The sequence below is a fragment of the Vulpes vulpes genome, chromosome 15, assembly GCF_048418805.1.
Source record: "Vulpes vulpes isolate BD-2025 chromosome 15, VulVul3, whole genome shotgun sequence".
NCBI lineage: Eukaryota > Metazoa > Chordata > Mammalia > Carnivora > Canidae > Vulpes > Vulpes vulpes.
In genome coordinates, this window is record NC_132794.1 from 27383607 (window position 1) to 27455695 (window position 72089).

Genomic DNA, 72089 nt, shown 5'->3' on the forward strand with positions numbered 1-72089 from the left:
GTCTCTTGACGGCAACTCCCTTTGGCAGAACCCAACTAGAAGGCAGAGGACAGGAGATCTTGTGGTCACAGTTCATGCAGGTCAGTGTCCCATGGCAGAGAGCAGTGTGGTTAAGGATGGGGAGGAGCTTCCAGACAAAAAGAAATAACCTAGTGCATCAGATCCTGCCACAGGTGAAATCTTAGGGTATTGGGCCTTTTTTTCTCTCTCTGAACTAGATAGCAGTTAGGGATCATTCCAAGAGCCAAAACTCTATGAATATGTCTCATTTTAAAAGGAAGAAGTTGGGATCCCTGGGTGGCGCAGCGGTTTGGCCCTTGCCTTTGGCCCAGGGCGCGATCCTGGAGACCCGAAATGGAATCCCACATCGGGCTCCCGGTGCATGGAGCCTGCTTCTCCCTCTGCCTGTGTCTCTGCCTCTCTCTCTCTCTCTCTCTCTCTGTGTGACCATCATAAATAAATTTAAAAAAAAAAAATAAGAGGAAGAAGTTAATGGCTGAAAGGAATCATTGAAAATTAGACCAAAAGAAACTTAAAAAAAAAAAAAACCTCAACATCCTTCATTCATATCTTATCTTGAGGGTGATTTTTCCCCACCTTAAAAAAAAAAAGTTTAGTGGATAATAAATGTTTTGTGTAAAGTATGACGGTGCTACATGGAGTAAACAAAGTGTGCCATTTTGGAAAAAATATTTGACTTTTATGTGGTATTTCTTGAAACATCAATATAACTGAAATATTTATAGTGTTTGTCATTTCCACATTTCTCTAGATTGAGTATATTTATCAAAAATTAAACAGCATTGGTTTTGGTCTCCACTAAATTGTAAGCTACCTGAGAGGGGTCCACATGCATTTTTGTGTCTCCCTAGTACCTGTGTAATGGGTTTAGCAGTGATGTCACAGAGATTGTTTGCATTCTGAGTACTTCCTGTGTGGTAAGCACCCTGATAAATGTCCTTCAAGTAATAATATTCTCAATCCTCAAAACAAATTTAAGAGTTTACAGATGAGAAAACTTAAACTCAGAGACTTGCCCAAGTCACATAGACACTAAGTGTTACAGCTAAGAGCTAACCTCGGTCTAAGTGACTGATATATTTTTGCTTTTAACTAGTACACTGAACTGCACTTGAAAGTAAGTAAGACAAGAAGGTGTGCAAATGCCTTACTATCCTGTCTGGCAGAGAGGTGCTAAAGACATTGTTGGTGGTATTATTATAAACATTATTATCATTCTACTGATGAATATGAAAAAGTTTACACCCTCAAGTACATTAAAATATGGTGGGGAGTATTAGATATTTACTCAAATGCTTGTAATGCAAGACAGAATAGAGCAAGGATCATAAGACAAGTACAAAAATGCATATGAGGGTGGTGGCCCATTGAAGAATAGACAGGGTTTCAACAGTTAAGAGATGAAAGGGTGGGGAGAACATCATGAACAAAGGCTTGGAGACTGGAACACGCAGGGTGTGTCCAGGAATCAACAAGGGATTTAATGACTGGAACATTGGGAAGTATAGGGAAGCAATTAAAGAAAAGACTGGAAAGGTAAGTTGAACTTAGGGACGGATCTACTTAATTGTTCTATCATCAGTACATATTTTTAGAACTTGTTGACAAAGGAGCTCATCAAGTGTCATGATGAAATCTAAAAACATGTTGTCTACTGGATTTCCCTGATCTAGCAATTTTGCAAACCTTGCCAAAAAGAAAATGAAGCATGACTAACCACCCCCAGTCCTGCTCTCCTCCAATATATTTTCCACACCAGAGTCAGTGTGAACCTCTTAAAATTCAAATCCAATTATGTTACATTTTCTTTAATACACTTGACTAGCTTCTCATTTCCCAAATTCAACATGCTGACCTCTTCAGCCATCTCTCTTAACAGACCCCATCTTTAAGAGGTTCCAAACACACCAAACTTCCCAAATGTGCTCTTCCATCTGGCAGCACCCACTTCCTTCACACCTCTGGCCTTAGCTGTGGTCTTCCAGGCCCTGACTTAGCTACCCCTTCTGGAATGCCATTTCTGTGGCCTCCTTCACAGACTCCATCCTATAGAGCTTCCTTTTGCCACTTGTTGCATACCTCTCTTTGTGCATTTGCTACAATATTTTGTTATATTAATTTAGATTCCAGAGGCTTCTTCTTACTTATTTTCATATTCTCAGTTCCTGGAGCAAAGTAGGAATGCATAGGTATTCACTGAGTGAATGAACAAATGAATGAAGTAACAGCATTTTCTGCAACTAGAAAATATAATTATATTATATAAATCTTAGCCAGAAAGTTATGAACCAAGAGCTTTCCTGTTGGTATCTTATTAGATGGTGAGACCTTCAGGACCTGTGTGAATAGCTCAAATCTTCTCTCCTTTCTTTATTCAATATCTAAAGCGGCTGTTAGAATAACCTCTTGTATCTTATTTCTGTCCCAGTGTCCATAATATGCTCTTACAGAATTTGTACTCCATCCTTTTTACTTTGAACATTTTCCAAGATTTTTTTCCCCTTACCTTGTGAATTTTTGAAGTTTCTCCTTTGAAAGGTATACTTTTGGGGCAGCTGGGTGGCTCAGTGGTTGAATGTCTGTCTTTGGATCAGGTGGTGATCCCAGAGTTCTGGGATCAAGCCCCATGTCAGACTCCCCACAGAGAGCCTGCTTCTCCCTCTGCCTATATCTCTACCTCTCTCTGTGTGTCTCTCATGAATAAATACATAAAATATTTTTTTAAAAGATGAATGGTATAATTTCCTTTTCTTTCCATTACTCCTGTGTCCCATCTCATTAATTTTTAGGTTACATCCTCTGTTCTGTTTTCTCCCAAGAACTAGAAATCACTTAAACCACTCTTCTTTGGAATCATAGTTGTAATTTTTCTGTAGGAACAAGTTCCCATTTCTTGAGAATTCCTTCTAAGCCAATCTCTGCTGTCCTCAGAATTTGGTGTAAAACCATTTGGGGAAGAGATTCCAAATTCTTCCAAACTGCATGCTACATACTCTATCAGTTTGCATATTGTTTATACACTGATCAAAAAATGATTTGAGACAACTAATTTCATAATTTAGCTTAATGGTTCTCATTTAAGAATGACAAACCAACTAATTAAGAATTGAGCTTTATATAATCCCTTTCAAAGATAATTTCCTAAATAGCTAAGCTTTATCTTCATTAGTCTTTAATGTTGTTTCTCCCTGGCATTCAACAAGTCTACTTGTTTTTAAACTCATCTTAATGTAGGTCTGCAATAGAGGAGCAAGTGGTTGGTCGCTGTTCTTCTTATGGACCAGAGAAAGGAGTCAGTTGGAAAGACTCCCAGACTCAAGTGCTTAAATGTTATTTATGTGATTAAGTATTTATGTAAATTAAATAGATTGCTTAAATAATATAAATATATCTTGTCATCCAGATTTTGTTTTAAGTTATTTTACTTATCAAATCTACCAATATCTACTATCTTCTGATGTCTGTGATTAGGGTTCTGGAAGAATTATGAAAACAGGTCAGGACACGGAGATGATAAGGTGATTGTAGAGGCCAGGCCACTTCAGGGGTTGGGGTGAGTGGGCTTGGGAGGAATGTCTTATGACTTGAGTAGTTAAGAGTCTCTCGGCAGCATCCATCATCTTCTAGCATGGGGGTCATCTGAAGGCAAGGCAGGAAAGAGAGAATGTGTGAAAGTCAAATAGTTAAATTTGGAACATGGGGTCCTGATAGCTGTAACAGCCTGTGAGTTGTTCAGCAACATTCAGAGTGACTCATCAGGCATACTTCTCTTAGGTCACTTGTTTATTCTTGAGGCCAATTTTATTTGTTCTGAAGAAGGAAAACATTAATATCTTAAGGACCTATCACTAGGACTCATGAGTAGGTAATCAACTCAGACATTCTGAGCCTACATTTGGCCTTCTGTAGAAGATTAATATCAGCAAAATACCTGTATATTATTCTTTAAACCCATAGTAACCATGAGAGTAATCTTATGTATATATGTACATATGTGTGTATCCATTAAATGCCTAATCCCCTAGGTATCAAGTATAATCTTATTTGGAAGCGGTATGGCTCCATCTTCCAGGATGGCCATCTCACTTTATCTGATAACTTCCAAAGGATATACTCTTTTTTCACACAGCATTGTGTCTAAATGGTAGGTACTAAATAATTATCAAACTTAATCAAAAGTTCATTTTTCTACAGATAAATCTCAGTTAATCAGGAGAACTCCTTCCAACAATACTAACATTGAAGGCTTCATTATACAACTAAAAATAATATATGCATAAGTGTAATTATTATAAGTAAAAATATTTGAGTGCCTCTCTGTGCTATGCATTCCACATATGGTCTTTGAAATTCTTGCAATGTTGATGTTATGATTTTCAATTTATAGATGAAGAACCAAAGTTTCAGTGAGACCAAACAACTTGTTCAAAATCATCTAAGTAATTAGCTAAATTCTGGTTGGTCCTCAAGTGTGTCAAATCATAAAGCTCCTATTTTTTTCTAGACCATTCCTGCTTCCCTACTGCACTGAATCTTGACAGAGCAATAACCTCCTCCCTTCTCCTCATACCAGAAGAGGAGTTGATCCCCAAGAAACTTGGCTAAAATGGAAGATGCCTCTACTTTCTGGGTAGATCCTCCCATCAGGTGGCATACATGTCATATGACTATTGCTCAGCCATTCTTCCCTCCGTTTTATTTTCCAAGTTGACTCAATTAGAGGAGCAGTAAGTTGGCTCTAATTCAGCAGGCCCAGACCCAGCCAAGACTCAACTTGAGTTTGAGTCTTGTTTCTTCCCCCTCATCCATCCACTCATTCATCTATTTATCCATGTTCAATCAACAAAAATTGATTTCAGGCACTATACAATGTGCTGGGGATTTATTCAAAGAAATAGATCTTGCTTTCAGTGAGCTGAGAGTCTAGTAGAGGAGGAGAATATAAATTTGCACAGTAATAGGGACATGTCTAAGTGCTAGTAAAGCTACAAGAAGGACAAGATCAACTCTTCTTTGTGGATCAAGAAAGTTTTTATAGAAAAAAATACTTGAGCTGGCTCAGCTACCATGAGAGCACCATGGAGTCAGGAATTTCCCCCTCGACCCAGGCCAGCTTTCCCCAAAGCATGCGTTTTCCAGACAATTTGTGAATTAAGATATCACTGTGCTTTCTTGTCAGCACTTCATGGGACAGAGTGTTGATGAGGGGCACTTTTCATCTTTGCAATACAGTGGAGAATCTTTGTTATGTGGAGCTGCACATCTTAGGATTTATCATCACTCTGGGACAGTGTTAAGTCTTCAAAGTGATCAATAATCTTCTGTATGACATCCTGCACGTGTGCTGCAAGAACACAGTCCTCAGGTTTCTGAAGATTTTAGAGGACTCTCCCACAAACTTGTGGTGACATGCCTAAGCTCAAATTAAAATCAGTCTGTAGAATGATGGCCTGCCAGGACACAGTGGAGGCAGGCAAGCATCCTGGTGCTTTTTAAAGCCCTAGAGCAGAGAAGAATGTGAATCTAAGTGGAGAGGTTGAAAATAGCTGTATACTTGGCCATTAGCAGCTGTGGCTGCAAATCAAGGGCCAGTCTCATTTAGGCAGGGTAGACAAGCCCCTCTGACAGGCATCATTCTTATCTGAGCTCCATATATAAGTGCCTGATTGGTGATAGATGATTAGCACTGTTTTCAAACACAAAACCAAATTATGCATGTGAATTTGACAATGAATACTATAATATGCCTGGTATAAAATCATATACCAAGTCTATTCATTTTTTTGAGTGCTTTCTTATTTGCAGAATACATACTACATACTATATAACAACAGTTTACATTTTCAGAATTGGTGTTTCAAGCATTATACTGTCACTTCGATTTAACATGATTCCTATGGTCTATGCTCTACCATATTTTTCCTAATTGATCTCTGTTGAATGGAGTGTAAAAATAAGCCCAGCTTAAAAAAAAGAAATGCACAGTACTCCATTTCCAGTGTATTTGAATTAACAGATCCCATGAAAATGTAAAATTTTATGTACATATTTAATCTTGAAGCAATTCTAAAATTTGGTGTTTCCATACTGTGGAAAACTACTGTGGAAAATGTGTTTGCCAATTGTTATTGAAACCATTTGCATTAATAACCTTTCAGAGAAGGAGTAGAATATGAAAGGTTGTTATTAAGTTTTCAAGTGATTTTTTTGAGGATGTGATTTTTATCAGAGCTTCAAAAAAGTGGTTTGAAGTAGTGATTCCCAGTTCTGGTCCTGAGTAAAAGAGACACTGTCAGATTAGAATTAGTGGGGCTGGACTCTGTGACCACTGGCCCCCTGAAGGTAGGGTCAAGTCTTTTGATTCATTACTGTAAACCCAGCTCCCCAGAGGGGATTGACATAAAGAAGAGGCTTGGTATACATGTTGAATGGGTATGTGAGCTAATATACTGTTGAGAAGCCAACCAATGGCCAAAGAAATAGGATCCATTTATGTCTGAGGCAAATATGGTGGAAATGGAAATGGGGTCAGGATGACCTCTCATAGCTTCAGTTCCTTTATCTCTAAAGCATAGTGGCTTCTTCACAGGGATGCTGTAAGATCAAATGCAATTAACACATACAAATGTTTAGAACAATGATTGACACTTAGCAAGAGGTCCATTAAATGCTTGTAGCCTCCATCTCTACCCATCCATCCCTCTATGTGCTTGCCCATCCCCTAACCCTTAGCCTACATTGTATGCATGTGTATGTGTGTGTATGTGTGTAGTCTGTTATCGAAAATAGATTGAATGGGAAATCAGACTTGGATATTGGTCCTGGCCTAATCTCTTAGCCTCTGGGCTTTGGTTTTCTCATCTGTAAAATGAGGCAATTGGACTCATTCACCAGTCCCCTTCTACTTCTATGTTTTAGCTTTTAAGATTCCTAATCATCATTTGATTATCATAAATTAAACAATTTATAATTATCTAAATTAACAAATACTATGCATAGGCTTGACCCATTAACATTTATACTGGTATCTTTCCACTAGATTTTAAATATCTTTTCTATAATTCCATGAGTTTTCCTCATATTTTTTAGGCATCAGCTGCATATCAGGTAAATCTCATTAGAATGATTACAATTTGGGTATCCTTTTTTTTCTCAAAAATCTTAGCCAACTAAGAGTTAATCTAAGTGAGGCAGATAATCTATGGGTTAATTAATCTCTTGATGTTTTAGAAAGTAATTCGGAATCTTCAAGGCTTTCATTTTCATTTTAGGACTGTTATTAAATATTGTGCTAGAACATTGTGAACATAGTGGGAGGTGGGGTGAAGTAGATAATTTTCGGTTAATAAAGAATTTTTATCAATAGAATTCTGAGTAGCAGAAAGTTCCCTGTAGCAATTATTATTATAATATATTATATAGGGATCCCTGGGTGGCGCAGCAGTTTGGCGCCTGCCTTTGGCCCAGGGCGCGATCCTGAAGACCCGGGATCGAATCCCACGTCGGGCTCCCGGTGCATGGAGCCTGCTTCTTCCTCTGCCTGTGTCTCTGCCTTTCTCTCTCTCTCTCTGTGACTATCATTAATAAATAAAAAAAAATTTAAAAAGTATAACATATATAATATATATAATATAATAATTATAACTATTATTAATTATAATGGCATGGTAAAACAAAACAAATTCAGATGATTTATTACATTCCTCAGATTTTTTTTGCCTTAAATGCTACATATAAGCAGTGATGACCATCTTGAATTTCTTCAACAGTGATAGTCATTTTGAAAGAATAGTTCTAAGTGTAGGAACTATTAAAATTTTTTTCAATCTCATCATAGTTCTTAGTTACTGGACTTGGTGTTCAGAAAGTGTTGTCAGTCTTCACTCATTAGAAATGCAAGGAGAAAAAAAAGAAAGAAATGCAATGAGAAAAATAATGCTTCTATTATTAATTCATGGATAGTAAAAGAATAATTAAATTCTCTTTATGTATTCCTTCTATCTAGTAGTATTGTTTTATTACTAAGATTAAGTGTGTGGCTTTGTAAAAAGATTGCTATCCATAATGATTTTAGAAAACTAAATGACTAAAAACATTTTAACACAAAAATTAGTGTTGGTGGAAACCATTTCTATCTCCTTTGGAGAACCTACAAAAAGAGATTCTACTCAAGACAAATGCTTCCATATTTTTTAATATAGTATATTTTCTTTCTTACTAGGAATTGAGTTTATGGATCAAAAAGCATAGTTGATATAAGACAGAGTGACAAATTATCTATCTACAGTCCACTGAGCACAATCCCTGTGGTTTGGATTGGAGAACTCCTTTTCAAATATAGAATAAAGGTAAGGTTACTTGATTGAAAGCTTTTTTCCACATTAAGAGGCTGGCTTTAAATCTCATGTATTCTGCTTAATTCCTTCATCAGATACTACTTGATGTCTAATAAATACAGCTATTAAAGATGGCCTTCTAATTAGGACTTTTGAAAACAACACATTTTGCAAATCTCATCTAGACATCAGAGTTAGCAAGAGGCAATGGAATCATTAAGTAAGTTTCATTTCTTGAATTTTCTTTTGCATTTTAAAAACTTCAAAGCTAAAACAGCTTTTAATTGCTTCCTGGAATGAATCTTGGACCTATAATCAAGCACACAGAGATCCATGTTTCATATTGCTGTGGGAGACCCATAATAACAGGTCCTAGTATACTTATTTTTAAATGATTGTGACCTAAAATCATAAGTCCAAATCCATGAATTTGCAAGGGAGTGGGGAGGGAAAAATTTGCATTTATGCAGGATTGTGGTTTTCCCTCTGAGTAGTGTTATTTGGAATGATTATGAAGTTAAGGGACTCAAGTATTTTTGTGGCTTCCTAGGGTATTTCATATCGGTATTTTTTTCCTCTTCAACATATCTTTTAAATAAACTTTCACAAAAGTGCTTTCTAAAGGTGATGTGTAAATGTTTAATTTTCACCTTTGGCATAGTAATGTGTTGTGCTCCTTTTCAGAAATTGAATTTTTCTAAAACTTTAATATACTGTCACTTAAAAAAAAAAATAAATTGAAAGGAATTCAAACACTGAAGAGGGATGACAGTGCCTCTGCTTCAATTTAAATACCAAGGATGTTCTTTATCTTTAGTTATAAGCTTTCCTGAACTTGTCCATGATTTCATTCATTCATTCATTTATTGAACAGTTCCTCAGGTCTTGGAGAATCTAGACGAACATATGTGGGCATATGCCCACATAATTTCTGTTCTCCTCTTTCAGTGAAGTGATAAATACTATTTTAGTTTCACATTCCTATCTCAGCAATCTGTGGTTTGGAAAAAGAGACTTTAGTCCTCATACTAAAAAATGTTCATTTTCTTTATTGAAATGAACTTTGAGGTCATGGGTGCCAAGGTGAGTTCCACAGTAGCATTCAGCCTCAGAGTTAACTCTAAATAAAGAGACTGCAACTTTTAAGATATTATCATTACGAATCCAAATATGGCCTAAATAATCCTGGTTTTTGGTAATCCTTGGAAGATATACTTCTTTTTTACATTTGGAATTTCCTCAACTTCATTCCCTCATGAAGAAGAAGAAGAAAAAGAAGTAGAAGAAAAAAAAAAAAGAAGAAGAAGAAGAAAATGCCAAACAAACCAGAAGCTCAAAAAGATGAAGCTAAAAAAAAAAATGAAGTTGTTTGACCAACGTCAGATAACTAGTAGATGACAGAGCAAGAAAACAACTTTATTCTTCTGAGCACAGTAAACTTTCATCAGTGCATTAGACCAAGATTTAGAGCTTGGAGTCTAGAGGCCAGAAAAGAGATTTTCTTTCATTTATTTTTTGATAGAGAAGGAAGCCAGGAATGACCATCAGAAAAGTTTCCTACCTCAAATTCCCCAGCTGGAATACCTATTCCAGGGCTCCAGCCCATCCCTGCAAATTCTTGCTTCACGGATGACTCATTTTTCCTTGACTGATAGAAAATAATGATTTCTTTGTTCTAGCCAAGTTGTTATGCAGATACAAAAAGGAGTACCAGAATAAGATGGGAAGTCTCAAAAAAAAAAAAAAAAAAAAGGAGAAAAGAAACATTTGCTAAGCCACTTGTGATAAGTCTATTTTCTAAACCCCATGCCACGATAATCTAGTTTGCCATGGTATTTTCTGATAAGAAAGCCTTCCAAAAGTATAAAAATTAAAGTAATTTAGTTAACTAATTGACTTGCTGAAAATAATGACATATCAATAAAATTGAGGCTGTCCTGAAAAGAACAGAATGTACAGTCACTGTAAGCATAAAGCACATTAAAATGGAATACCGAAAACTGCTACTCAAAGTGGAGTCTCTGGACTAAGCAGAGTGACTTGGGAGCTTGTTAAAAATGCAGAATCTCAGGCTACAACCCAAGTTTAACAAAATCAGCGTGTGCCCTTTTGCTGATCCCCAGGCAATTTATAAGCACATTAAAGTTTGAGAAGCACTGATTTAGAACACCAGGAGAAAGGCTGTTTAAGGGAGTCTAAAGGCTAGCCATCATAAGAGAGATGGTCCCAGCCCTTTTATTTTTCTAGTTTCTTTTGCCCGTAATTTTTTAGTCTTCAGGATAGAAGCCCCTTGGGTAGTTGTCCCTGTGACTCATAACATTCATGAACCACTGAAAGTACTATGTTGCTCAGAGTGGGGCCTACTGCTCCATTTCTCGATTTTAAATGGTTATTTTATTGCGAGTCTCTTGACAACCAAGTGAAGCAGAAAACCACACATGCCTTTTTACTTTTCTCAATATTTCTTAACATCAAAAAAGGCCACTGTTTTCAGCCATTGATTAAAAAGTGCTAACAGAGTAAAAAATGGCATTGAGAGGTTCATTTAAAAAAAAAAACAAAACCAAAAACCTTTCAGTTATGATTTTAACCATTAGGGTTACCCTAATCCCTCTCTACTTTATCAGGGATAACTAATAATTAATAAAATTCACAGATTTTTAGTTTTGCCTTCTCTCTCTTCTACTATTTACCTATCTGATCCATTTGTTAGAAGGCAATGGAATTAATAGTGACTAAGAGGATAAGCTAGGAGTACCTAAGGGCCCTGGGCTGGCCAAAGGAGTCATTAAATTATCACCACCACTAATATTTATTGAGTTCACTCTGCAGATGCTGTGCTAAGGCTGAGTATTTATTATGTGGCTTAATGGGCATCTTTCTGGTACCAGTTAGGACCCACCACAGACAGACGTAGTGCTAATAGAGGAGCTGTTGGTTGATGCCAGTTTTTCCTCGTTCTAATCACCTCTTGTCTAAGGACTTATTTCTTTAGCATCAGTGTATCCTTGCACATCTTGAAATATATGTATACATTCAATGCTATTTTTTTCAGCAAAAAAAAAAAAGATGCAGATTAATAGCTAATCAAGTCCTACAATGAAAAATTTGACATAAAAACTTACTGAGCTATAAAAACGCATTCTTTTTTTACGATTTTCTTTCTTTCGTTCTTTCTCTAAGAGAGAGGGGGCAAGGCGGAGGGGCAGGTGTGGGTAGGGGAAGAGAGAAAAGCTAACTCTGCACTGATCTTGGGCTTCCCTTCCTCCAAAACTGTGAGAAATCAATTTCTGTTATTTATAAGCCAGCCAAACTGTGATATTTTGTCATAGCCACCAGATCTAAGACACTAAATAATACAATATATTTTTATGCAAAGAAAAGTTTGTTTGCCCCTCACTTTTCAAGAATGCATGCATTCCCTGTGGAGAGACTTACAGACATTTATCCTTTAAAAAGAGCTTAGACATGCAAGACCAAGTTCAACATTGCCTTTTCAAGACCCTTGGGGCCCTGAGTCATCTTATGGGTTAGCATAATAGTAACCACCATTTATTTGGTGTCTCTTATGTTCTGGACACACCACTAGATTTGTTACTCACATTAATACACTTTGTTGTCACCTTAAGTCAGTGAGTAGGTATTATTTCATTTGTCCCATAAATGAGGAAAATGAGATTCAAGAAATTTGAGGTAGTTTGCCCAACTTTACAGGAAGTTGAAGACTCAGAATGTGACAACAGATCTGCATGAAAGGGAAGGGATGGCGATTTATATAACATGTGCCATTTGACAAAATTATCCTGTTAAATAGGTTTGAAAAGCCGATTAAAACTGCTGATTGATCTGTTGAAAAGCATTATACCTGGGGAGAACAATCAGCCGAATAAACAAGATGTTCTGACGAACAATTGCCCTCACATGTAATGATTACTCTTCTTTTGAAAAGTAGGTGATCCTGACTCTGTAAGAAACCTCATAGTGGTTTCTTTTAAATTAACCTCCTCCTGTTTCCTATTTGGAAAGACGATATCTTTATTTATCATTCTGGAGCTGTTTGCAGACCTCTCCTTCTAATGTTTGTTATCAGGAATTGTTTTGCGATGGCTGATGGCCCCAAATCGAGTATGGCAAAATAACCTCGCCTTCAGTGAAAACCACTTGAGGGATGGCAGCAGTCAGTAGGATGTACCAAAAAGTCAACACCTCGTGTGTAAATAGTGGCATCATATAGAAGTTCAGTTTGTCATATTTAAAAAGGTGATAAAAATATGCTCATTTATAAATGTTCTAATTTCCTTAGTGGGAAGGCACATGACAGTTCTTTTAATCCCAAATCATGGCTAAAACACTTTTTGAACATGGAATTTCTTTCGTTAACCGAAATTCACTTAAATCTTGGGTCATATTTTTAATAATTTTCTAATTTTATCTGTTAGCTACATTTAAACCACTATGCAAACATAGCACATATTCTTAAATTATCATAAATTGCCGAATGTTTTAACTTGGAAATAATGTAGTTCCACATTTTTACAGATGAGGAAAGTGAATACAGAAAACTTACATAGCTATTAAGTGTCAGTGTTTGGACATTGACCAAGGCATTTGACTCCAAGGCAAATGCCCATTCTAGTAAACCATATTGTGTCTCTGAAATGGCAAAATCATCATTTTATGTAGGTAATGCTTATTACCCGTTGGGGTAATATTTCATGGCATGACACATATAATTGTTATTCCAGGAGGTTAGGAAGACCCTTTAAAGAAGGAACTGTGTTATATAGTTTGATTCTACACAGTGCTTAACTCATTTCAGAGGTGCTTCACATGTTGTTGATTTTTGGATTTTACCCAAACCTTTCCTTTGTACATCATCACATCTACAGTCAAAAAGGAATGTTGGCCATTTAACTATTCCTTTTTTTTTTTCCATAGAAAACAGAGTTCTACATAGATTGGAAAATGAATCGATTTTTTTTATTACATCTTGTATCAAACTAGTATTTTGTGACCCTTTAGTGAAGAAAAAATATTTTATCCACTCCCCCCTTACAAATAGGGTTGAAAACATTTGTAAACTGAATTAGTTCTTTTGGTTACTTGAATATCAGCACCTACATACACTGAGATATTTTGCATCAATGACCATAAAAATCACTCTAACACAGTGGTCTTAAATAAAAAACAAACATTTTCTCCCTTACGTGGACTACACAGAGGAACAAACACCTATAGTATCTACTAATACTTGTTCTTAATGACCGTTATGGACTTTCAAGTTAGCACGTTCCCAAAGCAAATGGAATTGGGGAAGGGATGGCTTGACACCTTAGCTGTTACTCTTCTCCTGTCAGCTGTCACCGAAGCCTGAAGTGTCCCAGCAAACTAGAGGCACTCTGAGCCGAAGCCCCGCTGCTGCCAGCATGAGTGAGGAGGGCAGGAAAAGATTGTGTTACTCAGTGACAGCTGAATCTTTCCAAGAGAATTAGCTACCTAATTCCTCTAATGAAAATGTACCTTTTACATAAAATTAGAAGAGGAATAAAAATGGAAATAGAATTGGAGCTTTTACCAAGACTAAACAAACTTCCTATTCTGATGTGAAAGTAATTAAAAAAAAAAAAAGACAAAACTATCTGTATATTCTTTGATCCAGTGGAAGCTTTAAAATTTTTGTGCATGTGATTAGAAGTGCTCAGCCATCCTTGCTAATGCTGTGTTAAGCATTCCTAATCCAAAACATATAAAATTTAACAATTGTGTTTCTTGGAAGAAATTTCTTATTTTGTTTCTTCCTCCTCTTTTTTTAACTCAGGATCTCACAATGACCTTCACAGGAACTATTATAAAAGGGAAGCAAAGTCACCTATAAACTCCATGACATGCCATCATGAAATCTCTCACTGTCTTTTCTGCTGAAGGATTTGAGAGTTAAGTGAGATGACATTTAAAGTTTTTCTTGCCCCAATATCCTGTGAGATTCAAAGTTTAACTGTTATAATTACATATTTTCTCTGGCTTTTAAAACCAGATCTGTCCTTTGCTTATGATCTTCCTTTCCGCATGAGTCTCTGATATCTCATTGTATGGGTATGAGGAAGGATAGTGGTATTTCCAACACCTCATAGTTATGTGGCCATCTCTATCCATGAGTGCAAACACTCTTCAGCCCTGTAGAAAGATTGAGTTATTTTCTCTAGACATTGCTCTTCACCAACAATACAATACAAAATCCTAGCTGATCATCAGATTTTGAGAAATATATTTGATGTTCAATTTCTTTTATTTCTTGTCTCACTCTTTTAGGTTGCTCTGTATTCTAAGTGGTTGTTGCCATCTTTGGGCATCATTGGGATTTCTGTTTTAAATAATGTATTTCTTCCAGATTCAATTATTGCCTGACTAGGGAGTTATTCTCTAACATTTTGCATCTTCAAACCTTAATATATGGGAATGGAAAGGAGTAGAGGATTGAGCCACTAATGAGGTCTTTTCCTCTTCCTTAAAGATACTCTAGGGTGTTATAAGTGCCAGTAGTGGGACTCTCCTATTAAAATTACCTGGATTTCTCATCCTCTGAAGGCAGCAATTATAGAAGTAAGATTTCTCACTCATCTTCTTGTCTCTTCTACAGATCTGGCAATACATTGTTCCATTTATTGTGTTAACACCAAGCTAGGGAGTTCTATCAGGTTGTGAGCTGGGTGTATTGATCCAGGAGTGGGGAACCAAGATATTACTACCTTCTTAGAATAAGACTAGAAAATAATGACTTCTCTTGTTTTCAATTTAAAAAATTACTTCTCTTTAGTCCTATAATACCTTAAGTCCTCATATGGATCTTGTAGAATCTTACTGCTAACTTCTTCCCCCATCCATCTGCGTTTATACTAAATGAGGTGTTTATGAAAATAGGTGAAACTTTAGTCTCTTGTTCTCTTATTATTTTGTATAAAGTGTTGTGATTTAGCTTCTCTAAATAGTGGAAGAGCGGTCCTTAAGCCTTTTCTTTGGAAGACTGACATTCTCACAGTTTCTTCTCCTGTCTTATTTATTTATCTTTCTGTTGATCACTTTTTCTTAATGGTATGGAAAGGACTATGTTTTCTTCCATAGCAGTGATACTACCTTTGAACATCTTAATATCCTTAAGTCTGGATATAATTCATATTAGGCATTTAATAATGAGTGACAAAGGAAGTGACAAAACTGGAATTTGTCATATCAAATATGTTGAAAAACCTTGTCCCAAACACTGTGATCACTTGTGCAACATTGATTCATTTCTCTAATTCCAACCACTTCAACTTCTTCCTTTTTCACTTACCTATGTTTCTTTACAGTTATACTTCAAGGGAACTCAATCCTGTCCTGGTCTCAGGGGTAGATCCTAACTGGTCTAAGACAAACATGATGGTTACAATGCTTTTGTCAATGACTAGTTTAAGCTAACAAGCTAGGCATCTTCTGGGATTTTTTTTTTTCCTCTTGAATTCTGTACATGGAAAGGGTAGCTCCATTTCTCTGCTCTGGCCATTGTTCTATCTGGATGTGTCTCCCAAACCTGCTATAACCTCTTATGCTCTTACTGGAACCAGTAATAAAAGAATCCAAGGCACAGAAGAGTTCAAAGCTAAGCCTTGACTATACCATGCTTTAGTGCTGCCCAATCTCTGGGCCTTCTTGCTACAAGAGGTAATTCATATCCTTCTTGTTAAAGCAAATTGAATCAAGATTTTATATGACTTGAAGCTATAATTATCCTGATAAAAAGTTATTCCATATTTATGTTTTTCTGGAATGTCTAAAAATAAGACTTTAAGCAGTATACTCAGCGGTCTCTTGGGATCTTAGGTCTTATAGAAAGCTATGAAGAAAAGTAATGAGGAAGTAAGAATTAGGTTATATTTGCATAAATGCAGCAAAACAGTTATGACCAAAATATTTAATCTGAAAGGTCCTCACAACTCCAAAAGATTGACTTTAGAAAGTAGCAATGAAAATTCCATTTTTTTCTCTGATGTTTATACCTTCTGATCAAAGACCATGAGAATGTGGAATGATCATCGGAATATGGAATGATGGAATCTTTCAGTCCCCTCTGACCACTATCAGAACTATATGTGCATTCCAGCATGGAGAATCAGGAAGCCTTGCAATGTGCACTACAGGGGTAAGCAAGAGTTGGATGTTTCATTTTTGCCTTTCCTTATGGTGTCATTCATACAAGGAGACCATTATCAAGTAAACACCCTTCAGTTCCCAAGTGAAGAAAGGAGATCTGTATCATTTTACCTTAAAACACAGCAGAAAGAACTTGATGCAATTTCACATCTAGTTTTGCAAATCTGCTGGCATGAGAAGTCTTAGTAATGGATTTGAATGCATCCTAGAATTTATTGTGCCAATATCAATTGAATTAAGACTTCAAACCTTTTCAGGGAACTTCCCATCTTTCATTTCAAATGAATGCATAGACTGTTTTCAGCTATTGAAGTGCTGGCCCCGAAATGAAAAATGACTACCTCCCAGCTAAGGTGGATCACAGAAACCCACAACATCACATTTTGATCAGGATCCAAAATGATTTTCTTTTCTTTTTCTTTTTTCTTTCTTTCTTTTTTTTTTTTTTTTTTTTTTGTAGTGTAAACAATGATTGCTACTCTTTCCAGAATCTTAGAGTGGGCCATAGTGGAAAGAACACTGGACTCTAGAATTTTGTCCTGCTCCTGTCACTTTATTTCTGTGTAATTTACCTCCTTGAATTTCTGATTAAAAAACAGAAATCTCACAGAGGAAGACATAGACATGGCCAACACGCACATGAGAAAACGCATCACTGGCCATCAGGGAAATACAGATCAAAACCACAATGAGATACCACCTCACACCAGTGAGAATGGGGAAAATTAACAAGGCAGGAAACCACAAATGTTGGAGAGGATGCGGAGAAAAGGGAACCCTCTTGCACTGTTGGTGGGAATGTGAACTGGTGCAGCCACTCTGGAAAACTGTGTGGAGGTTCTTCAAAGAGTTAAAAATAGACCTGCCCTACGACCCAGCAATTGCACTGTTGGGGATTTACCCCAAAGATTCAGATGCAATGAAACTCCGGGACACCTGCACCCCGATGTTTCTAGCAGCAATATCCACAATAGCCAAACTGTGGAAGGAGCCTCGGTGTCCATCGAAAGATGATGGATAAAGAAGATGTGGTTTATGTATACAATGGAATATTCCTCAGCCATTAGAAATGACAAATACCCACCATTTGCTTCAACGTGGATGGAACTGGAGGGTATTATGCTGAGTGAAGGAAGTCAATCGGAGAAGGACAATCATCATATGTTCTCATTCATTTGGGGAATATAAATAATAGTGAAAGGGAATATAAGAGAAGGGAGAAGAAATGTGTGGGAAATATCAGGAAGGGAGACAGAACATAAAGACTCCTAACTCTGGGAAATGAACTAGGGGTGGTGGAAGGGGAGGAGGGCGGGGGGTGGGGGTGAATGGGTGATGGGCACTGAGGGGGACACTTGACGGGATGAGCACTGAGTGTTATTCTGTAAGTTGGCAAATTGAACACCAATAAAAATAAATTTATTTTAAAAACCCTGACATTAGGGGTGTCTAGGTGGCTCAGTCAGTTAAGCATCCAACTGCTCTTGATCTCAGCTCAGGTCTTGATCTCAGGGTTGTGAGTTCAAGTTCACCTTGGCTTTTATGCTAGGCATGTAGCCTATAGAAAGAGAAAAGAAAGAAAGAAGAAAGAAAGAAAGAAAGAAAGAAAGAAAGAAAGAAAGAAAGAAAGAAAGAAGGAAAGAAAGAAAGAAGAAAGATTAAAATGATAACAACTAGTTTTGCCAAATAGTTTTTTAAAAGATTGTCAGAAAAATCAATACAATAAACACAAAAGGACTATAAAAATATCAGGTACCATTATTATTATTCTAACTTTTATTTGGGAGAAGACTTAAAGATATGCCCCGAAATGATTGCATTCTAAAGGGCTGAGACACCAGACTTTGGTGTAAGGATATCTGGACCTCCTTATGGACCTCCAGGTGTAAACTCCTAAGCATCATTAAATTCATTACCTCTGTGTTTATTCTTTTTAAAGTTAAAATTGTCTTAATTTATCAAAAGCCTATTGAGTTCTTATTATATCCTGATCTAGTTTGGGGAATGAAGGATACAAAGACATGTAAGAAGCTTTTAATCCAGTCAGGGAAAGGGCCCAACTAGGAAATATAAATATGAGTGAGTAGGAAGACCATGGTATGGGCAGAGAGCTGTGAGAATACCTGATCCAATTCGAGGTTCTTCATCCCAAGTGCTAAGCAACAACATTATTTAATTTCTCCCTAATAACCAGTTCTCATTAATTTTCTCAAGTTTCCCAGAGCAGTATAGCCAATGTGAATCTCAGTATAGACTTCCAAGTTTCTACAGATTCCGTCCACCCCCAGCAGGTTTTAAAACAGATGCAGGAGAAGGCTCACTAGATGATTAATTTTCATCTCAACTTTCATTATGTTGATAGCATTTTTGAGGGCAAGAGATATACCAGAGCCCTCTGAATGCCAAAAGGAGAATGAGGTTGCTGGCTGAGGGTGTGCTGAATAGGTTAGGAGGTTATGCCTGAAATAGTTCTTCTCTTTCCTCCTGAGAATTGTGTAGATGGCATGTTTTATGGGAGTCTTTAGTTGGAAGAGAAGTTGAGGCAGGGAGAAGGTGCATGATTTGCAAAAACTCTAATCATGAGAATAGACGAAAGGGAAGAGGTAATAGAATTAAGAATCCTGATTTATAGCTTGCTGAATTATCACTTATATTTTTAAAACAATCACTCTACATATGTCTTTTCGTTAATTAGTAGACTTATAAACAAAGCAGAAAGGATACAGAGCTTCTTTTTACCATCCATTCCTGTAGTCTCTGCTAACATGTGACTATGAACTTGAAAATAAGTGCACAAAAACATATATCCCGTCTGACTCACTGACTCAACTGCCGTATCACTATGGCAAGTTCCATGCTACTATTTGGAACTTTTCTTACCTTCTGAAATTGAAGTCAGGATGTGAAGGCTTGTTTAGATGAAAAATGGAGCTTGACAAAAAAAAAAAAAAAAAAAAATCCACTATTTTGGAGATCTCACCCTGCTTAACCATGCCACGAATAAGTGAATATGCTTTTTTAGACAGATTATTTTACTGGTGGCCCTAAGCAAACTACCTGTGGGACCCAGACTCTTCTACCCCACATTTATGTCTCTTCTGCCATGTTTTAGCCATCACCCTTATGGCGGCAATGGGAAAAGAGAAACGTGGGTGTTGGAAATTCAGTGATCTCTCTGTGATGTTCAGGTCACTACTGCTGCAGAGTCAATTACCCCAACATTTAGCAGTTTAAAAGGACTGCAGCTTTCTGCTCACAATTTTATGAGTCAGAAATTTGTAAGCTCTTCACTAGGCTGTCCTCGCTTGGGGTTTCTCATGAAATTGTAGTCAGTTTTTGGATATTGCTGTAGTCATCTGAAGACTCAATTGAACTAGATGTCCAAGATAGTACACTCATTGAGCTGGCAGTTGAAGCTGAAGCTGAACTGGTTTCTGAAGCTCGGCTGGAGTGTTGATCAGAATGTTTGCATGTAGCTCATCAGCATGGCATTCTCAGGACAGTTATATTCTAATATGGTGTCTCAGGGCTGTGAAACTGAGTGTTCCTGCTAACAAGATAAAAGCCACATTGCCTTTTGCGACCTAACAAATCATATGACATTTCTTCTGCCACAATCTATTGGTTGTAGCAACAAGCAACAAGCTCACTTAGATTTAAAGGAGGGGATGAGCCTCCACCCCTTGATGCAGGAGTAGCAAGGCTCTAGAAGAACATCAGGGATGAAGGATATGTTGTGGACATCTGTGGAAAATGCAATGTACCAAAAGTGGCGAGATACTGCTCTGCATGCATTTCAATACTGTTTATTATTTCTTCTGTTGAAAATTCTATGATATTGCTAATGTTGCATTAGCTCACTTTAATGATCTTTCTAGTTCTTTTGTTGTTTATTTTTCTTCCTTTTTTGGTTAAGTCAAAAAGAATCACTTAGTGGAATCCAATTTGCCTATTTTGGATATAGGTTAGGCTATACTACTAAGTTGTAGAAGATACACAGTTTTCTAGAAATGCTTGTTCCCTTCATTTCCACATTCTAATCAGGTGGCCCGCTTGTCTTTACCCATGGTTTGCCTCAGTGTGATCAGACTAGATCTGAGAAGGAATTCTGAAAATGTCTTCATGTTCCAGAGCTTCTGGCTCACCATCATGCTTATTATTACCCTTGGTTCCCCAATGTCTGTTACTCAGAGCCCCTGTCTAAATGCAGAAATACTATAGTTCAAACTGGTCTGTGATTTTTGAACCCTGGGCTATGCACCTGTGGATTATTTGGACAACTCGGGCTCACCTGCTCCTCCCACCTTAATAACATTCTTGAACCTTTGGTATCAGTCCTTATCTTGTGAAACTCTGATTTTTAACCCTGGATAGATCACCTTCAGAATGAGAGTAGGAAGGCTGTTCATAGTTCTTTTAACAGACATTTTAAGATCAAATGTTATCTTAATATAAAACTGTTTTTGTGATATCTGAGCACAGTATTTTGTATTCTCATTAGAATCTAGTTTCTCTAAATAGTATAACATGCTGATTAAGAGCTTAGTATTAAGAATTAGTCTAAGAGTTGAATCCTGGGCATGTAACTCCATGGGTCTCACTTTTCTCATCTTTAAAATGCAAATAATATCAGAACCTACAAGAAAGGGTTATTGTGAAAAATAAATGAGATAGTGAAGCTCTACTGCTTGGTCTAGTAACTGCACTTAGTAAATACTCAACTGTATTAATTGTTATCATCAGCCTCCTCTTTATTTCAAGCAGGAGTGTTACTTTTTAGCTTTGTATATCTAGCACCTATGATAAGAGTTCCCATATAGTAAGCCCTCGGTGTTGAATTAATACCTGCACAGCTGTTGAATCTTGAAGATAAATTGGATGAAAAAGTGTAAATTTTTGTTAAAGCTAAAATTATTCTATAATACATCCAGGTATAAAAAAAAGTCAGCTGTGCCAGGATTGGTGTCACTGGCATGATCTTGAACCCACAGTATGGAACAGAAGATGCAGGGAGGAAGAAGGCAAGTTCAACAGTGGCAGAGGTGAGCCCAGCCAGACTGCTGTAATGCTTGTCTTGAAAGACAAGGATGGGTGGAGGGCATCTGGCTAAGCATATGGCATCACCAAAGTCCAATAATATTACAAGGCATAGCAAGAAGAAGTACTGAATGGAGCCCAGCATCTGGAAAAGTCCATCCAAGACCCAATCATAGTCAAGGACAGAATCTTTATGCCTGGAAAAGCCCTGAAAAGCCAGGCAAGGCCTCATTCTAAATAGACTCCATCTTAGGTTAAGTGCTTAGGCATAAGAGAAAAAGACATGAGCCCAGAACTGCAAAGACAACTTGGGGATTTAGACTCAAGAATAAGGCTTACATGCAAATGCTAGATCAGAACCAGACTATTAGAAAGGTAGAAATAATGCTAAGTCCTCATAATATATTGAACTTGAGTCCAACAAATGTCCCCTGATCAAGATCAAGATAGATTTTGGATCCTGGGGCAGGATTGAGTCTGCTGCGGAAGCCACATTACCCTAGATGTGAGGAAGGGAGATGTAAGAAATCATCTTTGAATGAGAGGTTTCTCTCATTTTGCATCTGCAGCAAATGTCTATAACAGCATGATTTCAGATATTCTTAGTTGGAAGGATGGATTAAAGTTAAGAATAATTAACTTTTGCATTGGTTTATGGTGGTACATTTGTGTGTTCCTACAGTAACCTACAGATAATTACCCTCTCTCTCTCTCTCTCTTTTACTTTGTTTATATATAATTCTTACATATAATTCACATACCATGCAATTCTTTCATGCAAAATGAATCAAAATTCACTCAAAATCAATCTACAATTCAATGATTTTTTAGTATTTTCACAGAGTTGTGCAGCCATCACCACAATACATTTTGGAAGATCTCATCAATCCAAGAAGAAAATTCATATCTTTGAGTAGTCACTCCCCAATTCCACCCCTCTCCTGCCAGCCCTGACAACCACTAATCTACATTCTGTCTGTATGGATTTGCACATTCAGGTCATTTCATATAAATGGAATCATATCATACATGGTTTTTGTGACTGGCCCCTTTCACTTAGCATAATGTCTTCAAGGTTCATCCATGTTGCAGCATAAATGAGTACTTCATTCCTTTTTATGGCTCAATAATATTCCATCCTATAGACATAACACATTTTATTTATCTCTTCATCAACTGATGAACATTTGGGTTATTCCTACTTTTCAGCTATTATGAATAATGCTGCTATGAACATTTATATACAAGTTTTTGTGCAGACCTGTATTTTCAGTTCTCTTGGATATACTTCTAGCAGTATCATAGATATCACTCTCTAAAATTCATGTTAAACTGAGGTCATTTAAAAAGTATTTCAATAAATTGTTTGATAATTTTCTCTTCCATCTCATGTACTACTTTTTAATCCTAAAGCATAAGAATAAGCAAAATAAAGTACCTATCTTCATGGAGCTTACATTCCTCTACAAAGCTGTAAGCCCTTGAGAACAAAAACTATAATTATTCCATTCTCTGACCTATCCACAGAGCCTAGCACAGCTCTGTTCAATAAGTTAATAGAAGAATGAATCTGTGTACCATCAATCTTTAGAAAAAACTTAAATCATAACAATAATGTTTAAATAGAGTTTGGTGCATGTCTCACTACTGAACTATAGAAATAGTTCAGTCCCTTTCAAAAGCCTCTCATTTGCTAAGGAAGCTCCCATTTTATGTGTGCTCCTCAATGCAGCTCTCCTGCTTACCCTGAGGCATCAATTTTTTCCTCCTCCACCTTAGAATGTGGACTCCATGGGACCCAAGCTCCCACATGGCTATCCTGATGGTGAAAAACACTTGTACTTTCTGTCCAGGGCTCTGAGGATCTCTCCTGGTGTTCCTGTGATGTGTTTAGGCCAGTCTTCTTTTTTCTTGAATGCCAGCTTTTTCTACTGATACCTCTTTCAGTGTGAAAAACACCCTCCACTCTACTTAGGTTATACACTATAAATGCTCTACAGCAGACCCTGTCTTATCCCCCTCTTATCCATGGTTTTGCTTTCTACAGTTTTGGTTACTCACAGTCAACCACATTGGAAGCAGATGATCAGAAAGTCAATAGCGGCTTAACCCTAAGTCCAGTGCCCATGTCATTTATCTCATTATAGAGGCATTTTATCATCCCATACCATCACAAAAAGGGTGAGTGCAAGATATTTTGACAGATACCATATTCATGGAACTTTTATTACACTATATTGTTATAGTTGTTCTATTTTAGTGTTTGTTATTGTTAATCTCTTACTGTGTCTAATTTGCAAATTAAATTTTATCATATATGTATAGGAAAAAAATATAGTATCTACATGGTTCAGAACAAGCTGCAGTTTCAGGCATCCACTGGGAATCTTGGAAGGTATCCCCCATGGATGAGGGGGGATTGCTATAGTCTATTACTGAGTGTCCATGGCTAGACTTTACTTTAAATAGTTCATAGAGAGGGGCTCCTGGGTGGCTCAGTTGACCACTCTTGATTTCAGCTCAGGTCATGATCTCAGGGTCATGATCTCAAGGTTGTGAGACTGAGCACCCTGCATCATTCTAGGCTAAGCAGAGAATCTGCCGGAGATTCTCTCTCCCTCTCCCTCTGCCCATCTCTCTCTGCTCGCTCTCTCTCTCTCTCTCAGAAAAAAAAAAAAAAGTTAAATAGTTCATAGAGATGTTTCTGATCCTCGGATTTTATCACTGCTTTCTTCTCTTGCCTCAGACACAGAATTGCTGGGATCGGGCAGTCTGATCTGTAGGGTGGCCTATTTACCATTCACCAGGATACTCAAAAATTTCCTCTCCTCTCTGACAACAACCAATTATGGAACCAGTTTTGTGCATCTCGAATCTCTGTTCTCTCACAATGAATTCTTCCAATTGGTGGTCTCTGGTTGCTCATGCAAACTAATCCTTGAAGGATCCTTTCTGTGAAGTTTCCTGACATCAGCAAAAGGTCCAAATTATGAGGATGAGCAGCTCAAGTCTTAAACTTTGTTCCTGCTACAGCAGCATTTCATGTAAAATGTGATTTGACAACATTCTGTTCAGTGTCTCTTGTGACCACCCACATATGAGTCTGTTTCAATTATGGCTTTGTATTTATGAGTTTGGAAATAGATTTAGGAGTAGGCCAATAGTTCAGGTAATTTCAATATGACCTGGCAGCTCTCTTGATCCAGTGATTTAATTTGTATCTTGTGCAAGTCACTAAAACGCTCTGAAATTCAAGCTCCTCTTTTGTAAGAAGGGGTTTACTTACCCTCCAGAGTGATTATGACAAATAGCTGATGTTTATTGTATATATCTGGGAAGTAGGCACAATTTCACACCCTTCATAATCAGCTCAATGATTTTTCACATCAATCCCATGAAATCGGTGCTATTATGCTACAGGGTAAAATCATTCTAATATACATGGCTTAAAAAAGAATCATGCTTATTACTTTTAAAATGAGGCACAGACAGCATTCATTCATTTCATGCAACTCTCTGTAAGATCTCGTAAATAATTTAGTGGGTAGTCAACATATCCCTTCACTAGAAGACAAATTATATCTGCTTAGTAAACATAGGCCCCTTCCATAAGTAATCTCATACACGTTAATTTAGGCCCCACAGATTATTTTGACTTCTGTTAAAATCCACACTTCCTAGTTTTATCCCACACTTGAATTCCACCTAGAAGATGAAAGTCAGAGAAAAGAGCTCTGAGAATAACCTAAAATACCACACCTCTATTAAGGCAGCCTGAGCAATGACAGACCACTCACCAGTCCAGTCCAGGACCACCCATCTCGTCTCACTTTCCCACTTTCCCAGTGCTCCCATGGTGAAGAGTCTCCCTTGAAATTTCAGTGAACTAGGCCACAGGGGTAGTAGAAGTCCAATCCATAGGCTTTCTTTCTTCCTTTAGTCTTTGCTAAAGGCCCTGGCCTTTGGTTTTCTTTTCATACAACCACTTGTATTATTTTCTTCTTGATGGTGAAAAGAGAACCACTTAGTCATCAACTTGGTCTTATCTGCTTGACTGCATGCTTTACAAGTTGCTCTGAGATATTTGGCCAGGAATTCAGTTTTGATTAACAAATTCTGTTGTATGATTGAAGAGAAGATTAACTTGTTAAGAATTATAAGCACAAAGTGGTTAGGTTGGGTGAAGGGAGAGAAGGGGCCAGGAGAATTGTTGATAATCATAAATTTTTGCATTAAAATTCTAGTTTATTAAGTAATCAGCATGGGGGTGTCTGATTGGCTGATTAGATGCAGAGGCAAATTATTTGTTGCTTTTTTAGGGAAATTTCCATCAAAGTAGTTCCACCTAGAGAATTTAAATTAATGTATTATTTTAAATCCATGTATATTTATTTCAAATTGAGTTATCCTGCAGAACAAAGGAGTTGTTTTTTCATCCAGAACACTGATGGCTTCTGGGGTAATGGCAGGGCTGAAAAAAACTTTTTCAGGTATTAGTTCCACACCAAGCACATAGTTTCACTTAAGCCAAGCGCTCTTTCTCTCTCTTTCTCTCTTCCTCCTCTTCTTCCCTCTCTCCCATTCTCTCTCTCGACCAACCAAAGTCCTGCATCCTAGAGTTCTAAGTCTCCTTCCATGGGCCTACTTAGAAAAAAAGCTAGCGTAGAATATTACTGAGGAAGTGTGGATCTGAGCCCAAGTCCAAGCAGGTAGTCTGTGTCAATAATCCTTTAATCCTGTTGTTTTTTTCTGCAGCTAGATCCTTGAATTTAGTTAAAGTGATTCAGTTGGTAGGAGTTCCACCAAAGACCTAAGATTTTTCAAAGACAAGGAAGGCAAACCTTAGTGGTTAAGTTGCTCCTTGAAAAGGCCTTGGTCACAACCTTGAGCAGTTTCTATCCTCTTGTTTAAAAAGTGGGCTGGAGAACAAGCTATACCCCTTCACCTCCCGCTAGGATTTCTTCAAAGAGGCTACTAAGTCAGGCCACAGCTGGCTTTTGAGAGAGTTCAGAACCATCCCATCCCTCCAGGATGTTCACTCTTCCTTATGTGCATATGCCTGAACTGGGATCTCTTCAAAGGCACCACAGGAGCTTCCCACCAAGAGTCAGTTTGGAAAGCTGAAAAAAAAAATCACAATTTGCTAATCGTGAAGCCTCTGGCAACACCCCCAGGGTCCTGAGCCAACACGGTAGGAAACCACTCTGTACCTCTGCTCTACTTGGAACCTGGAGAGCAGCTAATCCTATCAGACCTCACAGCCCTGTTTATTCTCGTCCCTGCCCAACATTCAAGGCCCTTTGACCATCTCTCCTCTTCCCTACTCTCAATTCCTAACTTCACTTCTGCCTGTGAGCTTCTTTTTGCCTTTTTCCATCATGGCCTCTGTATTCCTCATGCAGTGACCCAAAACCCCCTCACTGGAAACCTCTTCACAGAATGCTTCTGCACCTTCTTCACTTAACTAAAATCTAAGAATCCACAAGGCCAACATTTCCCATGTAGACCTTTTTAATGAAAAGGGGGGCTGATATCTCCTCCTTCCCCCAATGAAACTTTTACACAAAACCATCATTCCTCTACATGTCAAAATCTGTCCTTTGGAGCTGATGTCAACTAGCTATTCACCTTGTTAGTGCCTTTTACTAATATCCAATTTGGGCATCTGAACCACATATTTCCTTTTAACTTGTCAACTTCTTAACTCCTGCTATTACCCTGGGTAAATTCCATAGACATTTAGGTGATATTTCCAGCATATTTTCCTCATAGTTTCATCTTTAACCCCAAATCTTCCATTTCCACTGTACTTGAACTACCTCTCACACATAGCCATATTGTGGCCCTTAAAATCATTCTGAAATACTCCATGTCTGAAATGTTCATTCCATTGTCTTTTAATAAGCCAGTGTCTTCCTGTTAAGCCAGACCTGTTGGCCCCTTGAACTCCTGATGTGAGGCATCTACCCAGTGAAACTCCAACACTAGCTCAAATCAGTAATCCATCTCCAATGCCCATTTGCTGAGTGCTGCTTGAGAAAAGCCAACCACCATGTGAAGTGGTGCCATCTTGGATTTGTGGTCTCTCTCCTCCCTGAACTCTCCTGCTGCTTGATAATCATTCAGTGGGATCTTACTAGCAACCGATTCCATCCATGTTCCACAAAACCTATTTCATGCCTTCTCAACTCTCCCCCAGTCCTGATGTTTATACCTTTCACATTGCAAAATTTCTCTGAAATGAAAATGAAATGGTTGTAGTGTTTCTATCATTTTCAGAAAAGGGTTTTCATATGATGATGAGATTGCTATGAATTGATCTCCTGGGTTTTGGCCAACTAAAACCCTTCCTGCAGTAGAGGACTTTCATAGTTCCTTCCCTGAATAAAATAAAGATATATAAGAAACACACACACAGAGAAAAAAATGTATTTTCTATATAGTATGAGCAGTTATGGAAGTTGTCAAATCCCTGATAAAACAATCCTGAGTTTATCTATTTTCCAAATATGTATATTTAATATATATAAAATAGATAATAATATATGTGAACACATATATAATAAATACAAGGATTAAAATAAATCCTATTAAACCCTTATTAGATGCCATTCCCACTCCCTTGTAAATTCTGTGTGAGCGAAATTGTGTTTATTTTATTACTGATTGCCCATTGCCCAGGGCTGGTAACTGTGTTTAGGTTCTAAAGTTATTTGAATATTCAGGTCTCTTATTAAAGACTGTAGGAGCAAATCACATAGCTTTTCTTGACATCCTCAGCTATCTCAAGATGGAAAAAAAATCAGGTAATCATAATTGTACGTTACTTTGTTTTTCTCTATGATCTATAAATCAAAAAATAAGATCTATAGAATAGATAGGTCCAATTCTGGCAACAATTTCTGATATTTCTAGTGCCTTGGTACCATACAATAAAATACTTACAACGGTTCCCTGTTAATTAGATCCAGTTCAAATAATGCAATAGACCTCCCCTTAGAAGGCATTTTCTCTCTGCCCAAACACTTTGGATGTTTCCTCTTATCACATCCCTTGGCTCTGAGTGAGTCTAGTCGTAGCAAGGGTTGTCCAGGACCTCATAGTAGTAGTCATTAGCAAAATACTCTTAGGAGTCAGCCTTCACTTTCAACCTTCCTCCATGACAGGGAATTCAAAACTTTTTGAATCTCAAAATGTCCCTTTGTCCATCAGGTGGGGTTTCTGAATCCTTTGAAGTTAGACTTCACCTACCGCTGGGATATAATAAGCTATTTGCTATCAAGACATATAATTATGGTATTGCTCTCACACCATACCCTGGCAAGGACCAAACTGGAGCCCCCGGTTTTGGAAGTTATCCATGAGTATTTATTTCAGAGCATTACCAGTCATTTGCATTAATTAATCGGAGGAGCAGAATTGTAATGGTGCTACTTTTTTGAAGCTGACCTCAGCTTACCTCTGAATCTCTCCTTGATTACTAGCTATAATAATAATAAATTTTTAAAAAATTGAAAGTATGTATCTTTAAGGTAGTGTATCCAGTCATAGCCTATTTAAAATATTCTCCTTGTGGTAAAAATTTATTCCTATTCAGGATCTGAACTTACTTGGTTTGTGGTTTAATCTCCTTGACATGGTTGTTCTAACCTCTCAAAAGATTTTTTTTTGTCCTTTTGCCAACCTGCAGGGTACAAGAGGAGCTCATCTAATATCATAGTGTCATCACTGTGTGTGTGTGTGTGTGTGTGTGTGTGCAGGGGGTGGGATGTAGGGAGGAGTCCAATCTTCATTTCTTCCTCCAAATTCTCATTAGATGGCCAAGATGTCTCCTGCTGCATAAACTACGGTTATTGGTTGTCAGCCTCTGTTCTTGCTACATTGGTTGCTTTCTTTACTTTCACCCCTACAAACTGATGCTGACCTTAACCTCCACTTACAAAGACTGAACTATGTTTGGTCCCTATTCTGTCCCAACATCTTGCAATCCATTGGCCTTCTCAGCCTTTTAGCACCCCCTAAACTTTTGGAGCAGCTTCTGAATTTCTTCCTCCAGGCCTGCCACATAACACAGGGTTCAGGGCAAGAATATAAATGGAGACCCACATATCATACTTCCAAATATTACTGAGCGAACAAACTGTTAAATATATTCTATACTTTTACCTGGACAAATATGCTTTTATAATGGCTTGGGTCATTTGAATTCAAAAGTATTAGGCTACTTTTAGTTTCACATTGAAATGTGTTGACAAAGGGAAAGAAGACCCAGTTTATGGGTCACTTCATTCTCCTTTCACCACTGGCTCCTTTCTTAATGGCCTTTAATGTGCCTGTGTGGAAATACCAGCCCATATATTTAAGCTTTCACCTATACCTCATGCCTACACGCTCTCCCCCCCCGCGCCCTCCCCCCCCGCCAAAGCACACACAAATAAGCATGTCTTCGCCACCACTCAGCCCTAGAGGTGTACACACTGGTAGTATGATTATCATCCAGAGACTAGAGCCAGAAGGAGATATACAAAGCCTGACAATAATCTTTGCAGAATTGCGAGCATCTCATGGATCTAGAATACAGTCTAGGATTGTAGGAGTTGAGTGAACTCTGAGTGGGCAAGTCTCTTTGGTCTACAAAACTTCTAGCCTTGTAGGATGAGATCTGATCACAGAAAAGCCAATGTGTACCCCTTTAGCCAATGTGTACCCCCCCAGACCAGAGGGCTAAGAGCAGTGTTTCTCTCCTCCTGCTACAAGAGATCATGACAGTTGAGAAGGTGGGGAATATACAAAAGATCTTGCTCTCTGCCTCACACATCATTTCTACTCTACTGTGGCTGCCAAGGTTGAAGAGAAGCAGTTGTCAGTGAAAAATGGGACATATCCTCCTTTAGTGCTGAGATTTTCAAGTTATTCAATGGTCTCTACCTCCCCCATGGGTTTCAAACTTACGGAGTGAGCAAAAGGATCAGCACCAGACTGGCATCTCAACTTAGTTGTTCTTTCCTCCCTCTCTTTCCAGACTTCTCCATCTAGGCCAGAAAGGTTGTTATGGTCTTCCACATAGCAGGAAACTATCCTTAGGTTATCTCTTGTGTCCTTTTCTAGTCTTTATGATTAACTATGTTGATGATATTGTTTGTATGCATGTGTGTGCAGTTTCAAAGGGCTCTTCAATGCTAAACACTTATTTCAAGAGCCTTGCATTTTTCCCCCCAGTGCTAATTCCAATTCTTTAGCTTATTTTTTTCTGTATTTGTCGATAAAATTCTCATAGCATTTAGTATTATTGTTTACTTTTTGGTTTTAGACATTAATCTGAAATGATTTACCAATCTCTCCCCCACTTCCCAACCTTCCCAAGTGCATATTTATGTCTATATAATAGACTCCTGCTGGCAAAAATTCTTATCCTTATATTATCCCCTCCTTCCTCCCACACACATACAACTTCTGTTTCCTTCAAGATTGGCATCCATATTTATAATAAAGGGTAGGATTCTGAAGTGATAGCTCTGTTGCCTGAGTCAAACAATTATCTAAGTTCAAAAGATTCCACTCAAGATGACTGAAAATGTTGTCCTACCATGAACAGTCATATAAAGAGGAATTTCCCAGAGGAGAATGGATGCTACCATGAAATTAAAAAGGAGTCTTTGAATCTATTCTTATAACAACGTTGGAGTCTCTGAATGGATGTGTTATTAGGACCGGATATATTAGACAGAAAATAAGATCTCAAGTATCCTAAAGTATTTGGAGGTGAGAGCGGGGAAAAGAATCAGCAAAAATAGCAGACAGAAAGGAGACTGCAGTAGCACGGGAGTAAGAAAGTGAAAATCTGGTAGTGATCATATTGTCAAATTCTCAAAGGTCAAGATCTAAAAATCCAGTGAGTTTAATGATTGAATTGTCATATTAGACAGCAAAAGTGTTTCAGCACATTTGTGAGATAAAAAGAAGCCTGCAAGGGACTAGGTGAGTAGAAGACAGAATGAGAGAATATGAGAGAAAAGTTTGAGATAATGGCAGCGCAAAATGTGGCGTAGACAGTGAGTGACATTTACAGCAGACTGGCAGATACCAATAGAAAGTAAGATATTGAAAGTAAGCAAAGAAAGTAGATAACCAGAGGTTCGAGGTCAGAGGCACAGTTCAAAGAGTTAGTTTTGAAAAGGAAGACTGTCTCATTTATTGAAACAAGAGGCAAGAATAAAAGGAAGTTGAGGGGATAATTTGAGAAATAATTCAGTATAGCTGAGGATGTGGGGAGAATAGAGATTTTAATAAAGAAAGGAGAAACATTGAGAGCGCTCATGTCAGATAACTTGGGTCTTCTTGCTAGTATCCACTGTTTTTTAAGCTAGAGATGTGGTTACCTGCTGAAAATACAAGACCAAGGAGGGAGGGACTTGGAGGTTTAGAGAATTTTTTAAAGTTATGGAAAATTCATAGTGAATAATTTCAGTAGGAAATCAATAAGAGGTATAAATTTCTACAAAATGGAAAGTTTTGTAGGATGTAAGGTCCTGTCTTTTATTTATTGAGGTTGTTTCTAGCTAACCCCGTGATATCACTTTCAACTTGTCCCAGGAAGTCAACTTGAAGCCACAGTAGTTTATGTAGACTTGATTCCCTATTCTCTATTCTCTCTAGCTATTTTATTTATTTCTACATTCCTTCATGTTTTCCTATTGGATCATTATATGTAATTTTTGAGGCTCAAGGGAATCTGTTACTATTTACACAGGTAATGCCAAGATATTTTCAATAACTAAGATAGGACTAGTTTTAGATATAAGAGAAGGCACAGAGAAGGTTTGCAATTGGGTAAAGGTAGGCGTATATTACCAGGATTGAGCATGCAAGAAAAGGGGAAAAGGGAAATATGAGATGAAATATGATCCATGCCTTGTGAATCTAGGACAATGGTTCTCAACTAGGAGCAATTATTCCTTGGGGGATACCTAGCAATAGTGGTCACAGGTAAGGGGGGATACTACTCGTATCTAGTGGGTAGAGGCCAGGGAAGCTGCTAAGCGTCCTACAATGCACAAAATAGCCCTCCACAACAAAGAATTATCTGGCCCCATTTATGAATGATGCCAGGGTTGAGAAACTCTGGTCTAGAGACCCTGGAGGAAAGCAAAACTTTGGCAGGCACAGTGGCCTTTTTATCTGGTGCCAAGCAACTGACAATGATCATTGAAGATTTTGATATTAATTATAATATAACATAAAATATTCTCATTATTTTCCCAAGAGATGTGATTAAGTAATTCTTGAGTACTTACTGACCTAATTCAAAAAATTATATATATTTTGAGGTGTGGCAAAAGCCAATTTTTGTACTCTGTCCCTGCGTTGATGTCTTTGGCTGTACACCACATAATTCATGAATGGATGGTAGGCTGGCAGCGTATTGTCTCAATTAACAGCAGGTATCAGAATTATGATAGAGTGGCGCATCCCACCACTGGTTGCACCCTGGCCTAGTGTTATTATCTAGGTGCTATCTTTAAGAGGTCAGGTCCATGGGATCCCTGGGTGGCGCAGCGGTTCGGCGCCTGCCTTTGGCCCAGGGCGCGATCCTGGAGACCCGGGATCGAATCCCACATCAGGCTCCTGGTGCATGGAGCCTGCTTCTCCCTCTGCCTGTGTCTCTGCCTCTCTCTCTCTCTGTGACTATCATAAATTAAAAAAAAATAAAATAAAATAAGAGGTCAGGTCCAGAATCTGATGAACTATTGGATTTTCTATTACTCTTACTCTGTTCTATTACTATCTCATATCTGCCATAGCCCCCACAAAAAAATTCTAAATGCATTATAAGTCTAAAGAAAAAGAGTATTATGTTTGTTGTGGCCCAAAGAGTCTGAGGAATTCGGCTCAAGGGAAAAGAGCTATGGGATAAAAAGACAAAACAATGGGAGAGGAAGAGAGTAGAGCTTCCATATGGCATGTGAGAAGAGGAGGGGAGTTAGGGCTTGAGAAGAAAGAAGAAGGGCCTGGCAGCTTAATAACCTTTTCCAGCAACAGATTTATAGAAGTTAGTGGTGCTTCAAGAAAATAAAGTGGTGTGCCTGATGCCTTTTGAAACAGGAGTCTGTTCTCAGCTTTTCATCTTCTATGCCTCCGTTATATGTAAATTGGGTTTCATGGCATATTAGAACTGTGAAGATGATTTAATATGCCAAAATGTGTTATGGATCATTTGTGCATCAGCTCTGCAGTTTAAACAGCAGTCACTGAGTCGAAACTCAAAACTTCCCTTGCCAAATCACAGAGAACTTTAGGATTAACTCGAATGAATGCAGCCCCTCTATCTAAAGAGAGCCATGGCTTCCCTCCACCTGTTCCAGGTGCATAGCACAACTGCTCGGTGTGTTCATTTTTTTTCATTGCAGGATGGTGAACAAGACTAAGAGTGAGCATTTTCTTCATGCAGTATTGTCGTTAGAGTTCCTAGTTCTCTGACTGTGTCGTCTCTGCCCAGTTGTCAGAAACAGAAGTTGAGATGAAATACGGCACCTAATTATATTAACCATTTCAAGAGCCATCTTCTAGAAAAGAATTGTTCCTGGAAGGCAGGCCCATCGGACTAAGCAGAGTGCTCCTGGTCTCTCCATCTTATCAGCCACAGGTATTTATGGAACACTCTCGACGGAAAGAATAAGCAAATCATCTTCATAATTATCGTCATCAGCACCGTCATCAATGCTATCATGATCACTTGCACTATCTTAGGATAAATGCTTTAGTCCTTTCTTTTTAGAAATAGCTGGTTTTAGTTAGGAAAAAACTACTCTGCCCATTCTTCTCTACAGATGTTTTTGTAAACAGAAGGCACAGTCCCCTCCTGTGGCACTGACTCAAGTTCTATGCCAAGGGCTGGATCAGTCACAAGACGGGGAGCTCAAGACAGGGGGTGTTAGACTGTTTATTTTTCCTTTTTTATTGTAATTACCTAGACTCACATAAAGATGATTTGAAATATCCCATGCAAATGATCGCAGAAAACAAACAGACAAACAAAGACTGTGGACAAAACATGGTTTCAATAACTAAGCTTACTTCATGAGATGAATTTCTCCCTTGTCTTGGTTAATCGTGTAATACCTTTTGTACATACTCACTTTCAGGTTATTGTCCCAGTAATTAAGAGCTTCTATTATACATCATGTTCTGCTTCAATACTCTAAATTCTGACTTTAACCTATCATGTTCACATGAATGAGGGAACCACAGTGACAGGGGAGGATGATGGGCAATATATGGGCTGGGATCACAAGGGACTGTTTCTCCTACCCTTTATCTCACATGTGCTCACTGTCTACATAATTAGACAAGTAGCCAGAAGCTGATACCGAACACAGACAGACCTCATAAACACACGGCCACAGCCTGAAGGGAGAGGATGGCTTTAACTGGATAGCTATAGTGGCAATCAGGGTTTCTCAGATGCACAGAAAAACTCAGGTCCCAAAGTTATGCCTGTCCCTATGGGCTCCTTAGCTGCTCAGTCAGTGATGATGGCCACACCTTGTCCTAGGTGGGTTTTTTTGTTTGTTTGTTTGTTTGTTTGTTTGTTTTCTTCTGGGGCCTTTTTGAATCCTGAAATCACACTATCCAGAATATGAAAATTATACATGCTGGAGTTGGAGTGGAGACAGATGTTGGAAGGTCTGCATCAGCACAGTGCGATAGAACTTCCAGTGTTTATGAACATGTTCTCTATCTACATTTAGTACGGTAGCAACTAGCCACATGTGGCTATTGAGCATTTGAAATGTGCTAGAGTGACTGAAGAACTGAACTTGAAATGTCATTTAATTTTAATTAATTTAAATTTCCATTGTTACATGTGGCTAGTGGCTACTGTACTGGACAGTCTAGTTCTAGATATTCTCCTTCCTCTTTGAATGCTTATTCACTTTCCACGAATGTCATCTTGCCTTTGACCCTTATAATTCACTCCTTCGTGAACAAAATATGGTTAATGCTCTCAAATTTATTTTGGAAATATACCCACTAGAGCATTTCTGCAGTATATTAGCTCCTGGTTAATGAATGAACTATGTAAGTTGGTTGTATAAAGCCATTGATAGCTATTACAGATGGATTCCAACATGTTGAAATAATATATGTAGCCTTATTCTGACTGCATTTGAATTCTGAGTTCTGTGTCCTCAGCTATCCTGTCTGAGCTCTATCCTGAGCTATGGGATTAATTCACGTTGTTCTCATAGGTATCAATGCAAGTTACCTACAGAGATCTTCTAAGCAACAATGAGAGAAGTGGCCTCCCTGCCTTTTCTGGCTTTTGGTTAGTCTATATTGTTAGGAAACCTCTCATACATTGTGCCACACCTGATATGATGAAGGAAATCACAGGTTCAGAAAGAAAGGCTAGTCCAATTCTTTGTGGTAGAGTTGGGTTAGCTTCTTTGCTCCTTGACTTGACATTTGTGCCTGGTAATATTCCTCTCGAGAAGTTTTTTTTTTTTTTTTTCTAAGGTTTTATTTATTTCAGAGAAAGTATGGGTGGGGCAAGGTGCAAAGGGAGAGGGAGAGAGAAACTTAAGCAGACTCCATGCTGAGTGCAAAGCTGGACATGGGGCTCGATCTTGTGAACCTCAGATCACAACCTAACAGTTGGATGCTTAACCAACTGTGCCACCCAGGTGCTGCTCCTCTTAAAATGTTTTAATGAACCACGTTCCGAGGTTGCAGAGAGTTTCTTCAGCTCTCAATTAAATGTTAGGCAACATGCTGGGGCAGCCGCTATGGTCATAAGCACTAACATTAAGCAAATGTCCCTTTTTGTTGTGTCAAATCATGTCCATGACAATCAACATTTAAAAATTAGGAAATGATAGAAATCAAATAATAAACATAAGTATTATAGACATGTTATCGGCATGGGTGTCTTTTCTGTTCCAGGCCCAGAGCGAAAAGTGTAGAATCTTTTTTCTTCCCAAAGCAACTCATCTAGACTTCTGCTTTGACAGACTCTTCATCCCCTTAATTTCAGGATTCCCAAAGACTTTCTAACTTCCAAGTTTTCTTCCGAAGATCTTCTTTTCCCACAGCTTTTCTGGGCTTAAAGCATACTTGCCAAGGTTTCTGCATTCAATTCCTCCCAAACCTTTTCTACTATGTTCTTGGTCTCTTTTCTGGTGGAACTGGAACTGGATCAAGTTGTGGCAATTTCTGTAGTTGTTTTTCAAAACCATTCCTCTGCCTAATTAAATTATTTTTCCCAGATGGTAAATGTTATTCCAACAGTCCTATGGGCTGAAGAAAACACAGACCATTTAGAATATTAATTCTACTGACAAATTCTTCATGTTGTTACATCAGAGCAGAGACTGAGTCATTCTCCTCAGTGGATCATGACCTTTAGGGGAAATCACATTGACAGTGAAGGGCAAAAGGTGAGAAGATAAGATCAACATGGCTCTCACCTCTTGGTCATCAGCATTAAAGCAGAGCAGAATAGGTAAATTTAGTTTCCTCTAGGTTCTCCTTTTCCACCAATAGAAACTTCCCTTGTCTCCACTTAAGCAGCTACGATCTACAAATGTAGACTTGACTCATTCTCTTAGTCCATTCAGACTGCTATAGCAGAATATCATAGACTGAGGGGCTTGGGAAAGCAGAAAAAAAAAAATAAAGATTTTATTTATTTAATCATGAGAAATACAGAGAGAGGCAGAGACATAGGCAGAGGGAGAAGCAGGCTTCCCAAGAGGAGCCTGATGTGGGACTTGATACCAGGATGTCGAGATCACACCCTGAGCCAAAGGCAGATGCTCAACTGCTGAGCCACCCAGGTGCCCCAGCAGAAATTTTTTCTCACCATTCTGGAGGCTGGGAATCTAAGATCAAGGCACCTGCAGATTTGTTGCCTGGTGAGAAATCCTAGTTCTGACTAGGATAGCTCATAGATAGCCATCTTTTCACTGTATCCTCATACAACAGAAGGAATGAGAGAACTCCCTGGGGTCTCTTTTATATGGGCACTAATTCCATTCATGGGGGCTCCACCCTCACCATCTAATCACTGCCCAGGGACCCCAAATTTTAATCACCATAACTTTGGGGTTAGGTTTCAACTTATAAATTTTGGGGTGGAAACAAATATTCAGTCTATAGTACTCACGTTACTGCATGTTATATGGTTTCAGTGAGATTTCTTCCACCTACCACCAACAGGTCACGATTAGTTTTCCTGCATATCTTACTCATCTCTCTCCTCCTTGAGAAGGTGGTATTACCTCACCCTAAGAGATGGTAGTTATTCCTGGACTTATCAGCTAGAAAAAGTACCCTCTTAGAGCAGGTACTCTTCCTCAAATTCCACTGTCAAAGAGGTCCATTCACAAACAAACCTGTGGAGATACTCTAATAAAGAAGAAAGCCAAGGGAATTTTTTTTCCTGGCAAAGTAACACACAAACATTTTACCCCTGCCTTTTTGGGATTCACACATTTCATAGTGACTTTTCCATTACCAGGGCTTTTCTTCTCTCATGCTGAGTATACCAGGCCACAGAAGGGAGAAAGTAGCAATGTGTAGAGTTGCAGAAGAGAGTTTGAGGGTAAGCAGGCCATCCTGTGTAGCAGGTCATGGGTCACTCATTTCACATACCTGTAGAGTTGCCCCCATCCAAATGGAGACAACAACGTTAAAATTTGAAAGCAACAAAAATTGAATACATCATGTCAACTCAGGTCTCCAGTGTGAGTTATTCAGCTTGCTAAATCAATTCCATCTGACTTAATCTGCCTTTAGAAGGCAGTGGACAGTGAGAGGAGCAGTCTGAGTACTTTTCTCATTTTATCTGCTTATGTTGCTCTTAGGAGCTCTTCCAGAAAGTGCAGGTTTGGTGCTCGTAGACCTCAAAATGAGTCCGCCAGAAACAGCATGATCTCAACACATCATGCTATCTGTACCTTTTCTCATCAGGTTATCCTATCCTTCTTTAAGAACAGACCAGAATATCCCTGGCTTTTCTTGTAGCCCTATCTTATTACTTACAAATGGCAATCTAATTTATTGTCTTCCAAGCACCACGCATTCCTTGGCTACCTTGTGGTTTGTTTTTTTGGTTTTTTTCCTGATTAATTTATCTTCATCTTCCCCTAAGATTTTACTCATTTGCATTTTCCTTAAAGTTATTTAATTATGTTATCTCCTTATTTAAAACCTCTTTGGATTGAGGGAAGCAGGAAGATGGAGAGGATAGCAATGGCTCAGTGACATTATTTGGAGCCTGATTTTTATGCTGTTAATGAATCCCTAGATAACCTCTGGAAAGTCAGTGAGCCTCTGTCAGTGAAAATGTCTTCACCTTGAAAAAAATGAGACAGGAACAATGCACCCCCCTGAAGTGACCATGGGGAATAATATACAAAATGAAATTAATAAAGTGAAAGTGATTACAAATCAGTATTTGCAAAGATCACAAGGAATCTGTCCCCCTGCAGATGAATTGCAGGATCTCTCGTTTTGGAACCTGACCATTTCTACATGGTGGAGTGGGAGGAATCTTTAAATTTATTAATGAGATTGTTTCTTCAATGCTTTGTGGCCATAATACCCATAGGGAAAGTGATATTAGCATCTTCTACCAAATCAACTGTTTTCATGCCCTTTCCTTCTCTTTGTACCTTAATTACAATAGGACTGATTTTATGATTGGAGCATGCTAATAAAATTTCTTCTCTTGCCACAAGATATCTTCCTGATTCAGATATGAAAAAAATCTAAACTTCACCTTGGAAATCTCTTCCTTTAGGTCTTAAAGGCTTTTGGTTCTTTAGTAATCCCCAAACTTAATAGAAAAACTATTGTCACATATATATATAATGTGTATATGATATATACTTATATATACTTATATGTATATCATATATATTGCATATATATCACATACATGAATTTTCATACATCTATTACCTTTCTTACATATGTATAAGTAAATACACAAAATATATATGGAATAAAATACTTTATGCAATATTGTTGAGTAACTAATACACACCAAGACTAGAGAAGTTGGAGAATTAAAAAGAAAGTAAGAGGTCAATAAATAACTTGCCTACTTTGCCACTGATTCACTTCTTTAAGAATAATTTTAAAATTTTAGGTAGATTAAGATTTCTGGGAAAATTGTGAATATCATACAGAGAGTTCCTGCATATTCAGTTTCCCCTAACATTGTGCAATAATACAGTATGTTTGTTACAATTAATGATTCAATAATGATACATTATTATTAACTAAGCTCCCAGCTAAAATCCTACTTCATAGTGAAAAGCTAAAAGATGAGAAACAAGATAAGGATACCAACTCTCACCACTTTCATTTATAGAGTGCTGGAAATCCTACCCAGAGCAACTAGGCAAGAAAAAGAAATACAATACAGCCAAATAATAAAGGAAAAGTAAAATTGTCTCTATTTGCAGATAACATAATACTGTACATAGAACACTCTAATGACTCCACCAAAACAGAACTGATAAACTAATTCAGTAAAGTTGCAGGATACAGAAATCAATAGGCAAAATGTAATCGTGTGTCTATATATTAACCACAAACTATCAGAAAGAGAAACTAAGAAAACAATTCCATTAACAGCAGCATCAAAAAGAATAAAATGCCAGAGAATAAATTAAACCCACGAAGTGAAAAATCTATGCACTGGAAACTATAAGACACTGATGAAAGAAATTGAAGATACAAATAAATGGAAAAATAGTCGTGCTCATGGATTGAAAGAATTAATACACCATATACTAAAATCAATTAAAAATGGATTAAAGACTTAAATTTAAGATTTGAAATTCATAGAAGAAAACATAGCAGGTAAGCTCCTGACATCAGTCTGGGCCTTAATTTTTTTTTTTTTATTTTACACCAAAAACCAAATCTACAAAAGCAAAACTAAACAAGCCGGACTACATCAAACTAAAAGATAGCTGCACAACAAAGGAAACCATTAACAAAATGAAAAAGCAATTTACTGAATGGGAGAAAATGTTTGTAAATTATGTATCTGATAAGGGATCAATATCCTAAATATATAAAGAACTCACACAACTCAATAGCAAAAAGCAATCTGATTAAAAAATGGGCAGAGGAATTGAACACAGATTTTTCCAAAGAAGATATACAAATGGCCAGCAGGTACATGAAAAGGTGTTCAACATTTCTAATCATCAGGGAAATGCAAACCAAAGGGGGGAGGAGCAGAAGGAAAGAGAGGGAGAAGCAAACTCCCTGCTGAGCGCAGAGCCTGACTTGGGGCTCCATTTCAGATGCATTAACAACTGAATTTTTCGTTAGTATCACTCATGGGAACAGAGAGTAGAAAAGTGGTTGCAAATAGGCTGAGAAGAGGGAAGTAGGAAAAAGTTGGCAAAAAGATATAAACTTTCAGCTATAAGGTCAATGAGGTCTGAGGATCTGTTATATAACATGGTGACTATAGTTGATAACATTGATTATATCATTGAAATTTGCTGCGAGTGGAACTTAAGTGTTCTCATAAAAAAAAAGATAAATTTGTGAGGTGATGAGTGTGTTAATTAGCTAGATGTGAGGAATCCTTTCACAATGTACATGTATATCAAACTATGATGTACGCTTTAAATATCTTACAATGTTGTCAATTATACCTCAATCAAGCTGAAAAAAAAAGTCCACACTTCATTTGGATTTTGTTTTTACCTGGTGTCCTTTTTCTGTTCTATGATCCCATCAAGAATACCATATTACACTTATTCCCACTGTCATCTTAGGCTCCTATTGGCTGTGACATTTCTTAGATTTTTCTTGTTTTTTGATGTCCTTGACAATTTTGAGGTCAATATTCCATAGTGTGTTTGTCTGATGTTTTTCTTATAATTCACCTGGGGTTATGGGTTTGTAGTGAGGAAAATCACACAGATAAAGCACCATTCTCATCATATTCTATCATATCAATGGTACGTACTATCAACATGACCCATGATTGTGAGGATTACATCAAGCTGGAAAGGTAGATGCTCCAATCACAGACAGCTTCTATGGAGCTTCATCTGATGGCTACTCTGTGGGAATTCTGCCCAGGTGTTGCTTGATCTAGATTTTTCGACAGAAGTCAATAATTGCAACGTTTATGCAAAATATACTTTTATGCTGAAAACTAATTCAAATTTAAACATGATGGTTCCATCCTTGTTTAGGCAAGAAAAATGTCTATAGGCCAATGTTCTATGGTCTGACTTGGAAACTCTTTTGTAAATAGATGGTCATCATTAAGGTTTTTTTAAAAAAGAAAGAAGTCTTACCAGATTTGGCTCTGTTTGTTTCATGCTTTCCAAATCATTTCTACTAGTGATAGGAATGAAGAGATGGGTTGAACATAACTGGAGAACCATTGGTCCATCACTTCAAGTGATAATAAAAACTTGAGCCAAGCTGCGGGTACAGGGATTGACAGAAGGTGATAGATTTGGAAACATCTCAGAGGTAAAACTGTGAGCACCAGTAGTATGTTGGATTTACCAGGTGGAGATAAGGAAGACGACATCAATGATAGTGTCAAAGTTTCTGATTTGGAGACTAAAGCAATAAAATGGCATGGTCCAAGGAGGGAAAATAGGGAAAAAGTAGGTTTGCAGATGTAGACGGAGGTGTCTGAGTTCCCCAGTTGGATACATTGAATGAGCAGCTAGAAATACAAATCAGTATCTGAAGAGAAAGAGCCTGGCCAGAGATCTAGGTTAGGGTGTGTCTTCAAAATACAGGTGATAGCTGCAACCATAGCAGGGTATGAGAACACATATAAAACAAAGAGAGAAGTACATAGCTTTTCATATAGGTGGGTACAGAGAAAAGGGAGCTGGGAAAAGACAACATTGAAGATACACCTTGTGCAACCCTTTCTCTCCATGGTCATGTGTTTTTTTGTTGTTGTTGTTGTTTTGGTTTGGTTTTTTAAAGATTTTATTTACTTATTCATGAGAGACACAGAGGCAGAGACATAGGCAGAGGGAGAAGGAGGCTGATGTGGGACTTGATCCCAGGACTCCGGGATCATGACCTGAGCCAAAGGCAGATGTTCAACCACTGGGCCACCCGCGTCCCTCCATTGTCACGTGTTAAAGGGATTAGGAGTGCACATTTGGAGCTCCCACATGTACTTCTTACTTTATCAGCCACCTACTGCGCTACCTTTTGGTTTCTGACCCCCAAACCTCTGTGTCTTTAAGCACCTACTATCACCCAGAGACACCCCCACCCCCCCACTTTCCATCTTGCCATTCAGAAGACAGTAGATTCCTTGTCTTCTCTCCTTTCTGATCATTTATTTTCTCTTCTTCTCTGGTTTGATTTTTTTTTTTTTCCAGCTTCTCTTTGGGTGGAGAACTGGGTTCAAACCTGTGTGACTTTGGGCAAGTATCTTAACTTCACTGAGTTTCAATACAGTTATCTGTAAAGTGGAGATAATCTCTACTTCCTGGTGTGGCCACATGGATTACAAGCTTTACCATCAAACACCCGTCCTTGCACCTGGACGCATGCACTCAGTAACTAAAGGCTCACTGCTAACTCTCACTTCTCTCCCTGATCCCTTACCATTTTGGCCGTGTCTCTGTTGTCACTGGTTAGGAACATTCTTACTATTTCCTTCCTCCTATATGTAGTTCAGGCTCTTTGAGGACTAAGAATGGAATGAATCTGAATTTATATTTGTGCTCCCTTTCCAGAACATAGTGTGCGTGCAGCAAATAACTTAAAATATTAGATGTATGTAAACACCTACAGATAAATATCTCAAATATCTGGAACATTGTAGGCCTCGACAGGTAACTGTCAAAGGAATGAAGCCTGCTTATGAGTTTTTAAACTCCATTCTAATGTAAACAAAACGTGGGAAAAAAGGAAAACTTAGCTTGCTTTTATGAATCACAAGTAACATTTTAAATTCTAAGCCTTTTGGGCCTCTCATATATCACCAAGGGCTGTGCCCCTTCCTGAAGTAAAATATTAATCCATGCTATCACTGGAAGGAGCAGCACCCTAACCGACTGACCAGCTAACTAGTCTAAAATCCTGCCTCCTTGGCACTCGTGGTCCAGAGAGAGAACATTAATCACAAGAGCCTGGCACTAGGCCAACATGGGGTCGGGCTCTGTTTCCCTAAGCCCCTCCTGAAGTGTTCCTTCACATCACAATTCCCAAACTGCCTGCCCTCCCATGTTTTATTTTGACTCTGTTCACTCCCATAAAGATAAAAAATGGAAAGGAACCATGCCATTTAAAGAAAATTGGCATCTGCATATGTGGCAGCTGTGGAGTGGTAGAAAAAGTGCCATAAGGAAAAGCCAACAAGATTGATTGTGATCTTGGTGGTGCCCCATATTCTGTGACCCCGGGCAAGTCACTAACATCCTTGAGTCTCAGTTTCTTCATCTATAAAATGGGGATGCTCGTTAAATAATGTGCTGCCGCCTTCCCAAGACTCTTGCTAGATCAGGTCAAGCAATTGGAGCTATCTGAAAAAGTGAGTTTCCTTCTGAGTCTTTTGTAGATAAATAAGAAGAGCAATTAAAAGAGGGGTGCTCCCTACAGAAACGAATAACACTGATGGCCTGTCACATGGGGAAAGAATTTGCTGGCTTCTCAAGGGTAAATCTCCTATTGATTTGATCTTTGGCCATCTCAGAGGGAATTCTTTGACCCGTCCTGCATCTCCCTGGCGAGTGCTTACTTCCAACCGTCTCAGTTTTGCATGTCTGCGTGGACCTGGATATTCCTTAGAAATACATTTTTGACCTCGTCTTTCACGTGTCCTCATATCCGTTGCTTCTGCACACACACAAATTCTCGAGAAATTAGTTGGGCACCGTTGGAGCTCGCATATAAAGCGTAAGTGTAAGAATCTGGGAAAATCATCTGTCAGTTGTAGGTAATAATCGTCTTAAATAAGCAGTTCGGGGCTTATCTAAAGCTCGCCTGAGCTAAACAAAGAAAGCAGTCAGCAGAGCGTCAGACGCTGCACTCTGCTCCCTGGCTGGACCTTGCACTGGGCAGACTGGTAACAGGAAGGCTGCAAGACACACTTTGAACCAGGGGTTCTAAGGCTGCGGTGGGGTTAGAGACGGGGTGACAGCTGCACTTTGCAGCCTGAACTTTGTACCTAGACACGGGGACATTTAATCTCCATAACAGGCACTTTGTTTCATTACTTATTAACAGCTCCTCCCTGAGTAAAGTTCTTTGTTAATGGAGCCTTAAAATACGATCCCTCTCCCCTTTATTCCTGCCACGGGGATGGGCATTTGGGCTTGTTTGCACTATCCACCCTGCACACGGGCTGATCTTTCCACGGGGAAGGCTTTCCCCCTGTAAAATCGGTCCTCGTAGAGGTGCCACTTGGTAATTACTGCTCTAGAGGCCGCACGCGGCCATCCGGTTTATATTCAGAGAATGTAACCGAAGTCCCTGTGCCATCACATGTCGCACCAAGCGATGACTGGTGTCGCTTCACCTCTTCCTCCCCTAGCACCTCTTTTCTTTTTTGCTCTTCCTTTGGGTCCCTCCTTTTTCCTCCCCATTCCCCCCACCCCCTTCTTATTCCTTTCTGCACGTTCAGCCTCTCAGTGGCACTGGAGTTAAATAATGGTGACCCCTGTCACATACATCATTCCCCCAGCCGGCGTAGCCAAGACATGTTTTGTTGCAGCTGGAAGTCAAAGCAATTTAAGTGCACATTCAAGTATCTTCCCTCTCAAATAAACACATTTGTACTTAACTACCCCCCATCAGTGACTGATATTCAGTAAGCTTGAAGGCTTAGCTATTTAAAGAGAGGCTCTGGACTCCAGAAAAGGGAAAGTGAGGTTGTTAGGGAGGCAAGCGTTAATTACCCTCCATAAAATAAATACCAGTTCTACCGAAAATGCTCAGACTTCCATGCCCCCAAACAAGAGAATATATAGACTGTCTTGATTGCTACGTTGTGTTCAATAGTGATCAATACACAGGCTTTGGTTTCTGGGACCTAGGAAGCAGTGACCACAGGCTATTCATTTTAGTTACTAACAAAGACCAGGGAGCCCTGGTGGAAGCTTTACTGGAGGGTTGGGGGGGGGGGGGGGCAGAAATTAACCTTTCACCACTCAGCTACTTTGTCTATTTTGGGAGTAGTTGGGCTTGGTTCAGACAATAATTCACTTTCTTCTCATTTTTCTTTTTATGTTTAAAGATGCCTGTGTGTCTAGCTCTCATTCACAGAAGGGTCAGCCCCGGAGTCAGCCCTGTCTGGGCACCATGCATCAAAACCTGCCAATCCTCCCTGACCCCCTTCACTCCCCCAGCAGCACACATACCCTCCAGGGGCTTCCACCCCAACCACCTACCTGTTTCAGCCCCCAGCCACCAAGTCCCTTTATGCGTAAGCTGGTTGGTCAAAGCTGTTTTGAAAGCCAGAGTCTATGTTTACACATCCATGCCTTACTTTTCTCTTGTTTTCCCTGAGTTTTTACCCCTTGCTCCTCCCACTCTCACTCTCTCTCCTTTTCTCTTTCCTTTCTCTCACTCTTTTCTTTTCCCCCTTCGCTTCCTCAAATACGTAGTTTCTGAACTCATCGCTGGAATGCAAGTGAAAATGTCCGGGAGCAGGTCTGGCTTCTCTGTGCACGTGGCCCTCTCTCATCCCTCCTACATTTTTGCAAGCCTGCCATGCCACAGGGCTGTGACCCAGTCATATATCCTGGCATCTGGATTTGGATTATTCATAAGAAGAGAAGGGGAATTAAAAACAAAGAACTCCCTTGGAAATGTTAAGTCTCCAGCTTTTACTTTCAGTGTCATCCGTGGTTGATCCACAGACCCTATATGCCTCATTTTCTAGACTTGGCTTTCCAGGTACCACCCATTTCACAGTGGAATGGCAGGAGTTTCACTGTTCCCAAATCCACGATGTTTCGGCACTAAAATGCTGTGCTCTGGGCTTCAGGGGCTTGCCCCCTCCTGCAGCATTCTCTAGCTTACTGCTTTCCTCTTGGAGCACTCACTCCACAACTGCAGCTGGCTTTCCACCAGCTCCTCCCATGCCCTGGATTAGGACTGCACCTGTTTGGGATTTACTCAATCTGAAAAATAGTAGGACTCCTCAAGAACACCTAATTACCTTTGCTCTGAAAGCAATGCACTCAGATGCTTTGGCAGCACACTTAGGACAGTCAGGGCAGCAGACGTGGCCTCCAAATTCAGCCCCAATTATCAAAGACAAACCACCAATTACCCCCAACTAGAACAGGGCCATTGAACCCTGATTTATATCCCCGCCTCACTCCTCTCCCTGCCTCTCAGTCCCAGAACCTTGCCACCTGCTCAGGCGGGAAGGTTTCACAAAGTACAAGCAAAGGTTATTGCAGCTTACGTAGCTGACAGCTATGAGCTACAAGACAAACTTAGTTTGAGTTTATATCCACGCTTAATAATAATCCAAGCTTAAAGATGAAAAACGTGAGGCTTATTGGATTTGTTTTTTCCCTTTCTTTCTGAGTAAAGATGAATTAAGTGAAGCAAACATGATTATCCCATTTGGTTCCTAGTTACTGACCAATGATTGAGACTGTTTAAGCCGATGTTGGGTTCCGTATTTCACGAAAGTCAACAACTCCTCCATATCCTTCAGTTCCTCTCCATGCATGGACACACATGGGGACAGAAGAGAAGCCACGGGAAAAGCAGACAGTAATCCTGCTGTGGATGAAACAGAGCACTGGACAGGAGCAACAGCAGCAGCAGAAGACCAGTGTCTCTGCACGAGGGTCTATCAACTGCCTGAGTGATGGGATTTCACTTCCCCTTGGAGTGATAACTATTTTTATCTATAAAATGGTGATTTGGATGATACAGTCTTTGGTTCCCAGACTGAAAGGTAAAGGAAAGATGCACAGAAAAGGAAACTAGAAGGACAAGGACGTTGCCATGCTGAAAGCAGGACGGTCGTAAAGTTTGGGAAAGAACATTGTCTCCAAAGAAGGATGCTATTGGTTTGCTTTCTCTAAGCCGTCACACCAATCTCTCCTGTAATTTCCAGATAAATCCCTTCTCCTCTTACCATGTTCAGATTCCTTTTTTATCGAAGATAATACTGATGGACGCCTGGGTGGCTCAGTCAGTTAAGCATCTGCCTTTGGCTCAGGTCATGATCCAAGGTCCTCGGATTGAGGCCCGCTCCAGCTCCCTGCTTAGCGGGAAGTCTGCTTCTCCCTCTCCCTCTGCCCCTCCCCACTTCTCATGCACATGCTTTCTCTCTTTCACTCTCTCAAATAAATAAAATCTTAAAAAAAAGAAAGAAAGAAAGAAAAGAATACTGATACCAACCATAACAACAACAAAAAGGAATAGAGGACAGTGGTAAATTTTGCCTTGTGTTAAACTTTTTAAAATACAAAGTTAGATTAACTAACTATTGCTTGACATAATCAATCAACTCTGCAGTCCCGTAATTCCCACCCATAATTTCTTCTTTGTGATAACTTTGCATTTATCTTGGACATAGGTCAAGGTTAAGTGCTTTTGCTTATCCAAGAAGAGCTGCTATGGGTGAAAGAAAGACTAACATATCTTTTAAAAGGTCATCTAGTTGCTGGTTCTCAATCCTGGTACATGCATGAATGCCCAGTTACTTGTTATCACCTTTTATGATAGTTATGCTATTCCGAAAATAGCACTTCAAAACTATTTGATCCAAAAGATCCATGTTTCACCTATGGTTTCTCTTTCCTAGCTACCTTCATCCCTTACCTATTTCAAGCTGCTGTTCCTGTCCTCACCTCTAAGTTATCTATTCCTTTTTCAGCCGTTTCTTCCCTTTCTGAGGTCAACATGAAGGTAGGTAATAGCTCCATGTCCTTTCATGCTTCCTTTTTGCACTTCAAGTCTTGGAGACACTTATGTGCTGGCATAAGTCTCAAAATAATTTGTCATCTTTCCAGATGTAGATTTCAGTTCTTTGTTCGTTGCTGAGAGACAGTGCTTTACCTGAGATCCATCCTTCCAAGTTGCAGTAGCAACAGTCCCTCAGTTTAGGCTTCACTTGTTGTATTCCAAAGGGTGCAAAGAAGGTAGCAAAAATACGAACTTTGGGTTGTTCTGGTTTGAGAGGAAAGAGACAAGAGGAAATCTGGACCATTGACCTACTTCCTTTGCAGAGCCTCTAAAGTGAGAACAGAAAGGAGTCCAAAGTCCCCAGAAAGAAAGGAAACTTGCCCTTGATTAAGCACATACTATATAGCAGGCACTATGCTAGGCTGAAGACTTGATGTGCCTATTTCTACCCGAGGACAGAAAGCTGAGCCAGAGATTTGCACAGCACACACAGCATTTACCAGAATTAGAGGTTTAGCAGAGAACCAAAGGTGTCTAAACTCCCCCCCCCAACCTCCGCACTCAAATCTCTCCACAATTTAGCTCCCTATGACCCCTCCAAATTTACTGCTTATCATTATGCATAATATATCCTCCCCTCAAGCCACCTCACCACATTTTTATTTCTGTGCTTATGCTCTTTTATGGTAGAAAATATAGTCTTTGGAGCCAGCTGGATCTATGTTTGGGTCCCGATTCTGTCATTAGCTCGCTGTGATATATTTGAGCCTCAGGTGCTTCATCTTTAGAATGGGGCTTATGATTCTTTGCAGATTTCAGCATGTTGAGGCTTAGAAATACACATAAAGGACTTGGCCTTCTAGCTGGCATGCTGGAGCCACCCAGTGATCTGTTGTTGGGTCATCACTAAGATTCGTATTGAATGCTTCCCCACCCCCATCATCTTCTACATTTTACTCATCAATCAACAGTTTACTGGTCAAGTTCTCTTTGAAAAAAATTTTTTTCACTCCTGCTTCAAATTTATAGATTTCTTTTCTTCATATATTTCATTCTTGGTCATATATTCATATATCTAGCTTAAATTCCTTAAATCTTAAGGAACCTCAAATTCCTTGAATACAAAAGCCAAATCTTATGTATCTATGTTGAGCCTGACCTTTCAGTAATCAGCAATAAATTTTTGTTGAATTTTAACCTGTTCAGAGTTTGGCCTTACTGAGCTTCTGAGGATCTGAGACCGTATTTTACCAGAGTAAGTCACAGTCAGCATCCTGGACACTCTTAATTTTAAATAAGTTGAAATGATATAATGAAGTTACCATGAAAATACAACACTGCAATATCACGTTGCTCTAATAAACTATTTTTTAAAATACCTACTTTTTGGGTTCACATGTTCTAAGAACTTGCAAAACTTGGGATTAAAGTATGCTGGGAAAACGTGTTGGTATCCCCTTTAACAAAACAAAAAGCCCCAAGATTAACATAAAAAACTGCTCCCACAGAACATGAAAGACTCCTAACTCTGGGAAACGAACTAGGGGTGGTGGAAGGGGAGGTGGGCGGGGGGGGGGGGGGGGGGGGGGGGGTGACTGAGAGACGGGCACTGAGGTGGGCACTTGACGGCACTGGGTGTTATCCTATATGTTGGCAAATTGAACACCAATAAAAAATAAATTTATATTTAAAAAAAACTGCTCCCTGTATTTGTTTTCCTCTTAACTTCTCACCAAAATGAAATAAATCAATAGAATGTTGTGGGAGCTGGCCCTCTATATAAATAACCTGTGGTTTGCTTTTGGTTCAATATACTGATTTACCCAGCACATGCAAGATTATAAATTACCTTTGGTAAGATATAAGTGAACAGTTTGAAGTGATGACTACACTACACAGTTTAAAGAAGGATCTAGAAATATTTTTATTTCTACTATGAGGATCTTACAAAAAGTTAAGGAGCAGTGACATGTAAAGTTCAGAATGCAGATAAATCTTCACTCACCTGCTCAGAGATTAGCAAACCTTCCTCCCTGAACTTTACAGGTTTGATCCACACCCAAGAAACACACCCTTCTCTGCCTCTGGGATCTGCCCCAACCAGCTTTCTTACCCAGGACAGGCTGTAAGTAATTCTTTTGTTCCTCTTTATGTGAATCACTTTGTCTCACCATTTCCTGCATTTTTCAGAAGTTACTTAAATAGGTTATTTTTAGGAACAAGTTGGAAGTTGCTGGTAGTTTTTACATTATCTACAAAGCTCAGAGTCAAAAACTAAAGCACAAAACTTACCTCTGGTGCCAATCAACCTTCTAATCTATATAGCCAAACTTCTATTAGTCATTGGAACTATTTCCTTTCTTTCACAATATTTTGAGTTTCCTCAAGTCCTTCGTTAACTGTTCTATCTACATATCCTTGGCCACAGGTCAAGGAGGATTGGAGGGGGTGGTTTGGAGGGTAGGAAAATCTCAAGCTTCTCTAAAATATAAAGAAAAAAAAATGCAACGCAGAGATGAGTGTTACCCTCTAAGTAAGAAAACCTTCACCCAAGAGTGTTGTGTAATTAGGAGTGTCAAGCACATCCACATATGGTTGGTTTGTCTTGTCCACTTGGCATGATAGCTATTTAGAGTATCTTGCAAATGATAAAAACACTACATACCTGGAAGCATCCTCTAAATCAGGAGGTTTCTGTGTCACCATATCTGTTCTGGGTAAAAAGAAGGGGCAATGGACTGAATCAACCTTTCACTCAACAAATATTATTTACCACCTACTGTTCTATGCATGCAAAGCAATGCACACTTGTCCTGAGGAGCATTCAGACCAGCATAACACCTGTGCCCACAGAAGCAGTTGTGATTAGGAAAAATAACACACACCTAAAATGTAATCGTGCACACTACACAATCAGCTTCTTGTGTCAGGTCCAGCTTCTTAGGAAAGACGTTTACTTTCTTAAGGTCTCAATGTGTTATTTTGTCTATTTTGCAAAAAGTAAGAACACAGTGAAGCAATTTTTCAAATTTTCTTGAGATCTGAAGTTCCACAATTTTATGCAGCAGAATACAAGATAGTATATAATAAGTGCTTAAGTGTTATGGTACTTACAACATTAGAAAATTAGACTAAGAAATTATAATCCTGGTTTATTGTTAGTCAAGGAAGCTCAGAAACCCCAAAGCCTGAATGTCCTCATGCTCTTGTGGCAATATAAGATGTTTAGGAAATCCAGTGAAATGGTGAATGTGAATTTCTGCCACTGGGAAGTCAGAACTGGGCCTTACCCCATCATTTTCTGTTTTACTGCTACATTCCTGTCACACTGGTTCTTTCTGTCCCTAGAACACAGAAACGCTCATTTCCACGGTGCTAGACAGAATAATGGTTTCTCAAAGATGTTCACATCTTCAGGATCTGTGAATATATTATTTTACTTGGAAAAAAGATATTTTTCTGGTATGACTAAATTGAAGTTTTAGATGGAGAGTTTATCCTGGATTATCTGGGTGGAACAAATGTATAACCACAGTGCTCCTTCTAAGTGAAAAAGGGAGGCAGGATAGTTGGATTCAGAGAGATTTGAGGATGTTACCCTGCTGACTTTGAAGGTGAAGGAGGAGGACGTAAGCCAAGGATATCTACATTGGCTCTAGAAGCTGGAAAAGGCAAGGACACAGATTCTGCCCTAGAGCTTCTGAAAGTAAAGCAGACCTGTCTACCCCTTCATCTTAGCCCAATGAAACCCATGTTGGATTTCTGACCTCTAGAATGATAAGATGATAAATTTGTGTTGTCCTGAGGCACTAGGTTTGTGATAATCTGTTACAGCAGTCATAGGACACTACCGCACCCACGGTAGGGCCTCCCTACTAGCTGTTTCCAGGACGTGGAATGCCTTTCCCTGGAATCTTCACATGGCTGGCTCCCCTTTGCCACTCTTGTCTCAACTTGCATGTCACCTTGACCATATAATCTAAGGAGTCATCCAGGCCTTCAGCTAATTCTCTGCATAGAATATGTGCTATTTTTCTGGTTTTTTTCTTCATTGACTGTTTCCTTCTCTTGAAGTTCAGCTTCATGAGAACAGGGAGCTTTTCTGTTTTGGTCACAACACCATTTGTAATATTTAGAATAGTGTCTACCCTTTATCAGTATTTGTTGAATGTCAGATTGAGGAAACCCAATGAGGGTTTTGGATACACACAAAGGGGCCATAACACATACACTTTCATGGTCTTAGTCATTGCAAAAGCCATCTGTTACCACCAAAAAACCCCAGCCACTTCCCTCCATTTTTATTGTCTCTCCCTATTTCCACCTGTCCCAGAGAAAGAAGTTGAGAAAACAACCCCCAAAAGTAAATTTGGGGCTAAGGCTGCCACATACTACATCTAACAGTCTTTGGGTCCTTAAGGAATAAATGGCAGTATATAAATGTTAAAACCCTAGTGTTTAGTTACGTTGAAAATTTCATTTTTATCCATCTGTTTGATAACTACGCAACATTGCCACCCCAGCAAAATTCTGTTACAGCAAAAAGAAGAGTACTTCCCCCTCCCTTGAAATTTGTTAAAATGGCATTTCCCTTGGGTTGCATTTCCTCAGACCTGTGCAAAAACATCTCCTCCCAAGATAGAAAGCAATGCACAGCTGTAGCCCTGGGAAGCATAATGCTGTGCTCGGAATATCAGATTTTTAAATCTACCAAAGCTGGAAAAGAGATTAAGAGTTAAGGCTGAAAGTCTGTCTTTAATGTGCTCTATTATGCATCAGGCATTACAGTTAATATGTCCCTTCAGATTTTGATGACCTACTTTTCTGGGCTTACAGATGTGGCAATACACATTAAGGACAGCGGTTCGACAAAGATTATGAATTTCTTTGCCTCCACTGATTGACCTCATACTCCTAATGTTATGGTGCTGTTTCGTTGTGTGTGAGGAGGAAAGGTGCGGGTGGTGAAAAAATGGTGAGAGAAAGAGAGCAAGAGGAATAATTCTGTATTTATAGGATCACTTCAAATAATACGACATCAAAAGGGGGAAGAGAAGATAGACTTTTAAAAAATTGTCCCCTGTGTCTCATCGTACCTCCATCTCTGGTTGTTTTTCAATATTTTAGGAATATTTTCTCTTTAATTGCATTTGAAGTTTCTGATGGAGGTCTCTAGGCCTTTGATTTTATATTTTTCCTTTGACCAAAATTTGCAAACTGGCAGTTATTGTTCAGTAGGTACTCGTGGGCATATTTCATTTGGCTCCACCTTGCTTAATTTTTTTTTTTTCTTAATTGAAACACTTTTAGGTGGATATATCCACTCCGGTTCCAGTAGATTCCAGCACTCACTACTCCCTTGCCTCTGGCTGCTTCACACAGTTACTTTCCAGATGGTCCTGGACCCCAATGCAAGAGACCCTGATCTAGTCTATAACTTGCTCATATATGCATCTTGGAACATCTAATGCTATATGCCTCTATATATAAGTGCCAGACTGTTTACTTTGTTGTTCCTATTAAGTAAGAATATGACTCATCGATATGGCAATTTTATTTTCACTACCCAATCAGGATTTCTTCTGATTTATGAATTTAGGTAGTGGAAAAATCTTATAAATTTAAAATTCAAATCACAATTAGAGTTAATAACATCTTGTCTTGTTCCCAGAAAAGATTTAAGATGGCTATTAGATATAGTTGTAAAGATCCATGATGAATTGCTTTTATTTAAAAGTATCAAATAACATAAAATCTGGATTATCTTGGAAATTCCTGCCCACATTGTTACTGTGTGCCCAGCAGAAGTCAGGCATGAACGTCTGCTGTTTTATGGAATTTGTTAGAAATGCAGTTTCAAAGTAGGAGACAGATGTTCCGTTTTCAAAGCTTTTGACACTGTTGATAGACAGAAGATTTCACACTGGGCCAAGGAAGACTGGGGATCCATGCAGCAGTGATCAGCATACATCTGTTTCTAAAGTGAGGCTAACTGAGCAGAGGAGCCCACAAGAGATGATTCTTAGTAGAAAGTGCCGAGTCGAAAGCAGAAAAGCAGGTGGAGAAGGTAGAGCAGGTGCTGAGGCCTGTATAGTAACCACCAACCAGGACAGAGTCAGCAGTGACTTGTATATACAGGAAGGAAAAGAGGAGGTACTTTTGTAAGGGCCAGAAAATTCTGAAGAAAAGCACAACTCCCTTTCTCTGGAGTCCAATTATTTTCACTTTTTCTATTCCACATCTAATTAATTCACTCCCCAGTTCAAGGTTTAGGAGATGTTGGAATACACATTTTAAGTCAAGCCAGGTCCAAGCCACCCTCGTCTCTCATCTGATCTCTGCAAGGGTCTGTCAGCTACTCTCTTTCAACAGTAGCCAGAGATGGTTTCTAAGAAAGAAAATAGAACCACATCACATATTTCTTACAACTCTCCAATGGATTCTTTTTATTCTTATGATAAAGCACAATACTTTTAACCTGCCCTTCAAGATCCTGTATGATGAGCTAGCTACCCCAGAGATTCTCCATATTGGCTCTATTGACATTTTTAGCCGAATAATTCCTCATTGGAAGATTTTCCTCTACATTTAGCATGATTCTTGGCCTCTACCCACTGGATCCCAATAGAGCTCCCTATTCCCAGTTGTGACAACCAAAAATATCACCAAACATTGTCAAATATCCTCCCCTGACTAATCTATCTGGACAGTGCCCTGACTCTATTTGAATTCTGCATCACTCCCCCTGTGCCTCCAAAATACCACCACCACTGTCCCCTTCTCTAGCCATAACATCTTTCTTCCATCTCCTCAAATGCATTCTCCACCATGTTTTAATCTCTTCAAGCTACCATGACAAACAACACAGAGTAGGAGGCTTAAAGAAGGCATTTATTTCTCACAGTCTGAAGGCTGGGACATACAAGGTCAAGGTGCCAGACAGTACATTTACTGATGAGAGCTCTTGTCCTGGCTTGCAGATAGCTACTTTCTCTCTGTGTCCTCACAGGGAGAAGGGAGGGGGCTCTGTTTTCTCTTCCTCTTCTTGACAACACCAAACCCATCACTGGAGCCCCATTCTCATGATCCCATCTAATCTTAATTATCTCCCAAAGATCCCACCTCCAAATACCATCCATTGAGGGTGAGAGCTTCAACATATGAAATTTGGGGGGACACAAACATTCAGTCCACAACACACCATTTTTCCATTTACTTGTTTTCTAGTTCTCTACCCCCAACTTTGGGCCATCCAATCCTTATTCATCCTTCAAGGTGGAATCTTTCTTGATCCCAGTAGTTAGCTTCCCTAGCCCCAAACTTCATATGCTTTCATAACACCCATTCTTCATACATGGTTTCTCATTATTGAAATTGCTTTTTAAAATTAGTTCTCCCTGTTATTCTTTCTGCACTGAAAGTTTCATCAGGATAGCAGCCATAATTGCACAGCTCGCCGCAGCTTCTAGCACAGTGCCTGATGCACAGTATTCCAAATAAATAACAAAAGACAGAGAAGTAATAAGTAAAGATGAAATACCAAAAGTATTTGAGGAGGCTCAAAGAGGGATGTAACCACATGTAAGCCCTGAAGCTGCCCACTTGGAGATGTTTTGTTAGATGGTGTTATAATACATAATAATGGCTATGCCTACACTTATAATAATAGCTAACACTAATTGAGTACTTAATTTATGCCAGGTGCTGCTCTGTATATTTATTATATCAATGAATCCTTAAAATCATCTGACAAAGTAATTGCTATTAGCATCCCCATTTTACAAAAAGGTTAAGCAAATGGGCTAGGGTCATGCAGCTACTAAGGGGCAGAGCCAGAATTCACACATCAAAAGTTAGACACAAAGGCTGTTATTCTAAAGGCCTATACTGTATTGCCTGTCATGAGTTAGGGAGCAGGTATTCAATTCTTAGCACTTCCTCAAACTGTATGCTAAGAGTTTGCTTTAAGTGTCCCTGAGGTCTACAAGTCTATATTCTTAAGGACAAGGATAAAGAAATCACTCAAAAGCAGAATACTAATCGCCAATAAATTCTTCTCCATATCGTCTGGAAGATGGGAGTGGGGTATGGAGATATCAGGGTATAAACAAGGGAATGAAGTGGTTAAAGACTGTCTCCCCAGCATATCACATCCATTTCAAGTTTCATTTTAATTAACAAACTTCTCTTACAATTTATAAACATATTAGTCACACATACCTCAGTAGGAATGAACTTCAGCCAAAAGAAAAAAAACTATCTTCCGAAACTCTGTGAATGTATATATGTATATGTGTGTGTGTATGTATGTATGATGCATGTGAATATAACAACTATGGACTCTGGGGTCCTTCAGCACAGGGTAGAGATGAGTGGAATGACTCAGAAGAGACTTTGGGAAACCCTAAGCTTTAATAAGTCTACTAGACTTGGTTCCAGAAAAGTAGGTGGGAGAAGGGCACTGGATCTGAAGTGGGAAGATGCCAAAAGTAATTGCTACCCACTTTGCAATTACTCCCAGGGCCCAGAGGCTGAGAAAAATCATCCTGAGGGCTACCTTTGGCACTGTAAGCCTGCAATAGAGTTTTCATGAATAATTCACTTTGCCAAAGTAGAAGTAACCATGGTTTGTAGTTCACTTTCCTTCCATTAATTTAATCTATGACTTTCATTTTGTCTCTCTGTAAAAACAAAAGGGATACTAATATTTAGCTGTGAGCCAGGAAACTGATTTATTAGGCAACACTTATAAATCATTATTTACGGCACACTAATAGTTAGCAAAAGTCTTTTAAAAATAAGATTTTTACTGAGAACAGATTCAGGAAAAAATAAGAATTCTATACATAGTCAACTGAATTTATTCCTTCTACAGTTAAAATTTCATCTACCCAATCTTGAGGCATGTACTCTAGTGCCAAGGAAGGCTCAAAGTATAAAGTCCATCTGTCTAATGGAGGTTTGGCCTATCAATCAAATTTGTCATTACTTGGATTAAGTTGTTGAGATGAGCAGCTTTTTGGAAAAGAAGGAAGATGGAAATGCCATAACAAATTATGGTAAATTATAGGTATTTGGCGTAAATGACTCTATACCGATAGAAATCCAAGATCTTGTTACTTAGACTCTTTTTAGGACTGATAGAAAGAAAATATTCTTTCAAATGTGGTGCCTTCCTCCCTTTGGCATCCTCCTGAGGCACCCGTCCTTGTCATCATGATACCATCCCAGGGCCCTGGCTATCAGTGCCCTCACGACTAATTAAAAACTTGCATAACAGCAATGTTAAAGGCCTCAGAGTCCTTTCCCTCTGAAAGGAGGACTTCTGGCTCCAAGCTTGGGGCTTGGTGCTATCAAGCTAATTCCACCACCTAGACACAGGCTATTTTTGAGCAAAGCCAACTCCAGTGTCTCACTATAGTGGGAACAGGAGCTGACCTTGGCTGACCCTGGATGGCCTGGACATCATGGCTTCTCTTAGGAAGTTATGTCATGCAGTTCAGAAAAACAAGGTGGAGTGTTGCCTGCAAAGTTCATGGTACTGGATAGCCACAATAAGTCTAGAACCTCTCCAGAAAGATATTTTCATGGTAGCAAAACTCTTTTTCCTCCTCTTTCCTCCCTCTCTTAGAAGAATAGATGGGAATGGTGAGATGTGTGAAATGGCAAAAGTAGTCTTAGGCTTGTGTACAATGTAAACGTACTGATGTCCTTAAAGACAAGTCTAGGTGCTTGTTGAGTTATTTGGGAAAGTCCTATGTGACCTATTAAATCATCCTTTCTAAGATTGGGAGCCTCTTGAAGGGAAAGGAATTGCCTGCCTAAAATTGTGTATGTATAGCTCTCTGGGTCACCATTTAATATGTAAATCTAAATTATTTGACACCCAGGGAGTGAAAGGAAAACTTAATGTAATTTAGGAACATTTTGCATAAACGCATGATTATCAGATATTCATGCAAGGCTATTTTTCCATGAAAGAAAAAACATCAAAGGAAAGGGATGTCAAAAGAGGGTTGTGGGCTAGCACCCAATTATCTTTCCTCCTTTCCTTTGATGAGGTGGAAAAATTATCCTGCAACTCTGTCCCAGACCACTAACACCCCTCATCCCAGGGGTACATAGGCAGTGTCTACATGCTGCCTGGGAAAGAAATCAAGCAGGCTACTACTACCTGTTCTTCCAAGGACGTTCTGGAATTTGTGGGTCCTGTACTCCTGTAGTTGATTCTCTCTCTCTCCTGATCCCTGCTAAGTAAAGCAGGGTGGGTGGCTGCAAAGATGACCAGAAAATCTACAAGATAGGCTGCAAATGCAAATTCCTCACTTTATTTTTTAAATCTTTTTTTTTTAATTTTTTAAAATTTATTTATGATAGTCACAGAGAGAGAGAGAGAGAGAGAGAGAGAGAGAGAGGCAGAGACATAGGCAGAGGGAGAAGCAGGCTCCATGCACCGGGAGCCCGACGTGGGACTCGATCCCGGGTCCCCAGGATCGCGCCCTGGGCCAAAGGCAGGCGCTAAACTGCTGCGCCACCCAGGGATCTCCTCACTTTATTTTTTTTAATCATCTGTTTATTGAGGAAAGTAAAACTGAATTATGTTCCTTATAGTTTTGAATAATAGTGAAAAATAATGGTAAAGAACTTTTCAACTTCAACAAATTTGTTAAGGCCGTGGAGGCACAAAAAGAATAGCAGGACTGGAGTGATTATTTCCTAATTGCTTGGAGCTTAGTGGATTTTAATTATGAATGAAAACATGTTCAGCGATTTTGTTGCATATATTGTTCTCATGATATAATTAATTGTGTTGTAAAATTATTATATAAGTCTGTCACTCAAACTCCTATGGGTGAGCCCTTACTTTGTGTCCTGGACAGTGTGAAGCATGGAATGAACTCTGACGTAAAGCAAAACATGGTTCCTACTTTCCATAAGCTTAAACTCTGATTCTAGAGAGAAGACATGACATAATATAAGCCTTTTATAAGTGTAAGAAATGCAGTTCCAGAAATGCTACAGAAGAAAGAAAAAAGAACTATTTTCCAGTAGCATTATCACAGAAAGCTCTTCAGAGAAAATAGCATTTAATACTAAAAATAATATTTTGTTCACAAATTGATTTGCGGATAGGTGTTATTTCCTCAAGCGCCCGGTAATCTTCTTGTGGCTAGACAGTGGATATTATACTTGCTTTTTAAAAAAATTCTCCATCTTTTATTCTTTTAGCAAGAATCAGCTGCCTACGAGGACCTTCATAATGTTTTTGATATTTACTGAATGGTAAGACAAAAGTCAGAACAAGTGCCAAAAATGTCAACTGCACCTTCTAGCTGACTAGATTCCAACACCATCCAGTGGCAGATACTCTAGTTCCTTTCTTTTATAGTGTATACATTGGGAAAACGGGATTCTAATTCTCACTTTTCTACTGGCTTAATCTATGAAGTGGATCAGCATTCAATTATCTCACCTGAAAATGAGCCTGCTAGCATCTTGAAGATTTAATAAGTATCATTTTATGACACAAAAGAACTGTAAGGTTATTGGAAAGACATTATACAAATACAAGATGCCATTATTACTACCACAACTTGTGTGTGATGTTAAGTTCATTCTTGACAACAGCACAGAGATTTCTTTAGAAGTCTGTCATTGCTTTAATTTTTTATTTCACTTTTATGTTTCATTTGGCTCATCTTTTTGAAGTCATTTTCCTTGTTTAAATAGTTTTGTATTGTACCTTTTCTCTCAAACTGGTTTTATTTTGATGGATTTAGCTTCCCCGGAGGAAGCTGAATATTCAAAACCCTAAGAATCATTGAGCTGCTAATAATAATTATCCTCTGCCCTTTTAAAGCCTCTTTTATCTGAGGCTATCAAAGGACTTTTCAAACCAGTATCTATAATTACCTTCATCATACAAAAGACTAACTGCCGGTGAGGCTGAATGACTTACAGGAGGTTGACAAAGGCAAAAAAGCAGAACCCCAAATCCCCTGCCCCCTTCCTTCTTTCCTGTCTCCCAGATCTCAGGACCCCCAGGGAAGATTGAGATCTGGCTTAGGCTGCCAGGAGATCCAGGGGAAGAGGGAGCGAGCCTTCACCATGCATAGCTCTAATGAAGACCTAAAGATGCTACCCTCTGATGGTTAATAACCTCAGAACATAAGAACACCAGTGGCAAGACATCAGTTAAACAGGAAACCAGTGGCAGGAGAGGTTACTTTGGGGCATAGAGGCCAAGGAGCGTTGGGCAAGTGGAATTTCAGTTGACCTACCCCAGCACGTGGCCCATTCTCCGCACTACTTTGCCTTTCCAGTTTTCTTTCTCACCTGGATAGAGAAAAAAAAAAATAGAGTTTATACTTGGCAAAGGGCAGGGGTTCGCTTTCTCCTCAGCAGGCCAAGTTGAGAGCTAGCAGGATGAATTTCTGGGTTCTCCTTAAGGGTATAATTTAGCTGCAGTGTTCACTAAGATTTCAAGTGCTTTAGCAATTGACCATCCGTTCTTTATAACTCTCAGATTTTCTTTCTGTGTTCTATTTGCAGATAGAATGACATATCTCAAACTGGCAAAGTTCCCCTAAGAATGGGAAAAATGAATAATGTGAACAGGGGTTGGTGAGCCAGGGCGGTTTGATTAAACGTGGGGTCTCAGAACTGGCGGAAGGTCTGGCTCTGACGAATGGCAGAGAGGGCTCTAGGGCCTCCCCACTAAATGGCGAACTAGGGACCATAAAAGAGATAATGTAGCGAGGCGCTTCAGCCATCAAGTTATTCTAAAAATGGAGTAGGGCATTTTACACGTTGGGAGAAGGGCACTGATTGTTATCTGAATATTGCTAATATGTCCCATAGAACCTAACTGGAATAATTTTTTACTATTAATTTGAACAAGAGTGCTGAGACTCTTTATATGTATAATAAAGCTAATTTCCACATTTAATGGGGACAATTTTATTTTTTTAACGTTAGTAAAATCAGCATCTTATTAAATTTTAGAAGTGAATAAAACTTTTATAACTTCAGGATTTCTTTCTGGGTTCTATTTGGTGATTAAGATGCTGTCATTTCAATCCCTTTAGAGTAGACTGGGTCTGTGCTGCCGTTTTTGTCTTAAACATATCTCGAGTGTTCTGAAAAGATAGCATTTTCACAAAAACGGCTTTATACCATAAATTTATTTTTATATTTGCTGTTATATTTCAACTGAAGGCTAATGGTTGGTATTTTCCTGATCAACAAGAAATTGATGATGCTTGATTTGAGGGAAATAATGGCTATTACTTATGAAGTATTTACTATATGCCTAGTCTTGGGTTAAACTGCATTTAGTGCCTTTTAGTCCTTAAAGCAGTAATATAAAGAAGACACTAGTATTCTTTGCATTTTATAGATGAGGAAATAGAGGCTTAGAAATGTAAGTCATTTGATTAATGTCCCACAGCTATTATGTGACAGCTGTCATTAAACCCGGGTCTTAGGGACTCCAAACCCACTCTCTCACAGACTGCAACTTTAACCTGTTTCGTAATTGATTCTTAAATTTCTCGTTCTATGACCTTCACTGTGTCTGGCTAAGCCATCACAGACCATGTGGCATTACTATCTGCTCAAACATCTTTAGCCAGAGTGTTGGCATATACATATTTGATCAAGTGGGAAACACCAAAGATCAGTATCCCCTGCACCTCACTCCCTATTTGGCTTTAAGGACCCTCTGGATACAATTTTCAATTTTAATGATTGTCATGTTCTCTCCAAAAGAGATGACCTTACCGAGTGTCATTTCTTGGTAAATAAAGCTCTGCTGCTGTCGACTTTTGATTCATCATCACACTGATATTTAGTGTCAGTCCAGTGTGCTGGACGAGGCCACAGTCTTGAGCTCTTATAAAGGGGAACAGGTGGCTGGTAACATTGGACATATTCCCTTTGGCAGAGGTAGGGAAACTGCAACTTGTATTTAGCATTTTAATTGACGTTAGTGTTTGCAGAACCACTTTTCTCTTTAAAATTCTTTTCAAATGAGGGGAAACCAAAATAGAAAATGTTTTAACTTCTTCCTGTGTCGTGTGCGCTTAGCTCCTTCAGAAGATGAGACTTCCCTTTTCTCTGACTCCAGGATAGCATTCACATGCTCCCAGGCTAACATTCCCTCGTCAAAACTAATACACGCAGGTGCCTCACGTATCAGGGAGAGTCAATGGTTTTGTCAACTTTTTAAGCAACTTCCCCCACAATCACCAACACTCTTCAAATAGAATCTGCTGACTTCAATGGCAGGGTCAGCGTTACAGAGTGACTCATTGCCGGAGAGAACAAACAAGCTCAACAAAGGCTACTTCGAGATGTGAATGCTGCTTCCTTATTGCTTGTGAAAGCTAGAGTTTTCCCAAACTGGAACGAAAGACGCCTGTGTTTGGGGGTTCCTGCTGTCTCAGATATCCCTGGGCCTCCAGAAATACACACACCCTCTAACAACTGTTCCCCTCCCCTTCCTCTCCCAACTCCTAGAGTGCACCAGATGCATTCAGTTCCTCAGTGAAAATACTCCTGAACCTGATCCAGTCCGGCTCTCACCCACGCCACTTCCCAGAAGCTAGCCTTGCCAAGGTCTCCAGTAACATGCTCACTGCCAAAACGAAATGGCACTTCTCCATCCTGATGCTCCTTGACCTATGTACAGAATTTGACACTGCTGATAACCGATTACACAACTCTCTCTTCTTGGCTTCTGAGCCTCTTTCCTCATCTCATCTGCCTCTCACCTCATCTGCTTTAGAGACCCTTTACCCCTCATCCCCTACTTTCCATGGGGCTACCCCCATTGCTCTGCAAATTAGCTATTCCATGTACAATTGCCTCACTGATGGCAGAGGCCATGCTCTATTCGCGTGGGAACCCCAGTGCCTAGACAGTGCTTGCAAAATAACATGGCATCAAAAAAAAAAAAAGAATGTTTGTTGAATGAATGCTTGTATCTCACAGATTAATGTCTGTATTCACCCCTGTCCTGCACACTGCATCTGGCTGTAAGATAAGTTGCATGACCAGCCCTTATTAAACAGAAATTTATTGAGTGCTTTTAACTTTTCCCACACCCAACATCCATGTGCCAGTAAAGAATACTGATACAAAGCTCCCAAAGAAAACTCCTCACTGACTGTTGGTTGTTTTTCAATTCTATTTCTAGTTCCTAATTAAATCTGCTTTTTCAGTCATGACATTTTCTGAATCTGATTTGCCTTCTTTTCAACTCTTCCAATGGATTTTCTACAGAATAAATTTTTAAAAAGTACTCTGTGTTCAATTGGCATTTTGTAGAGTAACTACTTGCTCTAATGTATTGCAAAGAGTAGCCAATTATTATTTGTTGAGTGATGGCCACACGAACAACTGGATTATGTGTACTGTTTCTCAATTTGGTCATTAAGGTGGTCCAGACAAAGTGAATTAGCTGTTCCATTGTCTGTTTATTTTAGTCATTTTAATGACCAAATCATAGTATATCAGAGGTGATATAATCAAAGTAAAGCAATTTACTATTTCAATGAAAAATAAGAATTTGATCCTATGAGCTGTTAATTTCATCTTAATGAGTAATCCTTTATTCCTCCTTGGGTAACCAAAGATTCATCTCTCCAGAATCCCATATTACAATATTTTTTCCTGTAAGCCTTTAGTTCCTCTGCCGAAGTTATCTTTTTCACCTGTCATTTTGTATATGCTAGACTTTTCTGAGGCCATATTTTTTTTTCATTTGTTCTATAAATTATGTGTAAGATCCTCTTCTCGTTTGTGAAGACTTTCATTCTATTTTTTTAGTGCCTTACTATATTCTCTCTTCTTGTATAATTGAACCACATCACATCTTCTTACTACTCTCTTCATATGACCATTTCACTTATATCTTCTCCCACTCAATGGGTGAATGGATAAGTAGATTGATAGATGATAGATAGATCCATCAACAAATTCACATCTTAGAGATATTAAAGAATTGTTCAATACACTCTACTAGCATGAAGACCTTACTTCCTCATAATAGGCATCTTCTTTTTATCCCCTCATTTTAAACAAATCTGTTTTACATTTCTAGTGGATCAAGGCATTTATGTTTGAACATTGTTGTATTTGTGATTTACAGAGTTGTCCCTCCTTTCATGTATTTCTCTGTTTTATTATCTTCGTCTCTGAGTGTAAATTCTGAAGGGAAGAACTGATATTTATTAAACATATCCTAAACAGTTTCTAACACTAATATGAGGATATAAGCAATTGAAACATTATTTATGTGTATTAGCAAATGATTGTGTCTGTATTAAAACTATTAGGTATCTGAAACTACAAAAATCAAGTAATTTTTTTCATCTTTCACCAGTATATTCATTCAACCTTGCTAGATGGAATATATGATAAAAATGGACCCCTTATATTATTCAATGGATCTTGTTAGATCAACAGTATTTCTTATTTAGTAAAATGTGATGTCTCATGATTTTTTATAGCAATCTGTATAACTGAAAGGGCTTCATTTTGATTAACATAGAAGAGTGGTAAGTGATCTGAGGCACCGTTATGAGATACAAGAGAAGTCTATGTTGATCATTCTAATCCATCTGAGTTTCCAAAATAAATAATTTTAGGAAACTGAAGAGAATACTCCTTTAATTTTCTTGATGCTTATCATTCCTCTAGTTGATTCTTTTGTTATAAACTATGTACATCCCAAATTTCTTTCTCTGCTTGTTATAGCCACACTCTTTTGCCCAACATTTTAAATCTTCAATAAAATATAAATGAGCAACAGCTTCCTGCTAACCACAAATTCCCCTTCTTGTTTTGCTTTGTCTAAATGTTCTTCTTGAATGCCCAAAGGACTTTCTCTTCCTGCTTGGCACAGTCCGAAATTAGTTTGAATCACATTATCCTTACAACCAGTGTACCTGCATTATGATTCCAAGGATAATTTGTGTCCTTTAACCATAGTGTGCTTATCATCAATGCTTCAAGGGACTACAATCTGGCCTTGATCTTGCTCAGTTTATCAAGGCTGCTCGGGGGTAGAGCTATTCATGGGTACGATATTGGTTTTATTCCTATGACAACTCAGAAATCTATTTCTCAACTAAGCAAGTGATTTTTAAGTGATTTTTTTAAATCACAATTATAAGACAGTGTTGATACCAAAGTGTGCATCCGTTTTCCCCCATCAAGTTCAAAACAAAGAATTCTTTTTAACATCTGCCCTTGACCTTCAGTTTGAACCTAAAACTTTAGCCTTTGAGCATTAGCTAAAAATCTTGTTCTGCCTTTGTGTGTGTTTTTTGTGTATGTATCCTTTTTAATGTCTCATTAAAAGATTAAGCTGTACTCATAAGTTGAAATAAATGGGTAGACTTTGTTTATTGCTTATCCATGACTTTACCTTCTTCCGACCTGATTACCCTAACGCTGGGTTGGTTGGTCTGCCAAAAAGACTGATTAAAAGGTCTGTACCTTTGTTTTGTGCAGAATTCCCACTGTCTACAGGGTATGGTACAGAGACACTCAACCATTCTTGAGCTGTCATAGTATTACTATACTTTTTCATGCATAAAAGATCTTTAAGAAATTATTTGTGATCTATAAATTTGTGTTTGCAGCCAACTATTTTCCATGTTTATTTCTGGACACTAACCTGGAAGCTATTTTCTCAGCTCAGAGTCATTATCACAAGTACACTGAGGATAGTTAACATTGTCCTCGTTTCTTTGAGATTCCTGGTTAATGATATCTTTTCTTGAGTGAAATCTATGTAAACCTCAAACAACTAATCACAAGTGGAAAAGTTGTCAAAGCCCTCATTTCAGACCATCTGTGGAAAAATAAGATTTTATGAATTCTACTTTTTATATGCTAAATTCAGTGAAGGCAGTTCTGACATGACAACAGTATCTCAGAAATGGAGATTTTAGGGGCACCTGGGTGGCTCGGTGGTTGAGCGTCTGTCTTTGTCTCAGGGCGTGATCTTTGGGGTCCTGGGATTGAGACCCACATCAGGCTTCCCGGCGGGAGGCTGCTTCTCCTTTTGACTATGTCTCTGCCTCTCTGTGTGTCTCTCATGAATCAGTAAATAAAAATTTAAAAGAGAGAGAGAGAGAGAGAGAGAGAGAGAGATTTCAATCCAGATTGTGTAAGTTACCAACTTTGGAGGCAGGGGTTTTCTCAAGACTCTAATTCTAGTTCTCACTGCCTTATCTAGAAGCTTAGATCTCAAAAGACTTAGAGCTCTAAATCAAGCCTTGACACTAACTAGCTGGGTGACACTAGGCAAGGGCAGCTAAACCTTTTGAACCTCAGTTACCTTTCTGTAAAATTGGAGGATTAGACAAGAGCAGCAACTTTCAGTTCCATCTCTCCTGATGGGTCAGAGGATGGCCTTCTAGTTCTGGCACCAGGTAGGGCAGGGCCAGAACCCCCTCTTCTAGCATGAGCTACTGCAGCTAGATGGATTGTGTAGCAAATAAGTGTTAGCCCTCGGGTGTGCTATGGGAGATGGAGAGGTTGAGCACCCCTGGAGCAGAAAATCTCTAAGATATCTTCAAGGATATAAATTTTCCCACCTAAAGTAAGTCATTGGAATAAAAAAAATAATCAAGGAGTGCATGTAATGTGATGAGCACTGGGCATTATAGGCAACTGATGAATTATTGAAAACTGCATCTGAAACTAATGAGGTACTATACATTAGCAAAATGGATTTATTTTTTAAAATAAAATAAAATAAAATAAAAAATAAAAAAGGGGGAAAATAAATATAACCTCACCTTAAATAAAATGTTCTGCCTATAGAAAAAAAAAAAGGAATAATAATAACATTTTTATTATTGAGATTCTGAAAAGTAAACCTGGGTCTACACCCCATAAAGAATACTACAACGATGAGGATACATGATTATAAAACTCGGTGAATAAAATATTTAGGAAATATTGTCACACTGATCACTTTCACACAAAGGCAGTACAACAGTAGGATATTGAAACTGTTCTACTTTTCCAGAGTATAGCCCCTGACTCCTAAAGCAGCACCCATTCTAGTAGAAGGAGGAATGTTTTCAAACAATTAAAATGCATGTGCTGCATGAAGTTGAGGCTAACCTTGCACAGGGGCCAGGGGAAACCCCTGAGAAAGATCTTGAAGCATGAGTCCATTAGGGAAAAAAAAGGCAGCATAGGATATCCCAGAAAAAGAAATAGATCACACAAAGGATCTGCTGTGTTTGAAGAAAGATGAGAAGTATCCTGAACCTCGAGAATTAGAAAGGGTGGGGGTACCATCAAAATTAAGATTGAAGACATGGGTAGAAAGTGGGTTCTTATGGGATAAACTAAGGAGTCAGATTTTATCTGATAGGAAACAGGAATCCTTGACGATGTTTGGTTTTACAGTATTTATCTTTTTTAATTTGCCTATTTTTTCTTTTTTAAATGACTACAACTACCTTCTAAGGAAAGAGGAACAAATCAAATGGAGAGCCATTTTTGTCTGTGCCTTGATGGGCTTCATTAAACATGTCTGATAAGCTTTAATGAACGCGAGGCTTGGTGAAGGGGCAGCTGAATTACTCTGAAAATTGGAAGGAGAAGAATTTGGAGTTGATAAGAAGGAGGCTAGGAACAGAGAAATGAGGGAAAGAGAGAACCCAACAAGACAGAGAAAAACAAGCAAACAACAGCTTCATAAACATGTTAGTAAATATCCACCACATAAAAGAAAATGAAGGGTATTTTAAGAACATTCATTTCTCTGCTCCATTGGAAAAGATTTGTATTGCTCATATTTAGTTCACTCTTCAGCCTTTCTCCCAGATCTCTAAGTCCATCAAATTTGTATTTATGTATTTTATCATTTGTGAACATCAAGTGGAGGGCTGAGTTAGTGGCACATGTCATATATGTGCCACTAACTGAGGCTGAGGTGACTTAACATGTAACTCCCACAGGCATATGTAAAACTCTTGGGGAAAGTTTTGACCAAACAATGCTGAAATTGGAGGAGATGAAGAGTTTTGCCAATTTTACCTAGAAGCCAAGTACAGAGGCAGGGGCAGTAGAGCCCCACCTAATCTCTGCTTATAGTAGATTATTCAGTAAAAGAATGGCATGACCAAATTCACTGTTAATAGATAATTTAGCAGGGAATAGACAGAGACTATGAAATTGGGGGCTATGAGATAGTACATCAAGCAATAGAAAGTAGCATTTGAGCAAAGGTAGATGTCCACAGGTACACCAAAGCATCTAGCTTGATAGATCTGGGAAATGGTACTTGCAATAGGAAATAGAGACAGGCCATGGGGTAGGGGGAAGTGATGAATTAGATTTAGAACATGCTGATTTTGAAGTGACTGTGATAGAGTTAATTAGAAATGTCCATTAAAGCGAGTTTGTACTCAATAGTATTTGATTTAGTAAGAATGAAACAGACAGTGCATTTATTCCCTCCTATTAAGTTAAGGGAAGGAAGAAGCAAGGAAGGAAGGAAGGAATGAGAAGAGGAAGGAAGAAAGCTCCCTCCATTCTTCTTTCCAACTTCCCTCCCAATTCTTTCAGAAAAGTTATTAAAGAAAATAAAAACTTTCTATCATTTGCAACTTTTTCCAAATCACCCCTTGTGAAAATTATTCTGCCATTAATTTACTTAAAACTTGATATATATATATATATATTAAATGAGTTGTCATGGTTTTAATATGGTGAGACCTGTGATTTTAATTTTTTAGGTTATTATTATTCTTTTTAAAAGAAAATTGCTCATGTCGTAAGTATTTTATAAACATCATACTTCTCAGATTCTTTCTGTCTTATGGGGAAAATTATTCTTAAAGCTATTCCTTAATCCACTTCTGTCTATTAAGGTTAATTTAATTCCCTAAAACTGTCTTCTCATTTTTCTCTTATTCTTTCTATTTGCTCCTCTCGTATGAATGAAGGCTTTCCCAGGTCCTCTGACTTTGAACTACCCAAATGTAAATGACTGATTGGATCATGTCACTATGCATTTATGAAGCTTTAATTACTTTTTGGCTCTGTTATAGTCATCTTAGAGTTGTTATATAAATGTTCCATAAGAATCATTTAAAATTCAATTTATTAAGCCAGCTATTTTTTCATAGAGCAAAAGAGAAAAAAGCATGTTAGAACTATTGTCAAAATGGTTTGAAAAACAGCACAATCACTGCTTTTTCTTTAAGTTACAAAAGAATAGACCTTATCAACGAATTTAAAGTAGAATTGAAAACATTTGAATTTGTAAAATGCAATTAGATACCATTTTAAATTATCCTTTGAGGGATGCAGTAATTTTAAAGATATGATTTTTTTCACATATGACATATACTTAGTAGTGAGATAATAAAATCATGATATTATAAAAGTGCAATGCTTGTAATTTTGGGTGAAAGGAACTGAAATATTTGCAAAAATTGGTGACAGTAATGAGGGTTTAATTTTATTAAGTAACAAGATCCTACCATTCTACTAATGATTAAATATCTATTGCTGTTACTATTATCTCCATAGAGAGTTGGCTTTTAAACATCGTACTTCAGACATTTTTTAGAGAAAAATTCCTGTAGATCCATTCCTAAGGCTGCATCCCATACGTGTATAATGCTAACAACTTACACTGATTTCTTTCTTAAGTCTGAAATAACCTAGGGCCTATTATAATACTTGTATCCAAGTCTTTAATTAAAATGTTTATTTTTATCATGTAGTTGATACAAAAATTGGGCAAAGGAAGATTGAGATGAATTATCATTATGTAGATTTTGAGGTTCATTTATTCTGAAAAAATACATTTGAAGATGATAGTCACTACATATAAGTTGTCCAATTACACTTAAAAGTAGCTAAATTTAAATATCATTTGTTTGCATTCTGTATTTCTTCTAGAACTTCAGATATTTTATTATACACATAATATAAATCAGTAAATACATAGTTAGACAAATACAGAATAATCAGAGATAATAATAATAATTAAAGTGGTTATTCCCATTAAAAAGAATCCTCAAGAAATTTTCCCAAAGTCTCACACAAAGTCAGTCATAGAATTAAGAGAAAGAACGTTCAGTGGTCCAGTGTAGTGATCCATGCCTAAGACCACACTATTTTCAAGACTTTCACCACATACCACTAAAGACACCCCAAATTTTCCTTCTTTCCTAAAGTCTTACCATTTGCTTAGGGGTGAATAAATTCTCCAGAATGTAGTCGAAGGTTTATAACTAGTACCTCTTCCTTAAACCTTTCATGAAAAGGTCACTGCCATTCAAGCTCACCCTTCTTTTCCCTTATATATTTATATGTGTCACTCAATGCCCTTCCTCCTGCTTGGAAAGCCATCAAGAACTTTTATCTTAGGAGTCAGTTGCCAGTTCTGTTTAATGAACCAGTCAGCAAGATTCTCGACAGCCATGAACATAAGCCTGTCTGTGCCTTTTTTTTTTTTCCTCAGACTAAGAATGGCATTACCTCAAAAGCTGGCCATTAGGAAATAGTCTTAGACCTGTTCACTGGAAGTTAGACAGCCTCAGTGCCCCCTCCCCGGACAGCCTACTCCTGGGTGTGCGGATGTTCTGTTTTAATTCTATGGATCTATTGACACTCATATGGGTTTATTAAGGCAAAAGAAATCATCAAAAAGTCCTTTTTTCCTTGCATATTATCTAACCCAGAATGTGGCTACTGGAGGTGTTAACATGTTTTGGTTAGCCTCCGAAGCAGAAGACACAAAGACACAGAGCCTGACAACACCTATTATTTCAGTTCTCCCTGGCCCCACCTCCAGGATATTATCATATTTGGCAAGATGGGGTTCAATTCCACTTAAAATGATGGAATTAAACAGTCAATCGGTCTAATGCTTGGAATCTATACACTCTTAGAAGCACAGTTAAATTTAATCAGATATTAGGCCATAAAATTAATAGTTCTACATTTGGAACTAAAACAGATTTTTGAGTTCCATTTGACATTTTAAGAGTGAGTTAAGATAAATATGTAGTACAACACCAGGCCCATTAAATAAAAATATTTAGCAGTCATATTTTATATTTTAAGGTTATATAGTGTTAAAAATTGCTAAGCCATATTTCAATTTTAGTATATTTGCATACTGTATACAGAATGATAGGAAACAAGGTAAAGAAAGCAGTGTGGGCATTTGTAATATGGGAAGAAGTGATTATGCCACAAATAAAGTTTACTGCAAATGAATTAAAGATAATATATGGAGTGTGTATTTGATGCTGTGGTACATCTTTTTGGAGCTCAAGTATCCCTTAAATTATAATGGAAAATTTCAGATTTTCTTTATCAACTTTTCAACAAATGGAATATGCACATATTCAAATAGATTATACCTTGATTTTTCCTAGTTAGCCATATTGTAGATTAGAAACTTTAGACTCTAGGGATTGATTCTTTACCTTACTGCTTAGCAATTTCCTGACTGTCATATATATTTTGGAAGAGCTATCCCTATTTAACAGCCCATTCCACGTCTTCCTATCTTTGGTCCTATCCCCAAATATAAGTTTTTGCTTCTTTTTG

General features: G+C 38.4%; 2 long non-coding RNA genes across 2 annotated transcripts; both read right to left on the reverse strand.

Moving 5' to 3' along the window:
- Nucleotides 1-22388: 22388 nt before the first annotated feature.
- LOC140595816 (uncharacterized) lies at nucleotides 22389-50584 on the reverse strand. Its single transcript, XR_011997703.1, has 2 exons — nucleotides 50488-50584; nucleotides 22389-26701 (listed from the first exon to the last, which is right to left on the reverse strand). It is a non-coding gene; the product is annotated as an uncharacterized lncRNA (long non-coding RNA).
- On the reverse strand, nucleotides 36464-37230 carry LOC140595815 (uncharacterized). Its single transcript, XR_011997702.1, has 2 exons — nucleotides 37049-37230; nucleotides 36464-36878 (listed from the first exon to the last, which is right to left on the reverse strand). It is a non-coding gene; the product is annotated as an uncharacterized lncRNA (long non-coding RNA).
- Nucleotides 50585-72089: the final 21505 nt, after the last annotated feature.